At 38.1% G+C, this 60,948-nt stretch overlaps 3 protein-coding genes, 1 long non-coding RNA gene and 1 pseudogene across 6 annotated transcripts; 2 read left to right on the forward strand and 3 right to left on the reverse strand.

Moving 5' to 3' along the window:
• Positions 1-15,709: 15,709 nt before the first annotated feature.
• LOC131440206 (uncharacterized) lies at positions 15,710-16,480 on the reverse strand. Of its 2 annotated transcripts, none has more exons than XR_009231354.1 (3): positions 16,185-16,480; positions 15,894-16,097; positions 15,710-15,833 (listed from the first exon to the last, which is right to left on the reverse strand). It is a non-coding gene; the product is annotated as an uncharacterized LOC131440206 (long non-coding RNA). The 2 variants fall into 2 exon arrangements; XR_009231353.1 differs by having other exon boundaries at positions 16,179-16,480.
• Positions 16,481-21,956: 5,476 nt separating this feature from the next.
• LOC131440212 (proteasome subunit beta type-7-like) lies at positions 21,957-23,159 on the reverse strand (annotated as a pseudogene).
• Positions 23,160-38,690: 15,531 nt separating this feature from the next.
• Positions 38,691-40,853, forward strand: LOC131427232 (uncharacterized). Its single transcript, XM_058590241.1, has 3 exons — positions 38,691-39,980; positions 40,037-40,142; positions 40,201-40,853. The coding sequence occupies exons 1-3, from the start codon at positions 38,793-38,795 to the stop codon at positions 40,851-40,853; spliced, it is 1,947 nt and encodes a 648-aa protein (XP_058446224.1). The 5' UTR covers positions 38,691-38,792.
• Positions 40,854-42,270: 1,417 nt separating this feature from the next.
• On the reverse strand, positions 42,271-44,666 carry LOC131440218 (cap-specific mRNA (nucleoside-2'-O-)-methyltransferase 1-like). The gene is made up of 2 exons (XM_058611304.1): positions 42,976-44,666; positions 42,271-42,913 (listed from the first exon to the last, which is right to left on the reverse strand). Exons 1-2 carry the CDS (start codon positions 44,515-44,517, stop codon positions 42,368-42,370), a joined length of 2,088 nt encoding a protein of 695 aa, XP_058467287.1. The 5' UTR covers positions 44,518-44,666; the 3' UTR covers positions 42,271-42,367.
• A 7,919-nt stretch (positions 44,667-52,585) lies between these two features.
• On the forward strand, positions 52,586-58,711 carry LOC131425232 (uncharacterized). 2 transcript variants are annotated; one of them, XM_058586946.1, is made up of 8 exons: positions 52,586-52,893; positions 52,962-53,099; positions 53,161-56,221; positions 56,654-56,767; positions 56,821-58,022; positions 58,077-58,303; positions 58,361-58,516; positions 58,575-58,711. In XM_058586946.1, the coding sequence occupies exons 3-6, from the start codon at positions 55,628-55,630 to the stop codon at positions 58,243-58,245; spliced, it is 2,079 nt and encodes a 692-aa protein (XP_058442929.1). In that variant the 5' UTR covers positions 52,586-52,893; positions 52,962-53,099; positions 53,161-55,627; the 3' UTR covers positions 58,246-58,303; positions 58,361-58,516; positions 58,575-58,711. The 2 variants fall into 2 exon arrangements, with proteins under 2 accessions (XP_058442929.1, XP_058442928.1); XM_058586945.1 differs by having other exon boundaries at positions 52,586-53,099.
• Positions 58,712-60,948: the final 2,237 nt, after the last annotated feature.

Consider the following 60,948-nt stretch of genomic DNA (forward strand, 5'->3'; position numbering starts at 1 on the left):
TTGATGTTGCTACCCGCGCATTGAGAAAAGAAAAAACTTTTGCAGGGTACGCGAGCAATGATGCCAAGTATAAAGAAAATCAGAAAACAAGTTAATAAAAATGTATAATTATAGCTCACCAATGAAAATGAAAATTTTCAGAGGATGTTTCACTTTTTTCCAATCACATTTGTAATAAATGTTTATAGTGGCAGCACTGTGTAATTAAAATCAGCATCAAGCCGTTTTTCTTTTTGGTGAATTAAAGTGTAACCAAAAAAGATTTGTTAAATTAGTGTAAACTCGAAAGTGTGTTTAGTTTTACGAGAAGAATGAGTTGTTGTGTTCCACACTGTGGTCACACTATGCATTTCTATCCAAACTTGACTTTTTCCGGTTTTCAAAAGATCCGGTAATACGTCAACAATGGATTCAATTTTGCGTTCAACATGACATGATTCGTGTTTTGTCATCAAAGCTCAATTAATTGTTTTTAAGCATTAATATATAATAATAAAATGCAATCACCAACAAATTTCTCATGTTTATTTCAAATCAAAAACCAGGAGTCTAAAAATTTAAATTTAATAAATAGTTTTTTCTTAGCATAAAGTTATTAAAAAATCTGTAAATATGGCCACACTGTAGCCGATACGTTGGTATTTGAGTACGATTCAGACGGTCCGGCTTCTTCCGTCACCGTCACCGGAACGTCAACGTCCGTCACCGTCATTCTGAAGGACTATTCACACATATCCGGTCCGGTTCAGTGCCGGCACGATACCGTGCACGGATACTGATATTATTTCATTCGTTTTCTATGCGCGCATTCACACCTATCAGGCACCGTGCCTTTTCAGTGCAGCTCGCCGTCAGTGTAGCGTCCGTCCGGCAAATACAAATTCGTCGTCACCGATATTTTTTATTTTCACTGAAGTCGATATGTCATTGCATTGGCTTTGAAGAACTTACGTAACGTACTTTGCAAATCTACTGATAAGTCTAATTACTTATATGTGGTATATTTAATTTAAGAGTGGGATCTTGACACCGAATACATATCACGCTTAAAAATAGTTACTCAGAAATGAGTAAGATCTCACTCATCTACAGAAAAAGTGGAACAACTCTAATTTAGAGTAACTCCGAAGTTACTCAAATTTGAGTTCTTCCACTGGAAACGATATTTGGGTAAAATCTACTCATTTACTGAGTAATGCTTTATTCGTACATGTACAAAAACAGAGTAACTATCACTCAAATTTTGTGTGAAATTTTATTTTACATATACCAAATTTGCAAAAAAATTGCTCCTTTTCTGAGTGTATTATTGTGTTAAAATGTTAAATAATTGAACTCAATACTATATCAAGTGGTGGTCGCTTGGAGTAGTATGTTATGCTCAGGCACCAATCATACACTTATTCCTCATAAATGACATTTGAGCATATTCGTTTCCATTCTAAAGCACAACACGAAGTTGATCATTCCGGTTTTTGCAGACACAACACCGTTTGTGTTGATCGACTCACCCTCGAAATACGCGTCTCACTAACAAAAAATACAACCTGTTGCTACAAATGGTTATTACAACTTTTAGACTTATCGCGAATGCGAATAGTAACTATAAAACGAGATTTTGTGTTAAACTCAAATTTAGAGTAGGAGTTACTCAATATCATTGATGATAACTACTCAATTTTTGACGTTTCCATGTATCATTTGAAAATGAGTAACTAGTACTCAAACTTTGAGCAAATTTTTCTAAGCGTGTACACGCTTAAAAATAGTTACTCAAAAATGAGCAAGATCTCACTCATCTACAGAAAAAGTGGAACAACTCTAATTTAGAGTAACTCCGAAGTTACTCAAATTTGAGTTCTTCCACTGGAAACGATATTTGGGTAAAATCTACTCATTTACTGAGTAATACTTTATTCGTACATGTACAAAAACAGAGTAACTATCACTCAAATTTTGTGTGAAATTTTATTTCACATATACCAAATTTGCAAAAAAATTGCTCCTTTTCTGAGTGTATTATTGTGTTAAAATGTTAAATAATTGAACTCAATACTATATCAAGTGGTGGTCGCTTGGAGTAGTATGTTATGCTCAGGCACCAATCATACACTTATTCCTCATAAATGACATTTGAGCATATTCGTTTCCATTCTAAAGCACAACACGAAGTTGATCATTCCGGTTTTTGCAGACACAACACCGTTTGTGTTGATCGACTCACCCTCGAAATACGCGTCTCACTAACAAAAAATACAACCTGTTGCTACAAATGGTTATTACAACTTTTAGACTTATCGCGAATGCGAATAGTAACTATAAAACGAGATTTTGTGTTAAACTCAAATTTAGAGTAGGAGTTACTCAATATCATTGATGATAACTACTCAATTTTTGACGTTTCCATGTATCATTTGAAAATGAGTAACTAGTACTCAAACTTTGAGCAAATTTTTCTAAGCGTGTACACGCTTAAAAATAGTTACTCAAAAATGAGCAAGATCTCACTCATCTACAGAAAAAGTGGAACAACTCTAATTTAGAGTAACTCCGAAGTTACTCAAATTTGAGTTCTTCCACTGGAAACGATATTTGGGTAAAATCTACTCATTTACTGAGTAATACTTTATTCGTACATGTACAAAAACAGAGTAACTATCACTCAAATTTTGTGTGAAATTTTATTTCACATATACCAAATTTGCAAAAAAATTGCTCCTTTTCTGAGTGTATTGTATTAAAATGTTAAATAATTGAACTCAATACTGTATCAAGTGGTGGTCGCTTGGAGTAGTGTGTTATGCTCAGACACCAATCATACACTTATTCCTCATAAATGACATTTGAGCATATTCGTTTCCATTCTAAAGCACAACACGAAGCTGATCATTCCGGTTTTTGCAGACACAACACCGTTTGTGTTGATCGACTCACCCTCGAAATACGCGTCTCACTAACAAAAAATACAACCTGTTGCTACAAATGGTTATTACAACTTTTAGACTTATCGCGAATGCGAATAGTAACTATAAAACGAGATTTTGCGTTAAACTCAAATTTAGAGTAGGAGTTACTCAATATCATTGATGATAACTACTCAATTTTTGACGTTTGCATGTATCATTTGAAAATGAGTAACTAGTACTCAAACTTTGAGTAACTTTTTCTAAGCGTGTACATAACAAACGTCAGCTCAATACCGTAATCATATGAATCGTGCATGTGTGCGATAATCACAGTCGGTCAAATATTCTTTCGGAGAAATGTTGACGGAGCTTGCCGTTGACGGACGTGGACGTTCCGGTGACGGTGACGGAAGAAGCCGGATCGTCTGAATCGTACATTATTCTACAGGGCGAAAATGACGGGAAGGATGATTCGGAAGGAAGAATAAGAAGCCAGTTGTCAGGTCTTGTCTTAGAGTGATACAAAGTTGCGTGTTCAATAGCGGCCCTTACACGATCATTAAAAGTGTCATTACTAAGTAATGACACTTCTGCCCAAACGCTCGTCATTACTGCATTACTGTACATCATTACTTTTTAGCATTACACGTTCATTATTAATGATGAGTATTTGTAACTACTCCACCTGTTACTTCGAAGAACCCCCCATCGTGAGCTCATTCGCGAATAAATGCTTCTGACAGCACTGTTGATGGGACAGAACGGTAAACGACGCCATTTTGTAAAAAAGCTTGCTAGGTAGCGGAGGACACTTTCGGATTAATAAATGTTTGAAATACGGCTTATAGCTACGGATAGAGGAGAAACTAAAATGTAAAATCGGTATTATTTTATATGTAATAACACATATTAACGTTATTTCTGAAATACAGCTTTGAGGCAACTCCAACTACTAAATACGAGTTTGACTAAAAGATCTCCAGAAAATCCAACAATCTTCAAAGATTTTATCAGAGGAACGAACGATGTCAAAAAAAGGAAAGCAAAACTTAAATGTTGCGAATCCGGAGGAATACAATTGTACCGGATGTCACAGACCAGACAGTTGGGAAGATATGGTAGCATGTGACAAGTGTGAAAAATGGTTCCATTTTGTCGTGAATACGACTTACTTTACTATGGGGTGCCTTTTCAAAATTAGCCATATGGAAGAATGGGCAGAACTTAATCGTGAATATCTCGACTTGTATTAAAGGCAGCAACATAATTCTTTCACCATTTCATCAAAAATATGATCAGGAATTTAGGATAATATTTTGAACAGTGTGAGATAACCACAAACAACTCAAATATTAAGTTTTCTCAAACTTTGAAAACAACGCGGAAAACTTTTTATTTTTCTTGGCTTTTTCGCGCAAGGACGACGATTTTGAGGTAGTCAGGCACATATCTTCAACTGACTGCGTATAAAAGAGGAAACGTGGTCGAAATTCGGTCATTTCTTCTTGTGCGTTGGATGCAAGCAGACGTCGTGGGACCAGCAGCTTCGGAGAGCAGACCTTTTGCGTGGTGCCAAACCTCAAACGCTCAGGTCGTGCTCTCATTTGGACTTCAGCCGTCAGGTGGAGCAGTCGGCAATGAAAGCAGACCTTTTGCGTGGTATAAAACCTCAAACGCTTAGGTCGTGCTTTCATTTGGACTTCAATCGTCGGGAGCAGCGGTCATCGATAATGAGAGCAGGCCTTTTGCGTGGTGCCAAACCTCAAACGCTCAGGTTCGTGCTCTCATTTGGACTTCAGCCGTCAGGTGGAGCAGTCGGCAATGAAAGCAGATCTTTTGCGTGGTATAAAGCCTCAAACGCTTAGGTCGTGCTTTCATTTGGACTTCAATTGTCGAGAGAAGCGGTCATCGATAATGAGAGCAGGCCTTTTGCGTGGTGCCAAACCTCAAACGCTCAGGTCATGCTCTCATTCGGACTTCAGTCGTCAGGTGGAGCAGTCGTCAATGAAAGCAGACCTTTTGCGTGGTATAAAACCTCAAACGCTTAGGTCGTGCTTTCATTTGGACTTCAATCGTCGGGAGCAGCGGTCATCGATAATGAGAGCAGGCCTTTTGCGTGGTGCCAAACCTCAAACGCTCAGGTTCGTGCTCTCATTTGGACTTCAGCCGTCAGGTGGAGCAGTCGGCAATGAAAGCAGATCTTTTGCGTGGTATAAAGCCTCAAACGCTTAGGTCGTGCTTTCATTTGGACTTCAATTGTCGAGAGAAGCGGTCATCGATAATGAGAGCAGGCCTTTTGCGTGGTGCCAAACCTCAAACGCTCAGGTTCGTGCTCTCATTTGGACTTCAGCCGTCAGGTGGAGCAGTCGGCAATGAAAGCAGATCTTTTGCGTGGTATAAAGCCTCAAACGCTTAGGTCGTGCTTTCATTTGGACTTCAATCGTCGGGAGCAGCGGTCATCGATAATGAAAGCAGACCTTTTGCGTGGTATAAAACCTCAAACGCTCAGGTTCGTGCTCTCATTTGGACTTCAGCCGTCAGGTGGAGCAGTCGGCAATGAAAGCAGATCTTTTGCGTGGTATAAAGCCTCAAACGCTTAGGTCGTGCTTTCATTTGGACTTCAATCGTCGGGAGCAGCGGTCATCGATAATGAGAGCAGGCCTTTTGCGTGGTGCCAAACCTCAAACGCTCAGGTTCGTGCTCTCATTTGGACTTCAGCCGTCAGGTGGAGCAGTCGGCAATGAAAGCAGATCTTTTGCGTGGTATAAAGCCTCAAACGCTTAGGTCGTGCTTTCATTTGGACTTCAATCGTCGGGAGCAGCGGTCATCGATAATGAGAGCAGGCCTTTTGCGTGGTGCCAAACCTCAAACGCTCAGGTTCGTGCTCTCATTTGGACTTCAGTCGTCAGGTGGAGCAGTCGTCAATGAAAGCAGACCTTTTGCGTGGTATAAAACCTCAAACGCTTAGGTCGTGCTTTCATTTGGACTTCAATCGTCGGGAGCAGCGGTCATCGATAATGAGAGCAGGCCTTTTGCGTGGTGCCAAACCTCAAACGCTCAGGTCATGCTCTCATTCGGACTTCAGTCGTCAGGTGGAGCAGTCGTCAATGAAAGCAGACCTTTTGCGTGGTATAAAACCTCAAACGCTTAGGTCGTGCTTTCATTTGGACTTCAATCGTCGGGAGCAGCGGTCATCGATAATGAGAGCAGGCCTTTTGCGTGGTGCCAAACCTCAAACGCTCAGGTTCGTGCTCTCATTTGGACTTCAGCCGTCAGGTGGAGCAGTCGGCAATGAAAGCAGATCTTTTGCGTGGTATAAAGCCTCAAACGCTTAGGTCGTGCTTTCATTTGGACTTCAATTGTCGAGAGAAGCGGTCATCGATAATGAGAGCAGGCCTTTTGCGTGGTGCCAAACCTCAAACGCTCAGGTCATGCTCTCATTCGGACTTCAGTCGTCAGGTGGAGCAGTCGTCAATGAAAGCAGACCTTTTGCGTGGTATAAAACCTCAAACGCTTAGGTCGTGCTTTCATTTGGACTTCAATCGTCGGGAGCAGCGGTCATCGATAATGAGAGCAGGCCTTTTGCGTGGTGCCAAACCTCAAACGCTCAGGTTCGTGCTCTCATTTGGACTTCAGCCGTCAGGTGGAGCAGTCGGCAATGAAAGCAGATCTTTTGCGTGGTATAAAGCCTCAAACGCTTAGGTCGTGCTTTCATTTGGACTTCAATTGTCGAGAGAAGCGGTCATCGATAATGAGAGCAGGCCTTTTGCGTGGTGCCAAACCTCAAACGCTCAGGTCATGCTCTCATTCGGACTTCAGTCGTCAGGTGGAGCAGTCGGCAATGAAAGCAGACCTTTTGCGTGGTATAAAACCTCAAACGCTTAGGTCGTGCTTTCATTTGGACTTCAATCGTCGGGAGCAGCGGTCATCGATAATGAGAGCAGGCCTTTTGCGTGGTGCCAAACCTCAAACGCTTAGGTCAAGCACTCATTAGGACTTCAGCCGTCAGGTGGAGCAGTCGGCAATGAAAGCAGACCTTTTCTGAATTTAATTCTTGAACTCAGATCCAGTTCCTAATTTCAGAATTCTTCAAATCGGTTCTTTTTAGAACCATAATAATACTCCCAAAGAATTATGCGAAATTTTACTTTTCTGTACTCTATACAACCCATTTTTAAATTGGTTGCAGTTTGTAGAACTTCCTTCTGATTTGCTATATAAAATGCATAGCACCGACTCAGAAGCCATTCATTTCGAATTTGGCTGTCGTTGTCAACGTATCGATTATGGCGCGATCGAGGCATCTCCAGGCGAAATACAAAGCTTGCTACCGCAAGCGGAAGAAGCAGGAGGCTTCAACAGAACTCGCAGAAGGAGAGCCGAGTCGGCTGTTGAGACGCGTTGAGCAGACAGTAGCAGAGCCGAGTGATGGAGGTGGTTCGTTGAGTTCGCAACCGAGTGGAGTACAAGATGAGCACTCGAATGGAATCCGATCAGGTATGTTATTATCACTTATTCTGAATAGTGACGTATTGATTTTCCGATCGGATCCAAGCTACCCTGGATTTCGACAGCGTTTTTAGAAATATCAATAATATTCGTTCGAAGTTCTAGTGATAATATTACGGATAGCAGAATAACGGTTCTTGATATTTTCCAATAATCTTACATCCTGGTGATTAACCTTAATGCGCGCTGAATAATCGATATTTCATATGATTGATTTTATTACTTCAAAACTTTTAATGTCATTTAGTAATTTGTTCATTACGATTAGTATGATTATTATTATTATTATAATTATTATTATTATTATTTATTATTATTATTATTATTATTATATTATTATTATTATTATTATTATTATTATTATTATTATTATTATTATTATTATTATTATTATTTTATTATCAAAATTATAATTGCACAACGGAAGTACACATTTCAAAACGGACCATTGCAATTGTCTCTTAATGAAATCTTCGTACTTGAAAGTTTTCATTGAAATTACTTCAGAAATTTGTTGTACCCAGCCTATATTAGTATATTAAAAATGAATTGTTTTACGCTTAGAATATATAGTTTTGCATTCCATTACTAGCTGCCGAGAATGAAATGTATGAATGGTTTTTTATTTCTTTATAGATATGATGTGTGTTTATGAAAGGGCTGATCGCGAGTTCAAAAAGCGGTTTACTGATAATGAGTTTGGTGTAGTGTGTAGCGTTTGCGATCGATTATGGTTTCAAAATGATTTGAAAACGATTAACAGAGAAGAGGAAAATTTGCTTATTACATTAGCTTCTTTTGAATCCACAGATAACTTTAGAGCATGTCAAACATGCCGAAGCAGTTTGAGACGTGGGGTTGTACCTAAGCTAGCAAAAACGAATGGTTTTGTATATCCCAATCGTCCGCTAGGTCTACCTCCACTTGATCCCATAAGTGAGAGACTCATCTCACCAAGAATACCTTTTATGCAGATTCGCCGTTTGCGTCATGCTGCAGGTAGTCATTCAATTATGGGACAAATTATTAATGTACCAGTAGATGTTTCTGAGATGGTTCGCGTGCTTCCTAGAAACATTGATGATGATTATTCATTCAATGTTAGCATTAAGAAGCATTCGATTCACAAATCATCCTATTTGAATGGATTCGTTAAAAAAGCTACTGTGAAAAAGTGGCTTATGTACCTTGTTGATACTCCATTATACCGTCGTTATAATATAGTCATCAATCAAGATCAACTAAACCAGTTTGACCACTCATCGTCAACATTACTTGATCCTGACAACGAGCTGGAATGTATTGATTCTGAGAGTGATTTTGAGCTTTTAATTGGACAACAACAAACGCTCCTTTGGAATGAAGACCAGTGTTTGGAAATTGCGCCCGCTCAGAATAGAATTCCTCTGTCAATAATATATGACGAATTTGCGGAAGAACTCTCATTTCCAGATATTTATTTCGGGCATCCACGCACTTATAGAACTGATGTTCATGTTACACCATTTATGATGGCTACAAGTGAGCTCAGGCGCCAGGATAGGCGAGGTGCCAAACCGAAACACCTGTTGTATATGGCAGCAAAAATAATGCGACTTCGTGTTTCAGAAGGTTTGCACAGCACTTTCAAGTGTATGGGAACTGCGAATATAACTCGCGAAATGTTAAAGAACCGAGAGTTCTTGGAGACTTGCATTGAGCGTAATTTATCGTTTCTCAAATCTATCCCAAATTCAGTTCAATATTGGCAACAACGTAAGCATGATGTTTTCGCTATGATTAGACAACTTGGAAGACCAACAATATTCATGACTTTGAGTGCCAATGAAACTCGATGGCCCGAATTGTTAAAAATTTTACATAGACTTTCTGATGAACATATCGCTAATTTAGCAAACCCAGTAGATCAACTGACTGCTTTGCAGCGAGCTACACTCGTTAGTGAGGATCCAGTCACTTGTTGCATTTATTTCAATAAACTCGTGGATACCTTGCTCAACATATTATCTTCATCAAGATTTAGTCCCTTTGGTGAATATTATGTGGTCGATTATTTCAAAAGAATAGAGTTTCAGCATCGTGGCAGTCCACATGCACACATTTTGCTGTGGTTAAACAATGATCCTAAAGAAACAATTTCAGAGGACATGCCCGCTACAATTGAACTTATTAATAGACTTTGTTCCATCAATTCTAACAGTAATCAGGTACATAAGCATACATTTACCTGTTACAAACGGAACGAAAAGCGATGTCGGTTTAATATCCCATATTGGCCCATGGATCAAACAAGAATTATTTTGCCAATGCCATCGAATGACTCCCGTCGTAATCGGTTGATGAAAAAAGGTGAAGAAATGCGCGAAAATTTGAATATAAAAATTTATGCGACATTAGATGAATACCTTTGCGATTGTAATTGTTCATACGATGACTACTTGGATGTAATTCGTGCCTCCACACCAAGACCTATAATTCTTTTGAAACGTTCCATGGAAGAACTTTGGACCAACCCGTATAATAAATGGGTTGCAAACAAATTACTGTCAAACATGGATCTTCAATTTATTCTAGATGAATATTCATGTGCTGCGTATGTTGTTGAATATGTTAATAAAACGAACAGAGGTATTAGTAACTTACATCTCGAATTAGTTAAGTTACAAGAAGAATACCCTGATCAAGATTATGCTTCATTACTGAAAAAAGTTAGTATTAAAATGCTAAATTCAGTAGAAATGTGTGCCCAAGAAGCTGCTTGGTACTTACTACGTCAACCAATGTCAGAAGCCAGCCGGAAAGTACAATTTATACCCACCATGTGGCCACATGAACGTATAAAGTCTAGAAAGCATACTAAACAAATGGACGAGGAAGGAATTGATGATGATTCTACCGATGTTTGGACGCTGAACATAGTACAAAAATATGAAAAGCGTGCAGATCTCGATGACATTTGTTTAGCTGACTTCGTAGCGTGTTACACGAAGGATAACAGTAACACGAATTCGTATAAGAAGCGAAATGCACCTCGCATAGTGCGATGGTTGAAATATAAAATGTCTGAATTAAACGATTACAAGCGTGAAATGGTTCTTCTGTTTCTACCATTTCGAAATGAAGCTTGTGATATTCTTGATCGTAACAAGTTCATAGATTTGTATGATCAAAATAAAACTATCATATTCGACAAGTTAAAAGAATATGATTGTGATATTAAGTTGGAACAGATCGTCGAAGAATATCTTCGTGTTGCAGAAGAAAATGAAAGTGATGATCAACAAAAATCCAACGATAAACACAATGAGTACGTACGGGCCATAACTATGGAGCCCAACGATGATGATATAGAACAGTTGCCTACTGGTGCTCTGTCAGCTGTCATCAAAAAACGTACCAATGTCATGAGCAAACAGGATTATTGTGCTATGGTCAGGGCCACAAATGTAGATCAAAGAAAATTGATTTTACATTTGATTGATATTTTGCATGCGTTCGACGGTATGAACACGCCTTTGCAGATATTCTTCACTGGCCCCGCAGGATGTGGTAAAACGTTTACTCTGAAAATATTGATGGAGACTTATAATCGTTTTAGTCAAGCACACAATTTACTTAAAAACGCATATGTCGCCTGTGCATCAACAGGGAAAGCAGCGGTAGCTATTGGAGGCACTACAGTTCATTCTGCTTTTCGAATTTCAATGGCACGTAGAAGTAGTTCAAAACTTGGGTTCGAAGCACTTCAACTGTATCGCAATGCTTTTGCAGGCGTTAAAGCGATTATTATCGACGAAGTAAGCATGATTGGCGCAGATATGCTTAATATTATTCACACTCGGTTGCAAGACATCACTGGGAACTATGATGATCCTTTTGGCGGAACTCATATAATATTCTGTGGTGATCTTCGCCAACTGCCACCTGTGAACGCACGGCCAGTTTTCAAGCCATGTAAAAACTCTATTCTTGGACCTGTACTCTGGCAATCACTTAATTTCTTCCCATTAGTTCAAGTTATGCGACAAGCTGACATTGAATTTTCTTCCATACTTACTAAAATAGGTAATGGTATGCCACTTACTGATTTTGAAAATGAGCGTATTGAAAGCCGCTTTCGAACAGCTGAGTGGTGTAAACAAAATGTTCCGAATGCTATACGTCTCTTCCATCGCAATATGGATGTTGAAAGATATAATACGGAAGCATTGCGTGAACGAGAGGGCTATGATTTTATTGTCAACGATGTTTTCACAGGTTATCGAAATGCGGAACAACTAGCTAGTGCTAGATTAAAGATGCATAAGATGAGCGTAGTGGAAACAGGCGGTCTACCTTATCTATTACGGTTGACGCTTGGAATGCCCTATATGATCTCAACTAACATTGATGTCGAAGATGGGCTAGTTAACGGGGCCATAGGAGAGCTTAAATTTATCGAACATGATGATGATAATCCCGAAGAGCGCATTATTCGATTATGGCTAAAATTTGAGAGTAATATTATCGGTGCCAGCTTAAAGGTCAAATCTAGACCTTTAGTGTATTCTAACCCAGGTCAACTGCAATTTGATTGGGTACCTATATTAAAACGATCAGCCAATATTAAGCTTGGTAGCATCAACTGTAAAAGAATTCAATTTCCGATAGTTAGTGCATGTGCACTCACGGTCCATAAATCGCAGGGAGGTACATTTTCTGAAATTGTACTTGACTACGATAAATCTTTGGAACAACAACTAGTATATGTTGGATTGTCACGGGTGACAACAATGGATGGGCTTTACTTAACTAACCAAAAGAACTTCTTCAAATTTTGGCACTCAAAGGGTAGTGATTCGCCCAGAATGACGGAACTGAGAACAGAGTTAAACCGACTATCCAGTCATAAACTATCCACAATCAGTGACGCACTGTTGGATTTTATCGCTATGACAAATCAAGGTTTAAGCTTAATCAGTTTCAATGTTCAAAGCTTAAATGCTCATGCTTCAGATATTTTCACTGACAATATACTAACAAAAGTTGATATTTTAGCATTTAGTGAAACTTGGTTGGACAATTGTTCTGCAGTGAGTATAACAGGCTATAATTGCATCGCCGAATATAAACGTTCTAATTGTAGAGCTGGTGGTGTTGCAATTTACCTAAAGGACACTGCGTCTTTGATTGCTACTGTTCATAAACTCGAACAACTTAGTGAGCAATATGATGAAAATTTGTTGTTGGCTGACAATTTCGGCGACATATGTGCAATCGATATTATGCTAAATGGTATAAAAACACTGTTAGTTGTTCTATATATTTCGCCAGATACAACTTACAAAGAGAAGCAATTTTTCATCACGCGTAATTTATTTTTATATTCTCGTAAAATTACACCGATGATCGTTGTGGGGGATTTCAATATAGATGCCTCAAAACAAGATAATATTAAATTCATTGATTTCATGAGCAAGTATATGAAGCTGGATATGGAATCTGATCCTTCACAAGCTACTACGATTGGAGGCACATGTATCGATCTTGTTTTTGCTAGGAACATCAATGTAGAAAGCCGTAGATATATTTCATACTTTTCATATCACAGGCCTATTGTATCATTGATCAATCCAGCAACTTGAAGTTTCCTTTACTGAAAGATTGTAATCGATTGTAAACGCTATACCTACACAAACCATATCAGTATCGCACCCACGGACAACAGCCTGGTCAGCCTGGAAACAGATGAAGGAAGTCAGCGGTATCCATCGAAAGTCAACGGTATCCATCGGAATTCGAACTCAACTCGTCACTCTCCATCACGAACGCTTTCATAAAAGGTTCTTTTCAGAGCCACCATTATTTTATTATAAAGAACTATACTGCTTATTTCATAATATTTAATTGCGTTTCAGAATGATTAATGTAACTAATCTGTAATCTAGTCTAGGCGCATCGTTTAAAATTCTAGTAATGAAAGAGGGGGAAGTTGCACAATTCAAACAATCGATCAACTACCAATTCGAATTCGGAAGTATAAATAAAGCGTGTCATATTCGTATTCACGACATCCAGTTATGTCTCTGACATTACACACCCGTACTTTTTTTCGTGTGCATCAGTGAACATAGAAACAGTGAGTACCGATGTCTTCATCTGTGAAATATGCAAAGCAAAAGCAAACACCCCCATGAGCCAACGCGGAAGTAGTATAAACAGTTCGTCATCTGAGTCTCGCTCAAAAAAGCTTAATTTACAACTACAACAATTAGAAGAAGCTAAGCAAATACGGTTGAAACACGAAGAGCTTCAGCGTTCACTTCGTGATGCTCGTTTGAAACTCTTAAGGGAAGAGGAAGAAGATCGACGTAGGAGTTTCCATCAAGAAATTGAGTATTTGTCTCAAAAACATGAGTTGGAACTAGCTCAGACGGAGAATTCAGAGAGCGAAGACAATCGAAGTCACATTAGCATACAGAGCAGCAAGAGTAAAGTCGAAGAATGGATAAGCAATCAAATTCCGATTGGTGATCATAGATCTGGTCAAGGGTATCAGACAACTGCTACGTTGGAAGATGTTGTAGAGGAATTTCATTCATTAGATCCTGTCGGCTCGATGTCTAAAGTGACACATCAGGTGACATGTCCCATTTCACGTTTGCAATCACGGAAAACAGTCAAACCAGTAGTTCAGACGCCTATGAAAACGGATCAAAAATCATTTATGAGTAGGATGAGTAACCAAACTAAATACTGGTCTTTACCTTCACCGGAAGATAAAAACGTGAAACAAGATAGTGCGCTCTGCTTATCTCATCGAAATAATTGTTGCTGTAGCCGTTTAGATGCCACAATTGACAACACTGGTGTTTCACTATCAGAAATTCATTCTAGGGCCAATAACGTATACAAGCAAGTTGAGGGGAACGGAGTACGAACTGCTCATAATAGCTCGAAAAAAAGTGTCAAGGAATTGACCAGAGATAAAATTGCAGCTCGACAAGTAATGCCAAAAGAACTGCCGGTGTTCGATGGTAACCCAAAGGATTGGCCCATCTTCTTGAGCTGTTATAAAACGACAACTGAAGTATGCTGATATACCGACGTTGAAAATTTGATGCGTTTGCAACGCTGTCTACGAGGACCTGCATTGGAAGCGGTACGTAGTCGATTACTGATTCCATCGTCGGTGTCCTCCGTAATAACGACACTTCAGATGCTATTTGGAAAGCCGGAACTAATAATGAATGTATTGCTTAGGAACGTTCGAGAGGTTCCAGCTCTCAAACCTGAACGCTTAGATATGCTAATAACATTTGGAATAACGGTACAGAATTTGTGTGATCACCTAGAAGCAGCTGGTTTATCCTCGCATCTATGCAATCCAGTGTTATTGCAGGAACTGTTAGACAAACTTCCGGCTGGATATAAATTGGAATGGGCAAGATTCCGGAAACGATATTCGTTGGTTAGCTTACGAACATTTGGTGATTTTATGGAAACCCTCGTTGAAGACGCCAATTCGGTTACCACTCAAGTGTACCCGGAAATCAAAACAACACGGGATAATCAAATCCAAAAACAAAAGCCATACTTTAATGTGCATGATATCAAACCCGAATCGCAACCACAAAATAACGAGGCAGCAATAGACGCCTTTTTATCTTGTTCCGAATGTAAAGATGCGGTGCACAACATTGCAAAGTGTGACACCTTTCGGAAACTTACTGTGCAGGATCGTTGGAAAATGGTGCACAAATTGAAACTTTGCCGGCAGTGTTTAGATCGTCATGGCAAAACCGACGGGCAGTGGATCTGTCCTACGGGAACATCTTGTGGTGTGAACGGTTGTTCTAAAACCCACCACGAACTGTTACATGCTACAAAACCACAGAACATTGAACAAGCAGCATCGATTAATCATCATCATATATTGAGCACTACCTATTTTCGGATAATACCAATAAAGCTTCACGGAACAGGCTCTGTGATTGACACGTACGCCATGCTAGATGATGGTTCATCAGCAACACTAATCGAAGAGAGTTTAGCAAATCAGTTAGGCACTAAAGGTGAGTTGGATCCACTATGTTTAATTTGGACTGCCAACATGTCACGGTCGGAGACGAAGTCGAGGAGAATCAAACTGGATGTATCGGGCTACAACACAGCTGATATACATATATCCACTAGATGATGTTAGAACAGTATCGAAATTGGCACTTCCAAGGCAAACGTTACGTATTAATCAATTGGGAAAACAGTTTACTCATTTGAATGGAATACCAATGACAGATTACACAAACGCCATTCCGCGAGTCTTAATTGGGTCGAACAATGCCCATCTCCTGGTTTCTTCCAGAACTAGAGAAGGAAAAATTGGTGAGCCAGTTGCCGTTAAATCCCGCCTTGGATGGTCGATATTTGGCGGTGGAGCTAAAAACCAGAATTTTATTAATCAACACTCAGTTAAACTATGCGATTGTCAAACTGAACTACACGAGCTAGTCAAATTGCATTTTTCGGTTTTTCGGTGTTGGAGCTTTTCCGTTGGAATCGGAAGATGAAAAGCGAGCAAAAATAATTTTGGAATCTACTACGAAACGACTTTCAAACCGATATGAGACGGGACTTCTGTGGCGCCACGACGTGTTCAAATTTCCTAGAAGTTATTAGATGGCATTTCGAAGACTGCAATGTCTGGAAAGAAAATTGAAAAACAATGAGGTACTGTATGATAATGTCCGCAAACAGATACAAGACTATCAGAGTAAAGGTTACGCGCACAAAGCTTCCGCAGCAGAACTGAAGAAATTTGACCATATGCGAACTTGGTTTCTACCCTTAGGAGTGGTTGTGAATCCAAAAAAACCGTCTAAAGTGCGTCTGATTTGGGATGCCAGTGCTTCTGTGGATGGTGTCAGTTTGAATAGTATGCTACTCAAAGGTCCCGACTTGCTGACACCATTGCCTACTGTGATGGGTCGTTTTCGCCAGAGATACGTTGCCGTAGTAGGAGACATACAGGAAATGTATCACCAATTTCGCATACGGGAGCAAGAGAAATCTGCACAATGTTTCCTTTTCCGGTATACAGCGGAAGACAAACCAGAAACGTACATAATGGATGTGGCCACCTTCGGCGCGTGTTGCTCTCTAAGCTCAGCGCAGTTCATAAAAAACAAGAATGCAGCTGAACATGCTAAGGTTTTTCCAAGAGCCGCAGAGGCTATATTAAAAAGCCATTATGTTGATGATTTACTAGACAGTTGTGATACTGTTGATGAGGCAGTGGATTTAATTCTTCAGGTAAAACAAGTTCATGCCGCTGGAGGATTCCACATAAGAAACTTTATGTCAAATCGCTTAGATGTTCTCGAACGGGTCGGGGAACACTGCACTGAAACGGAAAAAATAATTAGTTTCGACAAAACGGCAAACAATGCCGAAAAGGTATTGGGAATGGTTTGGATTCTCAAGGAAGACAAATTCACTTTCTCCAATGATGTTCGACCAGACTTGCACGATGTGGTATATGGCGATAAAGTTCCAACTAAGAGAGAAGTCCTACGTTGCGTGATGAGTGTATTCGATCCACTCGGTTTGGTGGCTTTCTTCACATTCTACGGTAAAGTTATCGTTCAAGATATATGGCGATCGAAAATACAGTGGGATGACAAGATTTCGACAAATATTCTGCAGAATTGGAAAATTTGGACGCAACTTTTCGCTGAACTGGACACTGTTAGGATAAACCGTTGTTATTTTTCCGTTACTAAGCAGCCTAGTGAGATTGAACTGCATGTGTTTGTTGATGCTAGTGAGCAGGCCTACGCAAGCGTCGCCTACTTCAGAGCTATAATTGATGGGAAACTGGTTTGTGCTTTAGTAGCGGGAAAATCGAAAGTATCACCATTAAAAGCAATGTCGATTCCGCGTCTAGAACTGCAAGCTGCAGTATTGGGTACGAGATTAGCAAAGACGGTTTGTGATTCTCATTCATTACCCATAAGAAAGAGATGCTTCTGGACAGACTCCCAAACCGTGTTAGCGTGGATTGGTTCAGATAGTAGAAGGTATCGCCAGTTCGTGGCATTTCGAATTGGAGAAATCTTGAGTAAATCTTCAGTAGATGAATGGCGTTATGTTCCGTCCAGGTGGAATGTAGCTGATGACGCCACTAAATGGACGAAGACTCCGTCATTCGATCCAACCAGTCGATGGTTTTCAGCGCCTGATTTACTACGGCAGTGCGATGAAAGATCATGGCCTGAACGAAAGACTATGGAAAATGCCGTGGAAGTACAAGAGGAGTTGCGAGCCTGTTTGGTACACCATATAAAAGAATGCGATGAGATCGTGAACTGTGCAAGATTTTCGAAATGGGAACGGATCTGGCGCACAGTGGGATATGTTTACCGATTCATCGGAAATTGCATGAAAAAACGCATGAACATTGACGGACAAATGGGTCCGTTGACACAGGAGGAACTTCTTAAATCTGAGACTTACCTTATAAAAATGGCCCAAAAATCTAGATATCCGGACGAGGTTGTATTACTGAGAACCCAACCCCCAGAACAAGGATGTGTCTTAGAAAAGTCTAGCGCTTTGTATACGTTAAACCCAATTATGGATGAAAAGGAAGTTATTCGTTTGGATGGAAGAATTATACGTGCACCTACTCTGATAGAGGACACGAAGCTTCCCATAATACTTCCCAAAGATCATTTAATAACCACCTTGATCTTGGACTCCTATCATCGCCGTTATTTGCATGCAAATAGGAATACGGTCTTAAATGAAGTGAGACAGCGTTATTATATACCTAAGTTACGCTCATTAACGGACAGAGTTATACGGCATTGCGTATGGTGTTAAATTTATAAGGCAACCCCATCAATTCCCAGAATTGCCTATCGTTTGGTTAACTCCTAACTTGAGACTGTTTAGCTATGTTGGGATTGATTATTTTGGACCAATTCTGGTTAAAGTTGGACGCCGCAACGAGAAAAGATGGATTTGTTTATTTACCTGTTTGACGATTAGAGCAATTCATTTGGAAATAGCACATTCTTTGTCTACCGCCTCATGTAAAATGGCAATCAGGCGTTTCATTGCTAGACGCGGAGCACCCTTAGAATTTTACTCCGACAATGGCACGAATTTTCGGGGAGCGAGTAATGAATTGAAAATACAACTAGATGAAATGGATATTGCTGAATCGTTCACTAATACTAGTACTAAATGGGTATTCAATCCTCCGGAAGCTCCCCATATGGGGGGATGTTAGGAGAGGATGGTTAAATCCGTAAAAGTAGCGCTGGAAGCTATGCCTGCTTATCGAAAACCCAATGAGGAAACTTTGGCTACGGTGATAGTGGAAGCTGAGTCCATCGTTAATTCACGGCCACTAACATACGTACCTTTGGACACTGAAGATCAAGAAGCGATAACCCCTAACCACTTCTTGCTACTTCATTCAGTAATAGCCGTTCAACCGAGAAGGTTGTGTATAGAAGCGTAAAGTTTAATAACGCTGGTTGGTTTACACGCGTTAAATACGACAACGGTTGAACTACAGGTAGAGACCTGTTGGCAGCAGCCGTTAAAACGTATAGTCGTGCTGCATAAGAGAGCCCTAGTGCTGGGCCAAGCTGGTGAAGGAAACAACAAAGGGCGTTTCCCAAGCTCTACCCAGGCCACAATAGTGCTGAGCAGGAGAGTGCAAAGGCACATCGAAGAAGGAGAGTGCAAAGGCACATAGAAGCAGGAGAGAGCAAAGGCACACCGGTGCGAAGGCACTTCGGTGCAGAAGCATATCGGCGCGGAGCACAAGGAAGAAGGAGACAAGACAACTCGGTCTTTCCACTGCCATACAACACGCAGGTATATACCGGTGACCTGCGCTGGTTACAGCTGGCGAAGACAAAAGTAAATCGGAAATCGAGTGGTGCTGGATGTCAGGTAGCAGTAGCATCACATCCAACAATCAGCAACCAACAAGAACATCTAGAGCAACGAGGATCTACACGGCAGTGCAACGGAGATAGACAACAATTTCAAGGTAGAAGTTTATTTTTTTCCTTTTGATTGAGTACTGTGTAGTTTTGGTTTCATTTTTTATATTAAAGTTTGATTAAAAATTTTAATGTGATGGATGAATCCATGGACGTAAATCCTAGCATGAATCCGATACCCCCACGAACGAAAAAATATCAGGAGAGCTCTTCTGGGCCTTGGATAGTCTTTTTTAGACGTATATCAAAGCCATTAAACATTTTACAAATTAATAAAGGTTTGACTTCACGATACTCTTCAATCAAAGAGATCATAAAAGTAAATAACGATAAAATTCGTGTTGTGGTAAATAATTTGAAACACGCGAATGATATTGTCTCTTCGGAACATTTTATTAAAGAGTATAAAGTTTACATACCCTCCAAAGATGTCGAAATTGACGGTGTTGTTACCGAAGCGAGTGTTTCGGTAGATGATTTACTCAAGCATGGTGTTGGTCGTTTCAAGAACTCTATGCTTGAGGGTGTAAAAATACTGGAGTGCAAACAACTGTACTCAGTAGTACATGAAGAGGGAAAAAAAGTTTATCGTCCATCAGACTCGTTTCGAGTGACATTTGCCGGGTCTGCGTTGCCGTCCCATGTCTATGTCGATAAAATTCGTCTCCCTGTTCGGCTTTTTGTTCCAAAAGTAATGAATTGTACGAACTGCAAAAAATTCGGCCACACAGCTACTTACTGTAGTAATAAATCAAAATGTATTAAGTGTGAAGGGCCTCATAAAGATAATGATTGCAACAAGGAAATTGAAAAATGTATTTATTGTGGGGATAGCCCTCATGATGATATTTCAGTATGCACTGCATGGAAAGTGCACAAAGGCAAAATTAAGCTTTCTTTAAAAGCACGGTCTAAGCGCACATATGCAGAAATGCTTAAAACGGTCATTGATGTCCCTCCTTTGGAAACCGAAAACGGGTTTTCAAATCTAGAGGAACCAGAGGACTCTGACTCAGACGAAAATAGTGAAGGTAATTCGTTTATCACTACCCAAGGGTCAGTTAAGAGAAAGAAGTCTTCCTCCAAATTACCAAAAAAGACACCTAAAATTTCATCTTCAAAAAAAGATCCCCGTGTTAAACAAAAAAAGTCAAAACCAAAGACTGTGCCTCCTGGTTTGTTAAATTCACAAACCAATCCAGGATCTAGCACAGAAAAAGATAATAATCCAGTGGGCTCCATTTCACAGCCACCAACAGGATTACTGAAGTTTTCGGAAATTGTTGAATGGATTTTCTCAGCATTCAATATATCTGAACCCTTAAAGACCCTCATAATGGCATTCCTTCCAATAGCTAGAACCTTTTTGAAGCAGTTATCAGCACAATGGCCAATTGTCTCAGGTTTTGTATCTTTTGATGGATAATTTATCACCCGCCACAAATGATACAATCACTTTCCTGCAGTGGAATCAAATACAAATAATAATACCCCTAAGTCCCATACATTCGGAGCGCTAATGTTTGGTTCACAGAATGATCAATTTAGCCTAGCATGTTTTACTTTTTCGTCATGACAGCTTAGAAAAGTTGAAAAAGAAAATCTCTGGCAACACTACGACATCGAAGCATGCTAGTAATTATCTAAGACAAGACCTGACAACTGGCTTCTTATTCTTCCTTCCGAATCATCCTTCTCGTCATTTTCGCCCTGTGGAATAAATACCAACGTATCGGCTACAGTGTAGCTATATTTACAGAATTTTTTTAATAACTATGCTAGGAAAAAAATATTACATTTAAATTTTTAGACTTTAGGTTTTTGATTTGAAATAAACATAAAACATGTTTTGGTGAATGCATTTCTTTATTATATATTAATGCTTAAAAACAATTAATTGAGCTTTGATGACAAAACACAAAATATCTAATGTTGAACGAACAATCGGATCCATTGTTGACGTATTACCGGATTTTTTGGAAACCGGGAAAAGTCAGGTTCGGATAGAAATGCTTAATGCGACCACAGTGTGGAACACAACAGTTCATTCTTCTCGTAAAACTAAACACACTTTCGAGTTTATACTAATTTAACAAATCTTTTTTTGGTTACACTTTAATTCACTAAAAAGTAAGACGGCTTGATGCCTATTTTAATTACACAGTCTTGCCACTATAAACATTTATTACCAATGAGATTGAAAAAAAAGTTAAACATTCTCCGAAAATTTTCATTTTCATTGGTGAGCTAAAATTATACATTTTAATAAATTTGTTTTCTGATTTTCTTTATACCTGGCATCATTGCTCGCGTACCCTGCAAAAGTTTTTTCTTTTCACAATGTGCAGGTGGCAACATCAAAATCAGCCAATCAGAAACTGGTCCATTTTGGAACAAAAGCAGCCCCCCCAGATGTCAGGTCTTGTCTTAGGTAATTATCATGAAAACAATGCGTCGCTATCGAATAGCGGATGAAAACATTTATGAATGAAATGACTTATATTTCAAAACGAAAACTTCGGTGATTTGAGGTATTTTATTTATTCCATTACCAAGTTTCATATTGTTTTTTTTTTAATGGAAGAACCATATTCATAACTGACGCCAGTGTGATATTCTTCTGGACCACAAGTGATCGACAAATATCCAACAAGTTGTTGTAGCATATCTGGAATTGTGTATTTATTGACGTTTTAATATGTTAAATAATAAACGATTGAATCAGAGATCAGAGTGCGCTCGCATTCCTCGGTAATATCAATGTTGAAACATTTGCTCTGTTGAACTGCCGTTGTTGTAGTCATATGCGAGGGAACGGCTACCTTTTTTAGTAGCTTCCTCGAACGTCCTCAAATATTGTGCATCATTCTTTCTAATCACACATAGATCAATGTAAGAACCGGATCCTAAATCGTTGAAAATTCCGGTTTCCAGCGAGACTCGAACACGGACTGCAAGTCTGCCCGATCCCATTGTTGCATAAGGCAGCTTATCTGTCGATCCGTGAGGATAAATACAATAAATAAACGATCCCGTATGATCTACACCCCCTAAAACCAAAGCAGCGCTAATATGACCTTGATAGCGAAACAAAAACTGTTTCAACATCGTATTAGCAATAACTACCGGGACTGTTCATCCAGTATTTAACCGGTGTAATTCTAAATTTGACGATATCATATGACTGGTTATTTCCGTGTCAGCAGCTGTTCCGGCACCACAGTAGTTCATGTTTTTAGTCAAGTAGTGAATATTTTCGTTTTTATCCTCCACGATTGGTCTCTCAGTAGCACGAGTTTTAATAGCTTTCGGCGGAACAAATCGTTGGTGCATTGTTGAGCATTTCTATAAAACATCAAGGTTAGAAATTCAAGTCTTGCGTTTCCTCTGACGACACTAACCTGCGACAGTTTTCAAAACTGAATCCGGGTGCTTCCAGATGTCGATAGTCATATCGGTTCTTAGTCAAACAATGGTAATCACAAAAAGCAGCTTCAATTACATTCAAATTCTTTCGGATTTTCCACGATCTCGAAAAATTAAACATCTTTGTTTATGAGCATAATAAACAGTCACTATGGTTAGAGTGACTATAATCAGAGTGGCGACAGCTGTTCGTTTGGAATGACAGCTACCAGTTCCAAACGAGCAAACGACCTGTCAATTCAATGTAAAGCTAATGGAATGTTTTGAATTGTTGCCAACATTACGGATGAGATGTCGTCACTCTGGTTATAGGCACTCTAACTATGGTGAATCATTTTCCAGTCATCAGAGTTGCCAGTTTTATATAAAATTCAATAAGGTACACCGTCACTCTGACAGTGTATCATGACAGTGTACCGCACGATGCAAAATGTGTCCTTGAAAATTTGTCGGAGTACTCCGTATTATAATTTGTATTTGGTGGAATTGTCGAAGCATCATGCCAAAACTTGATTCATTTAAGGTTTTATTGCATAGTCAAAAATGTGATGTATTTGCTTTGTGTGAAACATGGCTTACATCAAACATAGCCTTAAATTTTAATGACTTTAACATTATACGTCTCGATAGAGACTCTCCGTATGGTGGAGTGCTTTTGGGAATTAAGAAATGCTATTCCTTTTATAGATTAAACATCCCTTCAACTTCTAGTATAGAAGTTGTTGCTTGCCAAATAAACGTTAAAGGCAAAGATATTTGCATAGCTTCAGTTTATATTCCTCCAAAAGCACAAGTTGGACAGCGGCAGCTTAATGAAATGGTTGAAGCCCTTCCTGCTCCACGATTGATTCTGGGGGATTTAAATTCGCACGGTATTATGTGGGGTTCCGTTTACAATGATAGCAGATCATCTTTAATACAAAACATTTGTGACAATTTTAACATGACGGTATTAAATATGGGTAGCATGACACGGATCCCAAGACCTCCTGCACGCCCAAGTGCATTAGATCTATCTCTTTGCTCAACATCAATTCGACTAGATTGCACCTGGAAAATATTGCCTGATTTACACGGTAGCGATCATTTACCAATCATCATCTCAATTAGCAGTAGCAATTGCATTGCTACTTCAACTAGTATTCCATATGATTTGACAAAAAATATCGACTGGATTAAATACCAAAGTAGTATCTCTAGTATTTTGAATTCAATGGAAGAGCTCTCTCCACTTGAAGAATATGACTTCCTCATTTGTTCGATTCTGGACGCAGCAGAACAATCCCAAACTAAACGCTTTCCTGGGCCAACGACTAACAGAAGGCCTCCCAACCCCTGGTGGGACAAAGAGTGCTCAGAGGCTAAACTCGCAAAACAAAATGCTTGCAAGACGTTTCTAAAACGGGGAGGAGGAACTCCTCAGAATTTTGAAAAACTTATGGTGTTAGAAACCAAGTACAAGAGCATACTTCGAGCCAAAAAATGTAGCTATTGGAGACATTTTGTCGAAGGTTTGTCAAGAGAAACCTCAATGAGCACTCTTTGGAACACGGCCAGACGAATGAGGAATCGTAACGTGGGCAATGAGAGTGATGAATACTCGAACCGATGGATATTTGACTTTGCTAGGAAAGTTTGCCCAGATTCTGTTCCTACGCAGAGCATTATAAGGGAATCTCCTCCAAATAATGGTTTTATTAATAACCCATTTTCAATGATGGAATTTTCTATAGCACTCTTGTCTTGTAACAATAACGCTTCTGGGTTGGACAGAATTAAATTTAACTTGGTGAAGAATCTGCCCGACCTCGCAAAAAGACGTTTGTTGGAATTGTTCAACAAGTTTCTTGAGCAAAATATTGTTCCACCTGACTGGAGACAAGTGAAAGTTATCGCCATTCAAAAGCCGGGGAAACCAGCTTCCAATCACAACTCATATAGACCCATTGCGATGTTGTCCTGCATCAGAAAATTGTTCGAAAAAATTATTCTACGACGTCTCGACACTTGGGTCGAGACGAACGGTTTGTTGTCAGATACTCAGTTTGGCTTCCGTAGAAATAAAGGGACGAATGATTGCCTTGCATTACTTTCGTCTGACATCCAAATTGCCTTCGCTCAAAAGCAACAAATGGCATCTGTATTTTTAGACATTAAAGGAGCATTTGATTCAGTTTCCATTGATGTTCTTTCAGACAAGCTCCACCAACATGGACTCCCAGCGGTTATAAATAATTATTTGCACAACCTTTTGTCAGAGAAACGCATGCATTTTTCACATGGCGATTTGGCAACATTCAGAATTAGCTACATGGGTCTCCCGCAAGGCTCATGCCTCAGTCCGCTTCTCTATAATTTTTACGTGAATGACATTGACAGCTGTCTTGTAACCCCATGTACACTAAGACAATTGGCAGATGATGGCGTGGTTTCAGTGACTGGACCCAAAGCTATTGATCTGCAAAAACCATTGCAAGATACCTTAGATAACTTGTCCGTTTGGGCTGTTCATCTTGGTATCGAATTCTCTGCGGAGAAAACAGTGGTTCGATTCCAAATGCACGTGGGGAGGACACATTAGGTATCTGATAACGAAATGCCAACAAAGAGTAAATTTTCTTCGAACAATAACAGGATCTTGGTGGGGTGCTCATCCGCAAGATCTAATAAAATTGTATCAAACAACGATACTTTCAGTGATGGAATATGGATGCGTTTGTTTTCGTTCCGCTGCAAACTCTCATATTATCAAACTGGAGCGAATTCAGTACCGTTGTTTGCGAATTGCCTTAGGCTGCATGCATTCGACACATACAATGAGTCTTGAAGTTCTGGCGGGAGTTCTTCCATTGAAAGATCGTTTTTGGGAGCTTTCATCACGCCTGCTAATAAGATGTGAGGTGCTTAATCCCATGGTAATTAATAATTTCGAACGACTAGTCGAGCTTCGATCTCAAACAAAATTCATGACAGTATATTTTAATCACATGTCACAGGAAATCAACCCATCAAGATATATTCCTATCCGTGTCAGCATCCTAAGTGCCCCTGACTCAACTTTATTTTTCGATACATCCATGCAGCGCGAAGTGCGTGGAATCCCGGATCATCTACGCTCGGCGGAAATCCCAAAAATATTTTCAAGTAAGTTCAGTCATATTGACTCTGAGAAAATGTTTTACACGGATGGATCGCGAATTGAAGAAGCGACAGGGTTTGGTATGTTCAACAATAATGTTTCGGCCTCATTTAGACTTCAAGAACCTGCATCTGTTTATATAGCAGAGCTAGCAGCAGTTCATTATAGTTTGAGTGTAATCGTCACATTATCTCCAAACCATTATTTCCTTTTCACAGATAGTCTGAGTGCAATTGAAGCCATTCGCTCAAACATGACTGGCAAGACTGAACCGTTTTTCCTGGGCAAAATAAAACAGCGCCTGAACGACATATTGAACAATAATTATCTAATCACTATAGTCTGGGTCCCGGCTCATTGCTCCATTCCTGGCAATGAAAGAGCCGATATTTTAGCCAAACGTGGTGCTATTGAGGGTGAAATCTATGAGAGACCGATTGCTTTCAACGAATTCTATAGCTCGTCTCGCCAAAGAACACTTGCCAGCTGGCAAGCTTCTTGGGATAGAGATGATTTGGGTCGGTGGATGCACTCAATTATTCCGAAAATATCGACAAAGGCATGGTTCAGGGGACTGGATGTGAGTAGGGATTTCATTCGTGTGATGTCCAGACTCATGTCCTATCACTACACGTTAGATGCACATCTCCTTCGAATTGGGCTCTCCGAGACTAATCATTGTGCTTGCGGAGAAGGTTATCGGGATATTGATCATGTCGTTTGGACATGCGTGGAGTATCGTGATGTCAGATCTCAACTAATAAATTCTTTGCGTACCCAAGGTAGACTTTCCAATGTCCCAGTTCGAGACATTCTTGCCTGTCGTGACCTTTCATACATGAAACTTATTTATCATTTCATAAAGAAAATTGGAGTTTCAATTTAATAAAGGCCTCTCTTAAGACTTAGTTCTGATTCCAGCTGCGTCCATGAGTTCAACCAATAGCTAAATTAGAATAAAAATTATGTAATGATACAAACAAACTCGAAACAGTTTATGAAATTATCAACAAAATGTCTGAAAATATCAGCTTATTTTATAATTTATAGAAGTTAATCGTTTGGTTCAATTAATATTTCCGAGTAGATTTCATAATTAATGGCGAGTTACCTAAGATGATGTTTAAGTAATAAGAGGAATATGTTTTAATAAATTAAAATCGTTGTGACTATGTTAGAATTAAATTAGGATAAGAATTTTATGTAAAAGTGATGCTACGGCGAAGAAAAACTTATGTAAACTGCCTTAAGAAATAAACGTATCTATGAAAAAAAAAGGCGGGTGGGTAATGTCAGAGATATAACTGGATGTCGTGAATACGAAAACAAATGACATGTTCCTTAACACTTCCGAATATCAAATAGTTGATCAATTGTATGAATTATGCAAGCATTCCCCTTTTCCACATTTTTCGCAAAAACAAAGAAGGCTTCACTTGATCTCGATTACTGTGAATTTCACACAGCGAAAAGTGCAAGAATCTAACCAAACTGTTCTACATTTGCACTAAACTGAGGATATTTTCTTTCGATTTGCGAACAACACATCCTAATAGTTCTTCAGAAAACTTTTAGAGCCATTAGAACGGCTGATTTTTTATAATGCTTTCCAACGATGCTTATTCATCCATCGAAATGACTGGCAGCTGTGACGTAATCACTCTTATCGGAAGCGAAACTAGCTTTGCAAACGGCACAAAATACATCTGCTCGCATTGGCGATAGAATCCAAACTGATTAGATTTTTGTTAGGAGCTTTCTTTTACGTGATTTCGTTTGTAGCATTTTCACTAATGGGCGGTCCTAACGGCTATAAAAATAGTCGCATACAGAATATTAATGTCGATTATTTTATTTCGCATTTGCAAATTTATTGAAAAAAAACTATCAATATGCTGTAGCGATTCATTTCCAGCATTCAGAAGGGACAAATTGCGTAATTCTCTACGATATTAAACTCGGAACATTTTTCGCAAAAAAAAGCTTCACTTGATCTCGATTACTGTGAATTTCACACAGCGAAAAGTGCACAAATCTAACCAAATTGTTCTTGATTTGCACTAAACTGAGGATAATTACCTGCGGTTTGCGAAAAACAAATCCTAATAGTTCTTTAGAAAAATTTTAGAGCCATTAGAACGGCTGATTTTTTATAATGCTCTCCAACGTTGCTTTTTCATCCATCGAAATGACTGGCAGCTGTGACGTAATCGCTCTTGTCGAAAGCGAAACTAGCTGTGCAGACGACACAAAACACATCTGCTCGCAGTGGCGATAGAATCCAAACTGATTCAATTTTTGTTAAGAGTTTCCTTTATGTGATTTCGTTTGTAGCTTTTTCACTAATGGGCGGTCCTAACGGCTATAAAAATAGCCGCATACAGAATTTTTATGTCGATTATTTCATTTCGGATTTGCATAATTTATTGAAAAAAAACTATCAATATGCTGTAGGGATTCATTTCCAGCATTCAGAAGGGTCAAATTGCGTAATTCTCTACGATATTAAACTCGGAACATTTTTCGCAAAAAAAGGCTTCACTTGATCTCGATTACTGTGAATTTCACACAGCGAAAAGTGCACAAATCTAACCAAATTGTTCTTGATTTGCACTAAACTGAGGATAATTACCTGCGATTTGCGAAAAACAAATCCTAATAGTTCTTTAGAAAAATTTTAGAGCCATTAGAACGGCTGATTTTTTATAATGCTCTCCAACGTTGCTTTTTCATCCATCGAAATGACTGGCAGCTGTGACGTAATCGCTCTTGTCGAAAGCGAAACTAGCTGTGCAGACGACACAAAACACATCTGCTCGCAGTGGCGATAGAATCCAAACTGATTCAATTTTTGTTAAGAGATTTCCTTTTATTTGATTTCGTTTGTAGCTTTTCCACTAATGGGCGGTCCTAACGGCTATAAAAATAGCCGCATACAGAATTTTTATGTCGATTATTTCATTTCGGATTTGCAAAATTTTTTGAAAAAAACTATCAATATGCTGTAGGGATTAATTTCCAGCATTCAGAAGGGTCAAATTGCGGAATTCTCTACGATATTAAACTCGGAACATTTTTCTCAAAAAAAGGCTTCACTTGATCTCGATTACTGTGAATTTCACACAGCGAAAAGTGCACAAATCTAACCAAATTGTTCTTGATTTGCACTAAACTGAGGATAATTACCTGCGATTTGCGAAAAACAAATCCTAATAGTTCTTTAGAAAAATTTTAGAGCCATTAGAACGGCTGATTTTTTATAATGCTCTCCAACGTTGCTTTTTCATCCATCGAAATAATGACTGGCAGCTGTGACGTAATCGCTCTTGTCGAAAGCGAAACTAGCTGTGCAGACGACACAAAACACATCTGCTCGCAGTGGCGATAGAATCCAAACTGATTCAATTTTTGTTAAGAGATTTCCTTTTGTGTGATTTCGTTTGTAGCTTTTTCACTAATGGGCGGTCCTAACGGCTATAAAAATAGCCGCATATAGAATTTCAATGTCGATTATTTCATTTCGGATTTGCATAATTTATTGAAAAAAAAACTATCAATATGCTGTAGGGATTCATTTCCAACATTCAGAAGGGTCAAATTGCGTAATTCTCTACGATATTAAACTCGGAACATTTTTCGCAAAAAAAGGCTTCACTTGATCTCGATTACTGTGAATTTCACACAGCGAAAAGTGCACAAATCTAACCAAATTGTTCTTGATTTGCACTAAACTGAGGATAATTACCTGCGATTTGCGAAAAACAAATCCTAATAGTTCTTTAGAAAAATTTTAGAGCCATTAGAACGGCTGATTTTGTGCAATGCTCTCCACCGTTGTTTTTTTTTTCCAATGCTAATGACTGGCAGCTGTGACGTAATCGCTCATGTCGAAAGCGAAACTAGCTGTGCAGACGACACAAAACACATCTGCTCGCAGTGGTGATAGAATCCAAACTGATTGAATTTTTGTTAAGAGATTTCCTTTTATGTGATTTCGTTTGTAGCTTTTTCACTAATGGGCGGTCCTAACGGCTATAAAAATAGCCGCATACAGAATTTTTATGTCGATTATTTCATTTCGGATTTGCATAATTTATTGAAAAAAAACTATCAATATGCTGTAGGGATTCATTTCCAGCATTCAGAAGGGTCAAATTGCGTAATTCTCTACGATATTAAACTCGGAACATTTTTCGCAAAAAAAGGCTTCACTTGATCTCGATTACTGTGAATTTCACACAGCGAAAAGTGCACAAATCTAACCAAATTGTTCTTGATTTGCACTAAACTGAGGATAATTACCTGCGATTTGCGAAAAACAAATCCTAATAGTTCTTTAGAAAAATTTTAGAGCCATTAGAACGGCTGATTTTTTATAATGCTCTCCAACGTTGCTTTTTCATCCATCGAAATGACTGGCAGCTGTGACGTAATCGCTCTTGTCGAAAGCGAAACTAGCTGTGCAGACGACACAAAACACATCTGCTCGCAGTGGCGATAGAATCCAAACTGATTCAATTTTTGTTAAGAGATTTCCTTTTATTTGATTTCGTTTGTAGCTTTTCCACTAATGGGCGGTCCTAACGGCTATAAAAATAGCCGCATACAGAATTTTTATGTCGATTATTTCATTTCGGATTTGCAAAATTTTTTGAAAAAAACTATCAATATGCTGTAGGGATTAATTTCCAGCATTCAGAAGGGTCAAATTGCGGAATTCTCTACGATATTAAACTCGGAACATTTTTCTCAAAAAAAGGCTTCACTTGATCTCGATTACTGTGAATTTCACACAGCGAAAAGTGCACAAATCTAACCAAATTGTTCTTGATTTGCACTAAACTGAGGATAATTACCTGCGATTTGCGAAAAACAAATCCTAATAGTTCTTTAGAAAAATTTTAGAGCCATTAGAACGGCTGATTTTTTATAATGCTCTCCAACGTTGCTTTTTCATCCATCGAAATGACTGGCAGCTGTGACGTAATCGCTCTTGTCGAAAGCGAAACTAGCTGTGCAGACGACACAAAACACATCTGCTCGCAGTGGCGATAGAATCCAAACTGATTCAATTTTTGTTAAGAGATTTCCTTTTGTGTGATTTCGTTTGTAGCTTTTTCACTAATGGGCGGTCCTAACGGCTATAAAAATAGCCGCATATAGAATTTCAATGTCGATTATTTCATTTCGGATTTGCATAATTTATTGAAAAAAAACTATCAATATGCTGTAGGGATTCATTTCCAACATTCAGAAGGGTCAAATTGCGTAATTCTCTACGATATTAAACTCGGAACATTTTTCGCAAAAAAAGGCTTCACTTGATCTCGATTACTGTGAATTTCACACAGCGAAAAGTGCACAAATCTAACCAAATTGTTCTTGATTTGCACTAAACTGAGGATAATTACCTGCGATTTGCGAAAAACAAATCCTAATAGTTCTTTAGAAAAATTTTAGAGCCATTAGAACGGCTGATTTTTTATAATGCTCTCCAACGTTGCTTTTTCATCCATCGAAATGACTGGCAGCTGTGACGTAATCGCTCTTGTCGAAAGCGAAACTAGCTGTGCAGACGACACAAAACACATCTGCTCGCAGTGGCGATAGAATCCAAACTGATTCAATTTTTGTTAAGAGATTTCCTTTTATGTGATTTCGTTTGTAGCTTTTTCACTAATGGGCGGTCCTAACGGCTATAAAAATAGCCGCATATAGAATTTCAATGTCGATTATTTCATTTCGGATTTGCATAATTTATTGAAAGAGACTATCAATATGCTGTAGGGATTCGTTTCTAGCATTCAGAAGGACCAAATTGAGGAACTCACTACGATATTCACCACTTTTGGAAACATTTTTCTTGAACGATTTGTTGTACAGCAGCAGCTATTTTCTTCTCTTCCTCAGAACGCGTTCTGATTGGCTGGTGTTGACATGGGTCAAATGAGATAGGTTTTTCAATAGTGTACTATTGAAATACTTCAATGCTCTTGCTATACACGTTTAAGTTGAAAAATTTCGATTCTATTGGTAGTTAGATTATATAAATCCTTCCACAGATCACTGAGCTATGAGCTTTCAAAATACGAGAAAGGCAAACGCGCCATATGAATTATCCTCTTTGATACTCGTTTATACCAAACATTTCAGAAAAGTTTAATTTTGAACTATTTGAGATTATGTCACACAACTGAAAATTTTATCATAAAATTGTGATCATATTTCCGATGGCATGTAGCAAAAATTATGTTGATTCGTTAGATACAACAAGAGATATTCACGATCAAAAACTTATCACTCTCTCAGAGGGTAAATTTTGAAAAGGCACCCCATAGTAAAGTAAGTCGTATTCACGACAAAAAAAACTTCTTGCTACTTAGTTCGAACGGCGTTAAACAACCACCTAAGACGATTACGGATGCTAAACTTGCATTGAAATATGACTACGAGCTTGGCCAAAGTTTAACTGATGTTTTTTGGAGGAGATGGACTCGAGAGTATTTGCCGGATCTGACTCGGCGAACGAAATGGTTCGGGGATGGAAAACAGGTAGAAAAAGGAGATATAGTCGTGCTTGTGTGTGAGAAAAAACGTAATGATTGGACAAGAGGAATAATTTCGAAAGTCTTCGCGTCTTCCGATGGACATATACGGCAAGTGGAGGTAAAAACAGCGTCTGGGACTCTGAAACGTGCGGTTTACAAAGTGGCTATATTGGATGTTCTCGGTAAAACTGATGTAGATACCCAGTGTTACGGGTCGGGGAATGTTACTTCGAAGAACCCCCCATCGTGAGCTCATTCGCGAATAAATGCTTCTGACAGCACTGTTGATGAGACAGAACGGTAAACGACGCCATTTTGTAAAAAAGCTTGCTAGGTAGCGGAGGACACTTTCGGATTAATAAATGTTTGAAATACGGCTTATAGCTACGGATAGAGGAGAAACTAAAATGTAAAATCGGTATTATTTTATATGTAATAACACATAATAACGTTATTTCTGAAATACAGCTTTGAGGCAACTCCAACTACTAAATACGAGTTTGACTAAAAGATCTCCAGAAAATCCAACACCAGCAATAGAAATAGCAATATTTTTATTTTCGTTTAACTGAAAATAAATTTGATTTGCATTGAAACGTTAAGGTTAATGAAATGTAAATAATTTAAATCTATACTTTGTCATTTTTTCGCGTATAGTTCTAAAGATATTTAGCACTTCCACAAAAAAAATAAGAAGAAGAAATAATGTTGGTAATGATGGAAAATCCGGAATTCCATCATTACTCGTGTCATTACCGAACTCGTAGACCTTACACGATCATTAAAAGTGTCATTACTTTTTAGTAATGACACTTTTAATGATCGTGTAAAGGCCGCTACCCACTTGTGCGCGGCGGGCAGATTTCCCCCCAGAATTCTGTCAGAATTCCGGCAAAATCTGGCAACAATGCAACAACCGTTTCCGGCAGAGAATTTCGCCTAGCGGTTATAAACGGTTCTGTTTCTGTCGGATTCTTGCCATTCAAGAATGGCAGAACCGTTTTGAATCGGTTCTACAATTTTAGCGTCTTGGTTTCATTTTTTCTTTAAAAAGTACATATGAAAGGTAATAATATATTACCCTTCATAATAATAATTATGGAAAAAGTTTGTTGCCAATAACAGTGCATTCTCACTACCAAACATACCCATATTTCAATCTCATTTAACTCGTCTCAAGATTCGTTTTTTGTATGCACATGCGAGGTTGACGAATATCAAATGAAGTCGAATTAAAAAAAAAAGAAAGAGAGAAATAAACAAGACACATACGGCGAGATAATGACGCAATTTCGCCTGGACAATTTTGACAGCAGCCGGAAGGCAGCCAGCCTTCTGACGGTTGCCAGAATTCCTCACAAGCAGGTAATGACGTTCCATTTTATAAGTAAACAACAGTCTTAAGCAGCCCTTAAGCGGCCCTTACACGAGACAATATTATTTTCAATACAAGGAGTATTGACAATACTATTGATCGTGTAGTGGAAACTTCATCGGATTGACGAAAATATTGTCAAAAAATCAAAACTGCTCATCAATCCGACAATACTTTCTCTCCAGAGAAGAAACGCTTGATTTGTTCGAAAAATGCGGACTCAAGTTACCAAGTCAATTGGATTGACGGTATTGACAATACTTTGGATTGACAATAATATTGTCACGTGTAAGGGCTGCTTAAGGGCCGCTTCCCGGTGGATGTTGTCGACCCGCATAGGCCCGATCATCGGGCCGATTATCGGACCGATTGAGCACGATATAGGGCCGATTGTAGCGCTTCGATCGGCCCGTCATCGGACAATTCTGCACCATTTGCATCAATCGCGTCGACCTAAAAAAGCTTTATGTTTACATTATGTATCTCTAGAGAAACAGAGCGAAGGAATATCAAACAAGGCATTTTCGAGCCGACGACTCCCCGATAGGGTGTGCAAGAGTGTTAAACATTCTTTTGTCTCGATCATGGAGGCTTTAACCTTTAGGTCATTCGCCTCTTAGGGCCAGAAAAACTCTGGCCCTATGTTTGAGGTTGGAAATCCAACCCCGATATATCTTATCACCTGAGTATTGGATATCCGCTCTCTGCTTTGGTATATCTTCACTCTTTTGTTCTACCGATACACTATGTAAGCTCGAAACGCAATCAAAAGCTTTCGTGCACGATGCGTCCGATGTTCGAATTTACTGGGTTTAGACGCGAAATCTACAATTTCAAAGTTGTTATGCGAAACTCAGCTAATGTGTCAAGTTGTGCCTCCGATTGAGTGTATCATATAGTGATTTTCACTGTCGGCTAGAAAAGATTGCGATGCGATAAGATAGCGACAAAATGCCGCAAAGATAGCGAAACTGTCATTCGCATCGATTCAACCGCTTCGAGACCACAAGCCAGAAAAAAATATTTTTTAAATTGACCGTTACAACAACTAACTTCAGTCATAATTAATTCATATTGATAATGCGTATGATTACGGCGTGTGCTATTTATTTGACATAATGTACGATTCAGACGATCCGCCTCCTTCCGTCACCGTCACCGAAACGTCAGCTTCCGTCAAAATTAGTTTAATACTTTCTTTGCCGGAACGTTCACACGCTCCGTCCGTCAAGACGTTCCGTGGCGGTGACGTTACGTGTGAATGGCTCCATAAGAATGCATGTAATTAATGTTGACGGTGCCGGTGACGGAGATTGACTGTGACAAAAGAAGACGGATCGTCTGAATCGTACATAATGATTATTTTGTGCTTAGTATTAGAGATGGTCGGGTATCGGGTATTTTACCCGAAACCCGACCCGTACCCGTACCCGACGGGTTTTTGGTCGGGTACGGGTAAAAATTTTTATTTTCAATCGGGTACGGGTCGGGTACGGGTAAAAAATTTTACTGCTCACTCGGGTACGGGTCGGGTGCGGGTAAAAAAATTTACTGCTCACTCGGGTACGGGTCGGGTACGGGTAAATTTTTTTTTCTGATCGATTACCCGACCATTTGTACTTCACATAAATATGTTTACACGTTGACGAGAATTTTTTATTGCAAAACAGTTCTTCCGAAAAATAAACAATTTGATTCAAGGGGTTTTGACATTTCCAGAAAAAAAAATTCTTTTCTTCATTAAAAAAAGCGATCAATCATAGGTACGTGAAAAGTTATGTGAATATTTTCCGCCCTACTTTGTTTATAACATATTTAATAAGACACACTGCCTTAGCTCTAAGATGTTGCGGTCGGAAGAATGTTGGAGGGTTCCACCGGAGGTGGCAAAGAAGTTCAATTGCTGTAAAAACCACCAGCTACCGTTAACATAGTGGGTGTGGGTTTGTGAGGCTTTCAAAACGGGCACAGTTGACAGATAAATTTAAATCAATATCATAATTCATTTTGCTTTGTAGTAAAAAATTGTAACCAAAAAAAAATTCCTGCGAATGTTCAAACTACTTACACTTGAAGGACTCACTGTTCACCATTTTCAAAATTGATTTTTTCACACCTGGAATACACGTACATTGTTTGATGTTTGGTCAATACACGTAAACGAACTGATGATACTCTATTCATTTTAGGGGATGCTCGCATAAGATTCATTTTCGTCACGTATAATCACAAACGAATTTCCAGACATGACAGTCACGATCTTTTTTTGGCGCACATCTACGGTCCTCCGTGAAACTGGCACCAATGGTGATAAATAAGTTGCACTGCTGAGTTCCCATCATCGCATTCATAATGCAAATGTCAAACCGTGAGAATCCTTTCGATGCGTTAGCTCATTTGTATATATTGAGATTTCATGGCACACTTTGGTCGAAATGATAACAAGCAATTAATCTCGCGCTCTACCAAGCGGTGAGTGCGGTCATTTCAGAAGGTACCGGGAACGGACCAAATTTGTTTAATATTTGTAAGCACTTACATGTCTTTATTATTTGTCTTTGGTATAATATTCAATTAGACATTTGGAACCATTTTACGTGATTTTTCAAGTGATTTGAATGTGAATTTTTATTTGTGTGTCAAGATTATGAGCACGCTTACTTGTGGCTTTAAAGAATCGAATCAAAAGTCACACTGTTTCGTAAAAACCATACCTACCCAAATTGAATACAACGGGTATTACGACATATTGGGTAAATATGCTTCTCGAACAATTTGAGTAGATATTACTCCCTTTTGTTGACATTTGTAAATGAGTATAAAGTACCAAAGACATTGGAAATCTACAGGGTCCGCCATCTAACATTTATTTTTGAACTAGCGGTTATTTCGACATTAGTAACCTCAATGTCACATTCTGCGGAATGTGTGCAAAAAAAACATCTTCTCGGATGAGGCGCATTTTCATCTCGGCGGGTCTGTTAATAAGCAAAACTGTCGCATCTGGGGGACGGAAAACCCGCACGTTATCGTGGAGAAGCCGATGACTCCTCAGAGAGTGACGGCCAGCCGAGGCAGCCATTTGAATGAAATTATATTCCACAATTAACCGGAAGGATTGTACTTTAATATGAAAAAAATAAATTTTGAAATCGAATGAACCGTTTGTGTTTTATTGCATGGTTAAAAAAAAGTTACATGGCGGACCCTGTATTCATGCTTCACAGTGTATTTATATTTTTAAATGTAAACAAGCATTTTAATGTATTTTACTTACCAACTAGAGCCTGATACGGTTCGATATCTAAAACACTTTAATTTTTCCATACTGAATTTTGGTAAAATTTTTACTACTCATTCGGGTCGGGTACGGGTACAGGTAATTTTTAATCGGGTACGGGTCGGGTACGGGTAAAATTTTTTATTTTTTTTCGGGTACGGGTCGGGTACGGGTAATTTTTTTAAATTATTGATCGGGTACGGGTAATTTTTTTAAATTATTGATCGGGTACGGGTCGGGTACGGGTAATTTCTTTAATTTTTGGTCGGGTACGGGTCGGGTACGGGTAAATTTTTTTGCTGATCACTCGGGTACGGGTCGGGTTCGGGTATAAGAATTTCTATACCCGACCATCTCTACTTAGTATGTTCCCTTTTCATGTATACTTTGTATTAATCGACGCCTTGGTTTTCAAAACCTCGTGCTTTAATCGATTGTGCTATTTGTCTACTCTAAAAAGTTGGTCGTCTTTGACAGATATACATTTGTTGATGCTTTCGATGAACAATGAAATAACAATTGTCGCTAAGGAATTTTACCAGTTGAAAATGCAATTGGCCTCAATCCAACAGCCGATTAATTTTTCTTTTGGCTCTAATGCTAGTTAATTTCAATACAACAGACAGCGAAGGTGTTAAAAAACTGTCCAATTTTCTGGCAGCGATGCCAGGTGAAATTTTAGGCGTCTGCGTATTAGAAATGGTCCTATGCGACCCAGCGCTGCCAACTATACCGATTTCTCGGTATTTATACCGATTTTTGGACTCGATACAGGAATACAGATATGCTCTCTCAAAATACCGATATTTCAATTTTCATACAGATAAATACCGTTTTTTAGTTTTTGTGTTGGATTCCATAGGGTTAAATCAGATCGAGCCACCTTTTTTTGGTCGCAAAATCAGTTTCCGCACTAAATCGATGTTTGATTTTTCGAGAAAGATATTGTACAGATAGATTTTTTTCGCCAAATACAGATTTTTGGAAAAAACAGTTGACAGCACTGGCGACCTCAATATTTAGAAGTATGACGAAAAAACCGAACGAAAACCCTACAGTAATAGCAAAAGTCATTAAAATGGATGATTGTTTATAAAAATTTTGAAAATCTGCAAAATAGTCGGCTTAATTGCAAAGTCTGCTAACAAACGAAATTGCAAATTTACATGCCAATCTGCAACCTGGTATCAGTGGTTCTGACGCTCATTATTTCGCAATCCTGCGACGATTCCGTCGCATTCTATGTCAAACTGAAAACCACTATACATTCTAGAGAAATTGAAGCCTGAAGACTTTTTTCGGATTTACTGACTTTTACAACCATGTGTGAAAGTGTTTGAAATTTTTACCTGGTATCTCTGCAAACACTGCACATTTTAGTGTTAAGAATTTTAAATATTTAAAATATTCATGGAAACTCCAGACATTTTGTCAAAATTTACGGGCATTTAAGTTTTCGTCATTCTTTAGTTTTGTTTTGGTCGCTAAATACACTAAACATTATTTTTATTTTTTTTTTAAATTCTGCCTCAGGTGTTTAAAATCGCTGAGCATTTATTTTCGAAACAGCAACAAAATAAACGTGTTTAAAGTGCGAAACAAATAAAATGGATAACTTATCGACTGAGAAAAAAATTAAGAATGGGGATTCTGAAACAGCAATATCTAAAGATTTGCCACAAATTCAAGCACTTCCGATACCATTTGACCATAATCCTTTTGCTGGGTTTGATCCACTTGCTGGCATAAACTGGTTGTATCCAATCGATTTTACTAGTCCAGAATATCTTCGTTTGGTTGTTGAGAAGGCATTATATCACAACTCACTTGTAATTCTCCCAAATCGATACGAGAAAACTTTCGCTACAGCAGTAATTATGTATAATGTACATCGCTGGTATCCGCTCGGTAAAATAGCGTACATTGCTCCGAAGAGAAACTTGATAACAGATCAAATAACCGCTTGCGAACGATTGATGAAGTTCCATTCTACAGACGTGGCGGAAATGGTGATGAAGCCTTGCGATCGACCCAAATTTTGGATGAGTAAACGGATATTTTTCATTAGCTCATATATGATGCTATGCGATCTGAATCGAAATACTGAAGAGATACCGATGATGAATGAAATTAAGTTAGTGATCATAGATGAACCACAAATTGAGACACGATTACACACAAAAATATTGCAAAATTTGATGAAAATTAATAAGAACTTTCGGATCGTATGTGTCTCGACAACTTCAAGTAAAACAGTAGATGCTGGATTTTTGAAACAATGGTTCATTTCAAACATCGAATTACAGTGGGGAAATCCACAAGAAATACCGGACGATTGGTTAATGAACAAGAAAGAGATTACCAACATTTCCACACCTGTTGGTCCTTCATTATCAGCACTACTAGCAGAACTTCGAGACATAGGGCAAATTTATACGAAAAATTTGCACATTGCAAAAACAATTTGCACGGCTAATTTTGAATCAATTTGTGTTGAACAAATTCAACAAGAACAGAACAAATACGAACTAAGCATTCTCACTGGGGTTCTCAAAAAGAATCATTTTGATATAATGTTGAATTTTCATTTAGCACAAAAGATGGTTTTAGGATATCGAATATTAAAGCATGATGGTATTGTATCTCTATTGGAATATTTCCATCGAGAAAATGATGTTTACTTGCAAAACAATCGGCAGCTTGTAGATTTCCTTAAAAAGTTGCACCAGGGAATTTATTACACACCGCACCCTAAATTTCGAACGTTGGAAAATTTCTTGCAGGAGTTTTTTCAGGTGGGTAATTTAAATGATTAGTAGTACATCAAGCTGACTGAAATATTATATTGTAGAGACGCGCCGATGCAAAGGTACTTATTGTTGTTGAACACTTAAACGCAGGTCTAATAATTCACCAATGTCTTCTCAAAATTCCAAACTGTAAACACAAAGTCCTTGGTAAGTTGATGTATATGAATAAATAAAGTAGATCTTTAAAAAGAACATTTCTGCTTAGATATCAACTATGCTAAAGATATTGAAAAGTATCGCAAAGGTGAATTAAACGTTTTAGTTGTTACTGTTTCTATCGAACCAACAATCGACGTTGGTGAAATGGATCTAATTGTATTGTTTAATATGACCAATGACCCGCGTAAATTTTTGGCGCACATCGCTCGCACTCGCGGAAAAAAACCCGGAGCTATTGTTATTCTAACAACGGAAGGATCTGAAAAGCAGGAAGTGCAAGATGTACTCAATACTCGTCGTTCATATCACTTCGAAAATCGCAATATTCTTCCAATAGGAGTGGACCTTTCAAACATGATGATGCCCAACTCACCATCATTAATCCCACCAGGATTTCAACCAAAAGGAAGACAAATTTTTTTCAACGTCCCATCGTCGCGGGATTTTGATTATGAAACACCCACAAATTCTAATGATACTTCCAATTTAGAATTGAAAAATGAACAGAATAACACATCACTTCATGTTGGTGACAAACGGAAGATTGTGGAAGTTTTTTCCGATAAACCGGCTACCTACGATTCTGTCAATGGGCAGACATATTATGAGGTGATTCCCATCAAACAACTTCAATTACATACACAGACAAAATTATGCACGCATGAAAATGTATTACCTGATCACACAGACAACATATAGTCTGAGAACAATTTCATTCAATTTTGTTTTTAATAAAATGTATTTTATATTCTGTAAAGTTCTAGTAACGACGTACTTATAAATGCCAAGACGATGTTCTAATAAAAATGAGTGACAAAAACTTGTTTTGGATAGAATATTTGTACTACTGTAGAATTGACCATTCTCACTATGAAGTCAACAAGTTACTCCAAAAATCAACTTATTAGTAGAGTCGAGTCACGGTGTTATTTAGCGATTTATTCTACTTCGTATTAACGTATTCTGATAAAATCGCGGATTACTCAACTTCCAATCAACGCATTGTTATAAAACCGAATACAATATCTTTTTTTTGGTTCTAAAAAGCAATATCACAGAAAAAATAATGACAAATGCTGAAATGCAATTTGAGCTACGCAAAAATTCGAAGTGAATTCACCAATTTTTATCTCACCCTTATTTATTCCTATTTACAGATTTCAAAATGTTCAAAAGAATTGTTTTTCGTAAAGTTGGATAAACTAAAATTTCCTTTTGTTCCTTTGGTGAAATTTTTCACGTATTTTGTATCGTATATCAAATGCTATACCTAATCTAAAGCACAAAAGAATACGGAGAGCAAAATTTCTAGCATGAAAAACACGATAAACATGGAACTGAATCAAAGAAAATAAAGGCAACATGCACATTGAACTGTACATGTAGGGAAATTGTACCAATAGCAGACCCTGTCAGCTTGGACCGAAATCACTCTTTAGTTCAGAAACGCCATCGCACGGTATAACATAAATAATCGTCACTTAAAAGGTGTTGAGGAACCACATTATTATTTTAATTTATATCTTTTGTTTATACCCGGATTTAACTTAGTTGCGGTCGCACGCCGGTTACATTTATTTTTTTTATTTCACATATAAAATATAAGGAAAACCAGTAAACGGCATTAGTATTCCAAATAACATTCCGTATAAAATTTATTCTGATATTCGATTCGATTTTTATTTATGCGGATTACAGCTTTGTAGGCAAGACGACCCTTTTCCAAATAGTTATCGGATAACTGACTGCATCACAGTTGTTCTCGTAATGTACATCAAAACGATAAGATATATCGTTACCCCTAGATTCTACATCAATTTCATATGAATGTAACATTGTTTTCCATATAGATTTCAATTGAGCCGACCGAATCATTGTGCTGTACACATTTCCACTAGCAAATGAAGCGTTTAAAGCGCTGTTATCCGGACCGTTTCTCGTGAGTGCTGTCATGAATGAACGATCAACGGGCAATGATGCCCCTTCGGTTTTTATAGTCTCACTTCTCTCAAGATTTATTTTCAAATGAGTAAACAAAAAATGATAACACAATATTCAACTAAAATAATTTCAAATAACTAAGAAAATTTGTTTCTTTTATTCCAAATTGCGTATGTTTTACATAAATAGCTTGAATGAAAATCAATGAATAAAAATTTCATTGTGCTAATCAACATTGTCTTTTCAAAATATTCATGAATGAAATCGTAAATCTAGTTTTTTTCAAATTCAGCAATCAATTCGTCAAAATCCATCCGATACACCAGATTACCTTCTTTTTTCACATCGAAACATTGCGAAGAAGAATAGATTTGACAAGTTTTGGTCCATGTCCAAAGATACCGACAGCCAAAAGTTTTTCCGAATTCTAATGTATTTTCTAATATCTTCGCTCCAGTTCTGCTATGCTGTGAATGGCGTAAAAAGAGTAAACCACGAGGAATGTAAAACTTTTTCGGTTCCAATGTATCAAAACTTTGAATGTCGCATCCAATCACTTTGGTGCCGCTGGAAAGTTTTTTTATAGATACATTGCTGAAAAATTCGTCTAAATCCAGCATCGAAAAAAAATGCTTACAACGAACAGGTATGGTTTTTACAACTGTGTTATTTTTAGAGGACAGTGGTCGATTTAAGGCTTTTGCGAATTTTCTGCATAAGATAATTCTCTTAGATAACGGAAAGCTCCGTACATTTAGACCTCCTAACATGATAGCGTCTATAATATGCAACGAATAGATGATCTTTTGTTTATTGTTCTGAAAATAGATGCATTCAAATTAAAAATAAATATTTCAGATAAGTCATGAAATAGTCTCACCTCGATGAAAATTTCCTCAACGATTTCACCATAAAGAATAGTTTTTGGTGAAAGTATCAATTGGTACTCTTTCACTTGTCTCCAATTCTTTTCGATTTTATCGAAAAAATATACATTTCCATTTCCTTTACTAAGGAATATTGTTCGAATATTTTTGCCCTGGTTCGCGGTGACATCTACAGGAATAAAACTCCATTCAAACGGATCACCAAAAGTCTTTGACAAAGGGTGATAAGAGCTTATAATTGTGTCTGGAGTCGCAAAAAGATTAAATGTTTTCATATCTATATATTGGAGTGCATAGTCAGTCGCGATTTTAGTTTCGTCGTTTGTTATTAAAAGCGAATCGGGATTGTGATCAAGCTTCCAAAGGCGCCAAACAGTTGATTGAAGTAGTTGGCGATCAACCGACATTGCTTTGTACGAGCCAGCCGTAGCAGCAATCAACATTTTCAGTCCTTTGATCTGACAACGAGCGAAACAGTCGTTGGAGTTTCGGATAAACCTCAAGAAAGACGTGTCATTTTTAATTACATCTTCCGAAACAATGTGTTGTATGTCGTAGCCAAGATGCTTGTGATCCCATAGGACTCGGTTAATCGAGAAAAGGTAATCGCTGAATGCTTGATCGCGATTCAATCGTTTCTGACAGATTACGTATCGCTCCGAATTTGCAGGACGTGATGTGACTGGTTTTACAATAGAAACTTTTGAATAGCATTTTGATAAAATGTAAATTAAACCAACGCTAAATGGTGTGTATAAATCAAACACCTTCAGAATAGCGTTGCCCTCAGGACGAACCACACTCACTGCCAGTAGAGATAAACACAAATACAACTGCTTGGATATAATTTCTTGGCAACTATTTTTCACGTAAAAACCTCCGTCGCACATGATTAAATGTACACCAAGACGATCTGTTTGGACCATGACGTATTCAATGAAATCTCGAATGTTATTAGGGTCAAAAATGTTTCCGCTATCATTAATACCGTAGAATGGATCTAGTGTTTCCGGAGCACCCATTCGAATCATCTCAGGGTGAAATTCGTAATCACCTTTTGTTGTAAACCCGAAACCTTTTGCATTCCAACCCCCATTACGCCACAACACATATTCACTACAACCTCCTGGTCCTCCAAAAATATCTACAAAATATAATAAATCTTCATCAGAATTATTTCGATCCGATCTCTGACAAAGGCTCCAATCGAACATCGCATCCAAGTTAGCGATCTTGATTGCTGCTCGGGTCATGAATTGCCCTTTCTTAACCTCAAATAAGTTGCTCTTATATCGCGCCTTATCAATTAGTTGTTGGCTTATATCATTCAGCGTAGATTTTAGTTTCAGGATCTCATTTAACAATGCAGCTTCGCAATAATTAGTTTCTTCCGCCATGGTAACTTTCCGACATCCTATTTTGATCCAAGCGTCATGATCGATTTCCACCACCGGGACGGAATGATCGAATTCTAATTGAAAGTTACGAGACTCTACCTCAGCTATGCGTTTTTCAATTTGCTTCACAGTTTGCATCGTATACAGTTCGATCGATAACAAATCTACTATTGAAAAAAATTGATAACAATTAATACATTTAAATCTATACTAAAACTAGTATATAGAATATTTCTTCAAATACACGCTTATAACAAAATACTTTATACCAGAGATGCCAGGTAAAAATTTCAAATATCTGCAGACAGGCTCTGTACATCTGAAAAGAAAAATCTGCAGTCAGCAAGTATGTCTTGCTGGCAGCAATTTCTCTATAAAGTATGACACGCAAAACTGACTTGGCGAGCAAAAAAAAAAAATCACGGAAATTTCAAAAGTCTGTAAATATAGACTGTCAACACCACTGGGAACGTCCGCAAGCCCTGGTGAAAAGCGAGTTGACAGGAACTGAATGGCAACGCTGCTCGCTACTTATCGGTGTGAACGTAAGAGAAGCAAGAAGAAAGTAATTTATGAGCAAGAAACGTGGTTTTTAGATTTCGGAAATAAGTTGATGAAATTATAAGAATTTTGATTTTGGAAACATTAAAATATTCAGTTTGTAAGTAAACATTGCAAGAATTGTGAAATTGAACTAATTATAATATTTATGAAAGGATAGTAGGTGAAGGAAAGGAAAACATTGTTCGGATCGAGAATTGAAAATAGGAGAAGATTACTAAATGTAAACCAGGTAAATTTATTATCACGAAGAAAAAATTAACGACAAATATATTGCAGTTTTGAGCTGTGCGTTACCACGTCTGCTGTAAAAAAGTTTTCTATTTCGGTCGGAACAAAACTCAAAAATTTAATATGTCCTCAAGCGGAGACGAACATAACCTCGAAATAACGGAGTATAACTGTGCCTCTTGCGATAAGCCGGATGATGCTGATGAAAACATGGTGTTTTGCGAGAAATGTAAACAGTGGTACCACTTCAAATGTGTCGGAGTGACTGACGACATTAAAGATCAGTCTTGGAGCTGTGCAAAATGTGCCGCATTGGAACAAACGGAGGAGTCGCCCACCAAAAATGATTCAGAAGAAAAGGGCTCTTCGTCAACGTCAAACCAAAATCAAGAACAAGAGCTTGAAAAGTTTCGAGAAGAGCAACAACAAATTATTTTGTCTCAATTGAAATTAGAACGTAAAAAACGTATGATACAATTGGAATTGGAACGAGAAATGCTGGAAATGAGAAGACTCGTCGACGATGAATTTCAACAGAAGCGGAATCAAATGCTAAAGGAATACCGGCGTGATCGCAACTCGCAGGAAGGTGCAGTCGGTGGAATAAATCCACAAAGGAACAGAAAATTGCGCAATATGCTCACGGATACGTGGAAGGAAAAGGTACAAACCACTAGCGACAAAATGCAGAAGAAAAAATATTCTGCGGATCGTTTGGGTGCGCTTCCAAATAACTCCACTCCCAAAGATACAAAGCAGAGCAAGTCCACGCATAAATTGTTCCCTGCGGTAAACGAGACCGAATCCGACGATGAAAGTACCGAAGAGTTCAGTGAACCAGATTACGATGAATATCGCTCACTGCGTAGCGAACCGAGCTTGTCGAAGGCAATGTTAGCAGCACGAAAAGGACCATTCCAGAAACTTCCGGTGTTCACCGGAAAGCCAGAAGAGTGGCCTTTATTTATAAGTAGCTTCAATAACGGTAACAGTGCATGTAACTACTCTAACCTCGAAAATCTTGGCAGACTGCAAGAATGCTTGAAGGGCCCGGCATTGGAGGCGGTCCGAAGTCGACTTTTGCTTCCCGAAACCGTTCCTCAAGTAATTGAAACTTTAAGATGTTTATATGGTAGACCGGAACATCTACTTCACACGTTGCTGTTAAAAGCAAGGAAGGCAGAAGCTCCTCGTGTCGATAGGTTGCATACTTTTATTTCATTCGGTATGATAGTGCAACAGCTCTGCGATCATATGGTTGCAGCGGAAATGCGGGATCACTTAATCAACCCTATGCTTATTCAAGAGCTAGTTGATAAGCTTCCATCGAGTACCAAACTGGAATGGGTACGGTACAAAAGACAGCAGCGGGAAGTAAATTTGACGACTTTCTCAAATTTTCTATCAGAAATAGTTTCTGAAGCAAGCGAAATATCAATTTACGTAGATATAGCATCAGATCAAACTGGAAAATTTAGCAGAGAGCGAAATGAAAAAAAACGAAAGGAGAAAGAACGCGAAGCCTACGTACACACTCATGTTGGTGTTAATGATCAGTCTCAACTTCAACTGGAGCTTCATAATAGAAGCTCATCCATTAGAGATGAAGCTATAAATCGTAAACCTTGTCGAATTTGCAACCGCATAGACCATCGAATCCGTTTTTGTGAGAATTTTCGTAAGATGTCGTTGGATGGTAGGAAGCGCGAAGTCGAAAAATGGAAGCTGTGCCAAATGTGTCTCAACGAACATGGTCAGACACGATGTCGTTTCAAAGGTTATTGTAATGTAGATGGTTGTAAGGAACGTCATCACCAATTGCTTCACCCAGCAAGAAACGCTGCTTCTCCTAGAGAGACCGTTTGTAATGTTCATAATACACTGTTCAATCAACCAGTTATTTTCCGAATGGTCCCCGTGAGACTGCACAATGGAGCACACTATGTAGATGTAATCGCTTTCTTGGATGAAGGGTCTTCGTATTCTTTAATTGAAGATCAAATAGCTGATCAGATAAAGCTGAATGGTACGATTCAACCGATTCTCGTTAAATGGACTGCTGGTATGTCGAGACTAGAGCGGGACTCTAGGCGTCTACATCTTGCGATATCGGCAAGAAACTCGTGTGACAAGTACTTATTGAGAAATGTGCACACTGTTGAACAACTACAACTACCCGAGCAAAGGCTGAAATTTTCGGACGTAGCGGCGCGTTACAAACATTTGAACGGACTGCCAGTAGCTGACTACATGCAAGGAACCCCTCGAGTCCTAATTGGATTAAAGCATCTCCATGTGTATGCTCCATTAGAATCACGCATTGGAAATCCAGGAGAACCAATAGCCGTACGAACTCCGCTAGGTTGGACTGTATACGGTCCTCAAGATAGTAGTGATACACTAGAAGGATTCACCGGACATCATGTCACACATATTATGTCGGACCTGGATCTGCATGATCTGCTCAGAGCGCATTATACCTTGGATGAGTCGGGAGTTACTGTCGCTGTTCGGCCGGAGACTGCTGAAGAACGGAGAGCTCGAGAGATTTTAGAAAAAACGACTGTGCGAATCGGTAATCGGTTTCAAACTGGGCTGCTGTGGAGAGTCGATCATCCCAAGCTACCAAATAGTTTTCCGATGGCAGTAAAACGTATGAGTAACTTAGAGAAAAAACTGTCTAAGAACCCTGATCTTCAGCGAGCTGTTGAGAAACAGATCGGTGAGTATGTAGTCAAAGGGTATGCTCACAAAGCAACGGCACAGGAATTAGCGAGTTCCGAGGAAGGAAAAGTATGGTATTTACCCTTAAACGTTGTACTAAATGCAAAAAAGCCAGGAAAGATACGCTTAGTATGGGATGCAGCTGCTACCGTCCAAGGAATATCCCTGAACTCTGTATTGTTAAAAGGGCCAGACCTTCTTACAAGCTTACCAGTCGTAATTAGTCATTTCCGTGAAAGACGTATCGCTTTCGGAGCCGACATAAGAGAGATGTATCACCAAATTCTCATACGCGACAGTGACAAACAATATCAAAGGTTTCTCTATCGTTCGAACTCCAGTGACCCACCAGAAGTGTATATAATGGATGTGGCAACGTTTGGATCGACGAGCTCTCCGTGTTCGGCGCAGTTTATCAAAAACAAAAATGCCAACGATTTCGTAGCGGAGTACCCAGAAGCAACAAAAGCTATCATGGAGAAGCACTATGTCGATGATTACTACGATAGCGTAGATACAGTGCGACAGGCGGTAAAACGAGCAAAAGAAGTAAGCTTCATTCATTCCAAAGCCGGATTCCAAATTCGAAATTGGGTCTCGAATAGTAAAGAGTTTTTGCGTGTCCTCGGTGAGTGACGAGATCATCATGTAGTCAATTTCAACTGTAGTAAATCCGGTAATACGGAACGGGTTCTGGGCGTTTCCTGGAATCCGGAAGAAGATGTTTTTATCTTTTGCCCCACACTGCGAGAAGACCTTCGTCCATTTGTTTCGGGAGAAAGACGACCGACTAAGCGCGAAGTTTTAAGTTGCGTCATGAGCCTCTTCGATCCACTTGGCATGATAGCTCCTTACACAATTTACGGGAAAATCATCATACAGGATCTGTGGCGACTGGGCTGTTCCTGGGATGAAAAATTAGACGATGTGAATGCATAGAAATGGTTGAGGTGGACAACGTCGATGGCAGATGTAACCAAAATAAAAATTCCGCGTTGTTATTTTCCCGAAGCCACACAGGCAGATTATGACTCGCTCCAACTACATGTATTCACAGATGCAAGTGAAAATGCATATGGGTGCGTGGCTTATCTCCGAATTTTAGTCAATGGCATACCACAGTGTGCGTTAGTAGCAGCTAAATCTAAAGTAGCGCCGTTAAAACATCTCTCTATACCGCGATTAGAACTCCAAGCAGCGGTACTAGGGCCAAGACTGGCACACATGGTTCAAGAATCGCATTCTTTACCGATTAGACGACGAGTTTTCTGGTCTGATTCTCAAACTGTGCTTTCATGGATTCGCTCTGATCATAAAAAGTATTCCCAGTTTGTAGCCTTTCGTATTGGCGAAATTCTCAGTCAGTCTAAGGTTGTAGAATGGCGCTGGGTGCCAACGAGTAAAAACATCGCCGACATACTGACAAAGTGGGGCGGCACATCTTCGCTAACACTCTGTGGAGAATGGGTGACCGGGCCAGATTTTTTGAACACTCAAGAGGAAAATTGGCCAAGGAATGAAGTCCCGCCTGCCAACGTAAAGGAGGAAATGAGAGCACATCACTTATTTCACGAGATTATTTTACAGGATTCGCTCATAGATTCGAGTCGCTTTTCCAAATGGAGTGTTTTGGTGCGCTGTCTGGCCTGCGTGCTTCGTTTTGTGTCGAACTGCAGAAGAAAAATCAAAGGCCTTCCCATAGAAACGATTGCGGCTGCGGCCAAAGTGAGAAAATTAATCAAAATTTCTGTTATATCAATCGTGACACCGCTGAAGCGTGAAGAATATCAACGAGCCGAAAACCATCTGTGGCAGGAAGCACAACGCGAGGAATTTGGAAATGAATTGAAAACATTACTGAAGAACCGCGAACTTCCTCGTGAAAAACAACGATCAATCGATAAAGACAGTATACTGTACAAACATTCGCCTCTCTTAGATGAAAACGGAGTGATCCGGATGGAAGGAAGGACGGCATATGCCGAATTTCTACCGTTTGAACTTCGTTTCCCCGTGGTGTTGCCGAAGCAGCATAATATAACCACAAAATTGCTGTTACACTATCATAATAAATTTGGTCATGCTAATAGAGAGACCATCGTGAATGAAATTCGTCAGCGATTTTATATCCCGAAGCTAAGAGCAGCTGTGTGGCACGCGGTGAAAGATTGTTGTTGGTGTAAAGTTCGCAAATCTCGTCCATCTATCCCAAGAATGGCACCTCTACCATCGCAGCGTATCGTGCCTCATCAGAGACCGTTCAGTCACGTTGGGTTAGACTATTTCGGACCGATTATTGTCACAGTAGGGCGCCGATCAGAAAAACGTTGGGTCGCTTTGTTCACTTGCTTGGTTACGAGAGCTATACATCTGGAAGTTGCTCATAGCCTAACCAGCCAAGCCTGTATGATGGCGATACGAAGATTCATCTGTCGCCGTGGAGTACCTTTGGATATATTTTCCGACAACGGCACAAATTTTCAAGCAGCGAGCAATGAGCTCAAAAAGGAAGTTCAAAAAATTGATATGGAGTGCGCTGATGTTTTCACAGATGCCCGAACACGTTGGCATTTTAATCCACCGGCGGCGCCCCACATGGGAGGATGTTGGGAGCGCCTTGTTAGATCTACAAAAAATGCGTTGAAGGCGATTCATGATGGAAGAACTTTGAGCGATGAGGTTCTATTGACCGTGCTATCCGAAGCTGAGGATATGGTAAACTCTAGACCGTTGACGTATATTCCACATAACGGAGCTGAAACCGAATCGTTGACGCCAAATCATTTTTTGCGCGGATTTCCAGCCGGAAACTGTGAAGAGTTTACCATGCCGACCTGTTCTGCAGAAGCATTGAGAGACTGTTACAAGAAATCACAGAAGTTGGCTGACGTACTATGGCAGAGATGGATTAAGGAGTATATACCGCTTGTGAATCATCGTACTAAGTGGTTCGAGGACAAAGAATCGATTAAAGTAGGAGAGCTCGTATTCATCATCGACGGTGACAACAGGCGGACTTGGGTCCGGGGAATCGTGGAGCATGTAATTCGAGGCCAAGATGGAAGGATACGTCAAGCGATGGTTCGAACTTCGAAAGGTGTCTTTAGACGTCCAGTTTCCAAGTTAGCCTTACTAGAGATTAAAGGTAAATCTGGTCAAGGTTGTGAGTATGGACCAGAGTTACGGTCGGGGGAAATGTCAACACCACTGGGAACGTCCGCAAGCCCTGGTGAAAAGCGAGTTGACAGGAACTGAATGGCAACGCTGCTCGCTACTTATCGGTGTGAACGTAAGAGAAGCAAGAAGAAAGTAATTTATGAGCAAGAAACGTGGTTTATAGATTTCGGAAATAAGTTGATGAAATTATAAGAATTTTGATTTTGGAAACATTAAAATATTCAGTTTGTAAGTAAACATTGCAAGAATTGTGAAATTGAACTAATTATAATATTTATGAAAGGATAGTAGGTGAAGGAAAGGAAAACATTGTTCGGATCGAGAATTGAAAATCGGAGAAGATTACTAAATGTAAACCAGGTAAATTTATTATCACGAAGAAAAAATTAACGACAAATATATTGCAGTTTTGAGCTGTGCGTTACCACGTCTGCTGTAAAAAAGTTTTCTATTTCGGTCGGAACATAGACGAAAGTCTGCGAGAATTTCAAAAGTAGTCTGCACAACAAAAAATGTCTGCGGCACTATACCCCAAATCTGCAGATTTACAGACAAATCTGCAGACCTGGCATCTCTGCTTTATACTGAAAAAAGAGTCACGTCAAATTATTGAACATCGCTTGATTTTTCAAATGGCCGTAATGCGGCCCTTAGACGATCATTAAAAGTGTCATTACTAAAAAGTAATGTTATTTTTAATGAACGTGTAAGAGCAGTAATAATCATAGTATACAGCGCTGCCAACTATACCGATTTTTGGACTCGATATAGGAATACAGATAAGCTCTCTTAAAATACCGATAAATCAATTTACATACAGATAAATACCGATTTTCATTTTTTGTGTTTGGTTTCATAGGGGTTAACCAGGTTGAGTGACCTTTTTTTGCTCGCAAAATCACCCGTAAAAAATAAACCATTAATTTTACATCATAAACAATTGATTCACAATTAAATCTATGGGTTACAATACATTTTATTGTGTCTTGACAAGATTTATTTCATTTCCAACGTTTCAATGTATTGTTTCTACGATTCACAATTGAATTTATTGTACACGTGGTGTTTCAAACAATATGCAAACTGTACATTTTACTGTTTTCCAAGAAAACATGTATGAGAAAATTTTATGATTTGAATTGTTACGATACTTAACAACCTATACATTCTATTGTAAAAATCATGTTCACAATTAATTTAATAGTGTATAATAATACATTAAAATATTTTTCAATGGTCAAAGCAAAATTGTGGAAGGTTTTGTAACAACATATCGTATTTTTTTCCTACAATATTTTTTATTCGGGCAGTGTCCTCAAAAAATCGATTTTTGATTTTTCGAGATGTAGAGTTCAGAGTCAAATAATAATATCAAGTTATGTAACAAAAGCAAAAATAATATAAAATAAAATACCATTAAACAAAAATATAGGCACACGCGTTCCTTACTGAAATAGAAAAGAAACCTTTCTTTTTCATCTCCAGCAGCACTGCTGCCCCTATATAGTAAACGAAGTAGTATCAAAGATAAATAATAAAGACATGTATGTGCTTACAAACTTTTAAAAAAAATCTGGTTTGTTCCCGGTACTTTCTAAAATGACCGCACTCACCGCTTGGTGGAGCGCGTGATTAATTGCATTGTTATCATTTCGACCAAAGTGTGCCATGAGTAGAACAAAATGAAATGTCAACATTGTCACTCATTTCGATACCGTATAACGAGTTGTTAGTTAAAATGGGAAAACTGTGTTGCATTGAAAGTTGTCGGAGAAAATCTCCATTCGTATCGTTGTTTAAATTTCCGAAGCAAACAGATAGGTAATGATATGAATTTTTGTTTTGTATACCTTATAATAACGTACGAACAATATAAATAATTTTTCTAGACTTCAAGATTGGATTGAGTTTTGCGGAATCATTGGAAAGGAAAAGAATGGCTCAGGAATCCAAGTAGAGCATCGGCGAATTTGCTCTGTACATTTCAAGCCTTCAATGTTTCGAGATCCAATGAATACATCGAAAGGGTAATTATTTTTATTGTTTGGATTAACATAAACTCCAACTTTTTTCATAAACTCCATGCAGCTTAAAATCTGATGCTGTACCAACCGAGTTTATATCAAACCAGCTTGAAATTGATTTGGTGCAGAACGACCTGACAGGTAATTAATAGTTTAGTATGGCTTCTTTTTGAATGACATGACTTTAAGGAAAATATACATATTTGGGAATTAGAAATTTTTTTCTAATTGAGGTTTGAAGTATTTAACAATTGTAAATACCATGGAAATGAATTCAGCCAATTATTGCTTGCTTCGGTAAAGTTTAAATTGAAAAGGCTCGATCAAACGCCTTGGGACATTTTCGAATAGAAATTTCTTGTTACTTATAGAATTGAATGGTTTCTAAAATTATCTATAACCATGATTTACACTTGGTATGCAATATTTTATTGTAAACTCCAGTTTTATCTCAATTGAGGAACTTACCAGAAATAGTTTCAAAGTCGATTTTTTAAAAGCAACATTTTTTTCGAGATAATACCAGATCTAAAATTTTCATGAATTTCTAAGACAAATGGAACATTGATTGCTACCATATTTGAAAGAAATTTGAAAGAACTCGGATTGGAAATGATTTTCCCAAACTTACATCCCTTCAATCTCAATATTGACGGAGCTATAAATGTTCTATTATTTTCATTTTATTCTGTTTTCGAAGCAACCCTACCAACGAAAACATAGGACACATGTTTCGAGCATTATTGAAAAACTTTCCATTTATTATAAAACTTTTCCGAAATATGTATCTTTGCAATGAAAATATTCGACAATTTTTATTACGCTTTTTCGGATTTTTCAACACTAGATTTTTTTTAAATAAATGAAAATTTTTTATATAAAAAAAGTCATGAACACCCATGCGTCCCCATTCATATCTTTTTAGAAGGGAACCCATAGTGCATTATTCTAGCAGTTTGTGCAATACAAGTAACTAAAAATCGTAAACAACCATGCGTCTCCATTCATATCCATTTGAAAGGGAACGCATGGCGCTTAGTTGAAACAGTTCAAGTAATTCATGGCTTGGAGATTGTAGAAACGAGATGGAGGAAAAGAATTTCACCTTATGCATCCTATACACAACTTCGTACTCCGGGCAATTTTTAGATAGCAACAAAGCCAGAAGAAACGGTTTTATTGCATATAAGTTTTTGAACATGTGTGCTAGATGAAATTAAAATAAAAACCAAGCATCAACTTAAATTAATTCACCTAGTTTGATTAGTTATCTTGTTGTAAATGGGATATTTTTTAATGGTAGGTAATAGGTGTATCTGTATGCTACAGGTATAACTATAATGAATGAAAGGTAAAACATAAATTTATGGTTTGAACACCAAAACGGCTTCAGTTTAGATTAAACAACCTAGCGTTGCAATATCGTAACTGGCGACATTTCTTATGTTTTGATTCCATAAGAATTACAAGCAGTTATTTTGACGGATAGCGACGTTCTGGTGAATGTGACATTGTCTGTAGAAAACTCTAGGAAATTATTTGAATTTTGCACACTGATGTGATCTGATTGTCTCAAGTAATATAAATAATATCAATTCATAAATGTTGATACTAAATACGCTAAGGTGAATTTTCTTTAATCAGTTAATAGGTAAAAGATAAAAAAAATTTCACGAATCTCCGAGTTTCTGGCATTCAATATTAAGACAGAGTACACGATCGCGTAGTGATTTTGAAAATAATATTGAACTATTTTTGTTTCCTGTTCTTACATCATATATTTCTATAGGTGAGAATTTTTCAAATTTTTCGATGAACGAGGTATCGCGATATCGCTTACTGTATGAGGCAGAAAAAACCAAAGTCTCTAACCTTCAAATAGCCCTAAAAAACGAAAAAAATTGTCTTAAAAACCTTCGTCGTTTGTGTAAGAGGAGGAAGATCTCTCTGACATTGAAAAATAAGAAACTTAATGAGTTACGGACGCAGCTGAAACATAAACATAAACTTACGAACAGGGAAAAAAGAGTATTGAGATATGTTCAAAGAAATTCAATTTTGTTGGAATCAATTGAAAACTCAACGAAGAACAAATACGGTAGACGTTATCGGGATATAAAACCACTTGCAGTCCGACAAAAAATACGATCTGCAGCCGCATATAGAACTTTGCGGTCGACAGAAGTAATTTGTTTGCCACATTCACGAACTGTGTCAAGGTGGCAACAGAGCATTAAGATAACTCCTGGATTCAACCAAGAAATTTTAAAGCGAATGGCTGTATCTACGAGATCAATGAATAAGGTTGATAAAATAGTTGCAATTCTTATTGATGGTATGGCAGTAAAACCTATTCTTGGTTATCATTCAAAAACTGATCAGTTCTATGGTCTGCCTGATGACGGAGAAGAAAAAGCGTTCGAGGACAACAATATTTCAAACTTAGCAAATGAAGCCATTACTATTATGGTCAGAGGCGTATGCTCAAAATATAAACAGGTTAGTGTTAATTACTCCGATGATATAAACCAATGTCGAATTTTGTAATGTTACAGACTTTTGGTTATTTTCTCGCTAATGCAACGCTGGGCAGTAACTGTCAAGCTAGAATAATAATTGAAGCAGTGAAGCATCTTAGAACAGCCGGTTTCATTCCAAGTGTAGTTGTAATGGACCAACACGCAACAAATGTGCAAACGGCCAAGGCATTAGGCGTTAACACCAATAAGCCAATGTTTTTCGTAGATTCCAAACCAGTTGTATTTTTTTACGATAACCCTCATTTATTGAAGTCAATGAGAAATAATCTGTTCGCTAAAAATGTGCTTTATAAAAATAAGATTGCTTCTTTTCAACATATACGCGAGCTATTCTCGCTAGATGTGCAAAACGTACCTCGGTTGGTTCCAAAATTAACAAGAAAAGCCGTTTTCTTGCCACCGTTTTCAAAAATGAGTGTTAAAAACGCTACTCGTACCTTAAGCCGAACCACCGCAAGTGCTATAAAGTTTTATGTACAGCTAGAGTGTATGGAAGCTGAAGCAAAGGACACAGCAGAGTTTGTTGAAATATTCGACAACCTGTTTGACGTGTTTAATTCGCGTAACAAATCAGATAAACTCAAGGTAAGTATAATTAATTCATCATATTGCAGCACTTTGTTCGACATTATGTTTAGGAATGTCTCATTCATCTTTAGTTCTAATTCTCCAGTCTTTACTCCGCAATTTTATATCTGTGCGCCTTGCTCGCAATATTAACGCCATCTCTTTTATTTCCACTCCTTATTCTTCCATCTTTTTTATAGCTCTTTTCAAACTCTATACCGTTCAATATTATTTCTTTAATTTATGTTTTCCTACTCTTCAACATTCGTTCTTTTGTCTTCAATTTCCGATCCTTATTATATTACGCTTCGATTTTACCTCATCTCTTTTTAATTTGTTCCAGATTTTTACTTTTCTCTTTGCTCTTTACTTTTTACTCCTAACAATTACTGCTCTAAATTTACGTTATTATCTGTATTATCTCAATTTTTATGTATCCAATTTTCACAGCCCTTGAGAGCAGCAATAACTGGAGATAGCAATCATTGGGACTTCTTAAACAACATCGAGGATATTTTCAAAAGCATGATGTTCATTCCAGCGACGTGCTTTGATTCTTCTGTTGTAATATAACATAAGCAGTTGTGTGTTTTTTTATTCATTTCAATCCTTATTAGGCATCACAAGAAGCGAACAATGCTTTAACGTCAATTCAACGGCATCCTCCATGCTTGAATGGATACCTTCATAACATACAAACGATTCGAGAGCTGTGGACTATTCTAAATACAAGTTATGGAGTACCATTCATTCGAACTAATTATATTTGTCAAGATGCGTTGGAAAATGAATTTTCAAATATAAGACGTAGTTGCGGGTTCAATGATACACCAAACTGCTATCAGTTTGCAGCAGCTTTAAAATACAGCAGTGTATCTAAATGTTTGGATGCTACTATAAATACAAACTGCGAACCTGATGACCTTAGTACTGTAGTTGATCCCCTAGAAGAACCGGAAGAAGATCCACTGGCAATCGATACAGAAAATTGTCGCATGCGCTATTTTCAACCCATTGCTTTTGACAAAGTTCAATCACCAGACAAAGCTGAAATGAATGCTCTGGTATATGTTATTGGATATGCAGTGACTAAACTGAAACATAAAAAGTGTCGAAAACGAATGGTTCTGAAACATGATGCATCCCAGATACTCGAACATCATTATTCGTTTTGTAGAGTGAAACAATACCTTAATGCAAATCGATTCAACTACCCCAATAATACAGCAATTGAGATTGGCACAATTCTGTTAACAGCTTTCAAAGAAAAATTTTTTAACTTTTTCAACGAAAGCCGATTTGGCCTAAAAAATAGATTAGCTGAATATGTCGATTACAGTGATTATGAAACATTTTTGTGCACCGGGTGTTTCGCAAAGTTTATTGACTGCACATTAAATACCTTAATAAAAGGACAATTGTTGAAGATAACCAACAAGACAAACAAAACGAATCGCAAAACGAAAAAAAACGGAAAAGCACGAAGAATGGGCATCCAAAGTAAGCAACCAGGTCATCAAAAGCGCAAGATCGGAACACGCAAATCACCTAACTATAAAAACATCCAGATCCGAGCAATGAAGCAAAAATCATATTCACACGATCCAGTTACAAAAGTAAAGCCAAACGAAATTGAAGTTTCAAATAACAGAACGGAACTGATTGATTGTAACAAGATTGGCCCTAGTTCTTCGAGTGACAATAATCCACAACCTGGCATGAAAGATTACAAATTAAATGAGATGGAAAAATGTGTAACAATGCTAGAAAATTTGGTCTCCAAATTCCCAGAGCAAAAAACAGTTCATGTCGAGCAGAGGTGGTTTAATAGTTTCAGCTACAATTGTGCAAATTTAACGAAGGTTTTTTTTAGGGATTGTCTCACGTTATCTCTTGATTACATTCTAAGCACATACGATGAATTTAAAATCGAATTGCGGTACATTTTTATTCAGTACAAAAAGTACGGAAGATATCTTAAAAAAAAAAATGAATTTGACAAATTGGGAGGAGTTATCCAACATTTTGAACGAGGAGCATAAACTAAAAATGATTACTCACTTGGAGCAGAAACTACTTTCAAAACAAGAATTTGGAGTGGTGAGTGATGTACTTGTGTATGTTAAATTTAATAGTTGAAAGTAATTTTTTTTTCAGCATTGCGAATTTTTCAGTTCAGTGTTAATTTATGAATGGGGATTGCGCATTTTCATGAAAGTACACAATTTTTTAAACCGGCCAGATGCATTAAAACATATAAAATTGCAGGAAGAAATGATTATTTACCAAAATGATGGAATATAAGACTGATGAGTAAGATTTGATTATTTATTTTATTTCAAAGTTTGAAATAAATAATTTTATTTTACAGTTCGACTGTAACATGACTGCTTTGGAACCAAGACTCAAACTTGTCCTTCAAAGAGTGTAATTTTCATTCCACTGATGTTTTATCAAAATAAAATTTGTTATGGTACACAGTATGTATCGCTTTTATTTCACACACACACACTGATAGAATAATAAAACAATCCTTTTGCAATTATCATGAAAGAATATACAATTGTTTTAAAATTGCTTTTATACCTCTCTCTCTTTTTGTGTTGCTCACAAATCAAGTTCTGCAATGAGTATAGTCTTGGTATTTCATATAATTTCATTCTTCTTTTGGAATTCGACACCTTGACAATAAGCAGGTTGTTCGATGAAAGCTGTTAAGAATATAGTCAAATTTTTGTCGAGTGAGAATAAAATTTTCAATAAATCTTCTACATCATATGCGTTTCAATTCACAAACGCCGTGCCACAATGAAAGAAATAAAACAGTAGAATATTCCTCTAAAAAACATAAGCTAAGGCGTTCAATTACAAAGACGTTCATAAAGACTCATTTATTTCATATATTCGTCAACCATTTATTTCGATTTGTTCACATTATTTATGCAATCTACTCTGTTAACATTTGGAACTACGTGCTTTCAGAGGTTCTTTGGCGCTCAAGAAAGTAATCGTATGTACCATTACTTCCAACGCGAAAAGTATACATTGTAACTTCCTTAATGTAACTGCTATAATACTTCTGCTAATCTGCTGTAAACTCTCTCGCAGTCAATTTAAATACACGAGAGATCATGTTATTAGACGATTACTTTAAAACAAACAAAATATTAAGGGTAACATAAAATCTCAATATATACAAATGAGCTACCGAATCGAAAGGGTTCTCACGGTTTGACATTTGCATTATGAATGTGATGATGGGAACTCAGCAGTGCAACCAATTTATCACCATTGGTGCCAGTTTCACGGAGGACCGTAGATGTGCGCAAAAAAAAGTTCGTGACTGTCATGTCTGGAAATTCGTTTGTGGTAGTATTACCCAACGTCGCTATAAAAATCTTAAACGCTCAGGCTATTAGTTGATTCGATATTCGGACGTGGTGGTTAGTGATGTCTGATTTTTCGTATTAATCGATTATTAGGTATTCGATTAATAAAAGAAGAGTCGATTTGCCTTGCTCGTATTTTTAAAGCTCAGAGCTCAGTGATCTGTCGAAGGATTTATATAATCTAACTACCAATAGAATCGAAATTTTTCAACTTAAACGTGTATAGCAAAAGCATTGAAGTATTTCAATAGTACACTATTGAAAAACCTGTCTCATTTGACCCATGTCAACACCAGCCAATCAGAACGCGTTCTGAGGAAGAGAACAAAATATCTGCTGCTGTACAACAAATCGTTCGAGAAAAATGTTCCGAAAAGCGGTGAATATCGTAGTGAGTTCCACAATTTGGTCCTTCTGAATGCTAGAAACGAATCCCTACAGCATACTGATAGTTTCTTTCAATAAATTATGCAAATCCGAAATGAAATAATCGACAATAAAATTCCGTATGCGGCTATTTTTATAGCCGCTAGGACCGCCCATTAGTGAAAAAGCTACAAACGAAATCACGTAAAAGAAAGCTCCAAACAAAAATTGAATCAGTTTGGATTCTATCGCCAATGCGAGCAGATGTATTTTGTGCCGTTTGCAAAGCTAGTTTCGCTTCCGACAAGAGCGATTACGTCACAGCTGCCAGTCATTTGCATTTATGAAAAAACTACGGTGGAGAGCATCACACAAAATCAGCCGTTCTAATGGCTCTAAAAGTTCTTTAAAGAACTATTAGGAATTGTTTTTCTCAAGTCTAAGGTAAATATCCTCAGTTTAGTGCAAATCTAAAACAGTTTGGTTAGATTTGTGCACTTTTCGCTGTGTGAAATTCACAGTAATCAAGCTCAAGTGAAGCCTTCTTTGTTTTTGCGAAAAATGTTCCAGAGTTTAATGTCGTAGAGAATTACGCAATTTGACCCTTCTGAAAGCTAGAAACGAATCCCTATAGCATATTGATAGTTTCATTCAATAAATTAGGCCTATTGTATTATCATTGATCAACCCAGCAAATTAATGTTTTCTTTATTGGAAGATTATAATCGGTTGTAAACGCTACACCTACACCAACCATATCAGTATCGCACCCACGTACAACAATTCAGCCTGGAATTAGATGACGGAAGTCAGCAGCATCCATCGAAATTCGAATTTAACTCATCACTCTCCATCGCAAACGCTTTCATAAAAGGTTCTTTTCAGAGCCACCATTATTTTATTATATAGAACTATACTGGTTATTTCATAATATTTGTATTTCAGAATGTTAAATGTAGCTTATCTGTACTTTAGTTTAGGTGCATCGTT

Source organism: Malaya genurostris, chromosome 1 (genome assembly GCF_030247185.1).
Source record: "Malaya genurostris strain Urasoe2022 chromosome 1, Malgen_1.1, whole genome shotgun sequence".
Taxonomy (NCBI): Eukaryota; Metazoa; Arthropoda; class Insecta; order Diptera; family Culicidae; genus Malaya; species Malaya genurostris.

Excerpts from the sequence above, each read along its gene's own strand:
- LOC131427232 (XM_058590241.1), top strand. The coding sequence starts at position 38,793 with ATGGATAACTTATCGACTGAGAAAAAAATTAAGAATGGGGATTCTGAA. Across the intron at positions 39,981-40,036 it reads TCTTGCAGGAGTTTTTTCAG|AGACGCGCCGATGCAAAGGT; the intron begins GTGGGTAATTTA and ends ATTATATTGTAG. Across the intron at positions 40,143-40,200 it reads CTGTAAACACAAAGTCCTTG|ATATCAACTATGCTAAAGAT; the intron begins GTAAGTTGATGT and ends ATTTCTGCTTAG.
- LOC131440218 (XM_058611304.1), bottom strand. The coding sequence starts at position 44,517 with ATGCAAACTGTGAAGCAAATTGAAAAACGCATAGCTGAGGTAGAGTCT. Across the intron at positions 42,914-42,975 it reads TTGAGGAAATTTTCATCGAG|AACAATAAACAAAAGATCAT; the intron begins GTGAGACTATTT and ends ATCTATTTTCAG.
- LOC131425232 (XM_058586945.1), top strand. The coding sequence starts at position 55,628 with ATGTCGAATTTTGTAATGTTACAGACTTTTGGTTATTTTCTCGCTAAT. Across the intron at positions 56,222-56,653 it reads ACAAATCAGATAAACTCAAG|CCCTTGAGAGCAGCAATAAC; the intron begins GTAAGTATAATT and ends CAATTTTCACAG. Across the intron at positions 56,768-56,820 it reads CGTGCTTTGATTCTTCTGTT|GCATCACAAGAAGCGAACAA; the intron begins GTAATATAACAT and ends AATCCTTATTAG.